The following is a 72,089-nucleotide window of genomic DNA, read 5'->3' on the forward strand; positions in this document are numbered from 1 at the left end:
ACCAAACCACACGTTACCACCGGCAACAGAATGCGTGGCAACCATATCACGGCAATCACCCAGAAGGCCGAGACACTACCACTGCATGCTCTCACAGCAACACATTGCCGCGGGCAACCGCAAGTGTGGAAACAGTGTCACAGCACAAACCAAAGGCCATGACACAATCTTCACTGAACAGGATCTGCCAGAGGACCTGCGATATGCGTGATGAGGTCCAGGTACCTGAACTCGCAAAGTCCCTATCCTCAGAATAGGTCATCAATATCAGATCGATGGGGGCCCAACCCCTGGCACCCCATCTGATCAGTTGGTTGATAAAACTTCTGTGAGCATATTAGGGTCAGTTTCTGTCAATGTCCTATATTTCTGTCCATTGTCATTTATCCACTTCAAGACTGAATACCATCACCTTCTTCCATCTGCTCCATTACCTGACTGACATCTCCATCAACCATCATCATTCATTTCCTGTAATCTATAGTTGAGTTTCTACTTCTGTACATTTGTTACTTGCCAGTTCTGATATACAGTATGTTTTATTATTTTTGTGAGCATACAATTGTGTTACAATTTGACCTTCCTGTATGATACCTACTGGGGGTATCTGGGTAGCAGGAGACACTGTTAGTACCAAGAACTGAGACAGATGACTGCTAAAGCCTATAGGTGATGTCCAGTTCTGTTCTTGCAAACATTCAGTGTTGTTACACAATTAGGGGCATAGCTAAAAAAAAAATGGGCTGCATGACAGTCTTTTCAATACCCCATCCAGCACAGACATTTACCAGGTTTGTGTAAAACTTAAGACATGGACACACTTTTGCATTTGAAATCTTGCACCCTTCACCATGTGATATAAGTAGCACATTATGTTTATTCTTTGGGTCGGTATAATTATGAATATGTGCACTTTTGTATGTTTTACTACTTTTGCACAATAAGGACACATTTCATGGAACATTTCAAAAGTCATAAAATGTATTTTTCCATATTCGTAGCCATATGTGGGCTAGTTTTTTTTTTTTTGTGGGACGAGTTATATTTTTTAAAAGAACCATTTTGAATACATATTAATTGTGGTCTCACACAGTATTTTCAGTAAAAATGCCACATAAAAAAAGAAAAGAGACACTGCATCCAGATGTTTGCTGTAAGTCAATAGGAAATTAAAAACACACTACAAAGCAGTTCCTTTTTGTGGTGTTTTTCTTCACTTGCATTGAATTTTTTGGTCCATGGTGTTTTTTTAACACAAATCATGTACTGGGTAGGGTGTGTCTTAGGTATTTTTTCATAGATTTCTCTATAGTGGTAAAAAAAAAAATCATTAAAAAACACTGTTTAGTTACACTTTGTAACTAAAAAAAAGCCACCAAAAAACACTTTTACATCAATCACAAGTCTCAATAACAAAGATTAGAAACCTAGATATGGAAATAGGCCTGAGCGGAAACATCTCACATTACATTATACACAAATTACAATGAACCTACAGAAGTCCTGTGCAGTCCACAAATACAAAATAGCCAAATCAAGTCAAAAGCAATAAAATGTTTATCATTATTATTATTATTTTACAAAACAAATTAAAGCAATTAAAAATGTCCAATTAAAAACAACATGGACAGTGCGAAATGAAGGAGAAGCTATATCACATAAATGTTATTAAATCCTAATTCACAAAGGTATGTCACAATTCATATATTCATAGGCGTCGCTACAGAGGGGTAAGGGGGGGCAATTGCCCCTGCTAGGTTATTCCTCCCCCCCCCCCCCCCCGTGCCCCTCCGCTGATTCCCCTTTAAAACGCTGGCCGCCGCCTCTAGTACAGGCTACAGCGGCGATCTGTCAGTTTTGCCAAACTGAAAGTACTGCCCATGCTGCCCACCCGCTTCACTACGGGCTCCTCAGCAGTCGGCAGCCAAGTGAATCTTCTCCCGCCCACCTCAGATGCTATTGGCTGTGAGGGAGAGGGCATCACTGCCATTGGCTGCCTGTGTATTTCAGCCTAGCAGGGCCTGCAGAGGCAGAAAAGAATGCGGCTTGGGGATTTAACATCAGTAAACATCGTTGCGCGCCCCTCCCCCTGCCACCACGCCTAGAGGAAGAAGGCACGAGGACAGAGCACATCAGAACTGTAAGTACCTTTTCTATCTGCAATGCACCCCTAACCAGCGCCCCCTGCGTTACATGCACCCCTGACCAGCGCCCCCTGCATTACATGTACCTCTGACTAGCGCACCTTGCGTTACAAGCACCCCTGACCAGCGCTCCCTGCAATACATGCACCCCAGACCAGCACCCCCTGCGTTACATGCATCCCTGACTAGCGCACCTTGCGTTACAAGCACCCCTGACAGCGCAACCTGAGTTACACGCAACCCTGACCGCGGCATTGTGCATTACACGCACCCCTGACCGCCGCATTCTGCGTTACACGCACCCCTGACCGCCGCATTCTGTGTTACAAGCACCCCTGACCAGCGCACCCTGAGTTACACGCACCCCTGACCACCGCATTCTGCGTTACAAGCAGAATGCGGTAAGTAGTTTTAGTTGCACACTCCAACAACACCCACAGGGTTATTTCACAAAAGGGTGAAGAGTTTGGAGAAGTCAGGAGAAGTGAACAATACAGGACAACATAGCTGATTTGAAAAAATTCTCCAATTCAGCTCACTTTTCTATTCAGTTTTGTTGTCCTAGATTGTTCCCTTCTTCAAACTCTTCACCCTTCTGTGAATAAGAATGTGAGCGTCTGTTCATTGGTCTTCTTTAGTGACATGTTTAACATATGGGATTATGTACACAGCCCTGCTGTTTGCTGAAACTGCTTTAAACTATAAAGAAAAGTTTTCAAGAGTGTTTCTCTCTTTCTCAGGTCTGAAGCAATACCGAGGAAGAAAGGAAAACTCTTGAAAGCTTGTCTTTTAAGTATTAGGTTAGTACAATAAAAAGGTATTCCTGCATACCGCAATACTCTCGTATTTTGTAATCTTATCTATATATACTTATTTAGTTTTTTTCAGTAGTATGATTAAGTGGAGAAAATTAATAGTGCCCCCCCCATTTTTGACTGTGGTATCTTATGTGCCCCGCCTATATATTGTTCCTAGAGTCGCCATTGCATATATTCAAAAAACAAATAAGAATTGTGCAATATTTTGATTAGTAAACCCCCCCCCCCCATGTTATGTCAGAAAAGCTATGGGGACATCACAAGTAGAATTTGGCAGATGAATTTGGTTGTCAGCTGCTGTAACATCATTGTGTAACACTAGCAGTTTGTTGTGTCATCACACATGGATTTTACTAGTGTATGCTGTGGTGAATATACAACAGGGTTTCATTTAGGTAAGCTACTGTGACATCACTAGTGTTTCCATCAGCTAATCTGCTGTGACATCATAAGTGACCCTTAGTCCAGTACACTTCTATGACATCACAAGTGCAATTTAACAGGTAATCAGTCGTAGGTTGTTTGCTGTGATATCACAAGCAGGTTTTACTCAGGTAAGCTACTGGGTCATCACTACTGTGTTCCAGTCATGTAACTCCTGTGACATCACAAGTGAGGTACACAGGTCTACCATTACTTTTCCACCGCAATCAAATTCACAGTTAGAAATCAAAGACGTCGTACAGTATATATAGAAATCTCTTCCATTATCTATTTATCCCCAGGACTGTGACGAGAGGACATCCTCTGCGTCTGGAGGAAAGAAGGTTTGTACACAAACATAGAAGAGGATTCTTTACGGTAAGAGCAGTGAGACTATGGAACTCTCTGCCTGAGGAGGTGGTGATGGTGAGTGCAATAAAGGAATTCAAGAGGGGCCTGGATGTATTTCTGGAGCGTAATAATATTACAGGCTATAGCTACTAGAGAAGGGTCGTTGATCTAGGGAGTTATTATTTTTGCTAGACAGTGATCGGGAAGGATTTTTTTTCAACAACGTTTATTCTGCATTCCTCTGGATTATATTTGCAGGCTGAACTGGATGAACTTGTATGTGGGCATTTTTCAGCTGGTGTCCACCCCTTCCTACTACAATTTATATTGCATAAATTCACAAGGTAGTATGAATAATTTATTGTGGTATGGTCCTTGCAGCTAGCTCATGTTATTTGTTCACCACCAAATGCATACTAATATTGAGATATTTAGATTACAGGAAGCTGCATATAAAAAAAGACCTAAAAATGAATAGAAGCTTTCTGTCAAAGTGTGAAATACACTGCCACATATACACGTTAATTTTCCCAGGAACCTTTGCTTAAGTTCTTATCAATCCTTACTGGATCATTTGGATTCTAAGATGGTCTTCACGCTTAATTAATCTAAATCCACTAGCAGCAGGATAGAGACTTTGAGTTGCTCCACAACTGTTCTAAAGCATTCCAGTTTGAATCATCCTCTTTCCTAATTTTGTGCCGTTTTCATCTGCTTTTGGATCATCTGAAGAGCTATAAAAAGCCGACGCCTCCTTCTAACCCCATTAGGATGAAAGCTTTGGATTTTATTATTCATGTTTAATAGGAGGAAGCTGAAATTCCCCCAGGAAGTGTAAAAAAAGGTAGTTTTTGATGTCTCAGATACAGAGACATAGCTGCAAAGACATGATGTGAGTAGGCAGCGAAACACATAAGACACAAGGAAATAAAGAATTTCTTTAGCTTGTCCCATAAAGCTAGTGTTCACAAAACTGTTATTTTTGGACAGGTAATCCCTTTATCCTCCGGGAAAATAACATGTTTGTTTTTTTCCACTGGAATATGGAGAACTGCAGTATTCAGGCAGTAAATTGTCACATCAGTATGAAATTACACTGTCATTTGAGAAATGTTTCCTATGCATTTTACCTTAGGCCACATATTTATTTTGTTAAAAAATAGGAGTGGGATGATGCCATTTGCTATTGTAGTAAATAATCTTTCCTGTAAAAGCCAAACAGGAAAAATATAAGACAACTGTATGACAAAAAATGTCATCAATTGTTCTAATCCTTGCATGCTATAGAAGGCATGCTTTAACTACTGTAGATAGAGGTCATCAGATTTTCCATATATTGGTGATTCCTATATATCCCATGTATTGGATTGCTAGCATTGAAATTCACGATATTCCAATATAAAACTGTTGGCCAGAAATTGTCCTTTTCATCTACTCTTAAAGGGGCATATCCACAGGAATTACACTAGACTCCATCCCTATAGAAGTCAGTAGAGATGTGGCCCTCTCTGTTGAGGTCTACAGGGGTTTACGAAAAATGCAGAGCCTCAGAGTTTGGATATATGGTGCCATAAAAGTTTAACTTAGGAATACCCCGTTCACCCTCTGCTCACAATCATTAAAGTTAATGCCATCTATTCTGTTAGTAGATCCAAAATTCTGTTCTACTTAAATTTAGTGCAGCTGAGTTGTCACCTGAAAATGTATATAATTCTGATTCCATGTAGACACGAATAGATGGAGCTAAAAATTGATTTATCTAGATAGTATTGTACTGCATGGGAGCTTTATACAACCGCTATCATAAGCAGGTGAGGCACTGTGGGTACTTACCAGTCATGTGCCCTGTTTCCAAGCAATTTGGTCTTACAAAAGTGAAGCATAGTTAAAGGGAACCTGTCACATTGAACATGGTGTCCTATATGTGAGTAGTATGTTATAGAGGAGGAGGAGCTGAGCAGATTGATATATAATTTTATGGGAAAAGATTAAGTATAACTTGTAATTTACTTATGTATATCCATGTTCATTCTTGGCTTTGGAGTCCAGTGGGCAGTCCTACTTAACAGTTATCACTGTATATATAATGATACAGGGAAAGGTGTCAGTCACTAATTAGGACCACCCACTGGACTCCTACACCCAAAATAAGCAGCTTTTTAGTGCAATAAATTACAAGTTATACTGACTCATTTCCCACTAAGCAGTGTATCAATCTGCTCAGCTTCTCCTGCTCTTTAACATGATACTCACAGATAGGACACCATGTTCAACGTGTCAGGTGCTCTTTAAGACAGGTCAGAGCTGAAGAATCATTGTGTCCATTTTAAAATACACAGTCTTAAAGGCTATGTACACTTTTTGGGGCAATTTGTTCACATTGTACTCATTTTGAGCTAAAAATAATATTTTTTTAATTGGTCTTTGTTAAATATTTGGAGCTCTTTTCTCTGTACAGGGCTGAGATGCTCTAGTAGCAGGATCGGAATTTTCTCTCTGTTCCATCAGCCAGCTCTCTACTTATCTCTAATCTCTGACCTTATAAACACTCATTATAGCTCAGTTCTCATCATACTGATAATAATGTGGTTTAAATAAGTGTTTATGACCTTTTAGTAATTTAGAGATATGGGTTATTAGATGACCGCACAAAGTGAAAGCGAAAGTAGGATTCACACAGCTAGAAAAAAAAGTTAACCCTATGTGACAGAATGGCTCAATATTTTTAAATTGAAAAAATTATTTTTAGCCCAAAATGAGTAAATAGCCCCCAAAGGTGTACATAGCCTTTAAAGGGGTTCTCTGGGCTTTTAATATTGATGACCTATCCTCAGGATAGGTCATCAATATCAAATTGGCGGAGGTCCAAAACCCGGCACCCCCGCCAATCAGCTGTATGAGGAGACGTTGCATGCAGTGTGTACGTGCCATATGCCATATCTATTCATTCTGCTGAGGATAGGTCATCAATATAGGAGAGCCCAGAGAACCCCTTTAAGGCAAAGTTATCTATAAGCAAAAAAAATGGCAATATAGAAAATGTCCAAGTAAGTGGATCCTACCTCACAGTGTAGTCAAGAGTGTCCAATTTTGATGGCCAATTGAGGTATGCAGGCAGCATATTTCCTAATTTGTGAGCTACAGAGTACCCAGCGTCTGCTACACTGTAGTATATATACTGGTATGCATTGGTTATATTGGGTAATTCACTCATTATATAGTAGATATTAGTATACATAATGAGGTTCTCTGGTTGTCAATTAAATAGACTGCTCATATTTGCTGGTGTCTAGAGATAACAGCCCTTATGCTCTGGTTCCCTGAAGTGAATATTCTTTGTTGCCAAATAGATCCTCACTTTTACCTTATAGAAAGCTTCATATGCTTTCTTGTCTGCCATCTACACTGAACAAAAATATAAACGCAACACTTTCGGTTTTGCTCCCATTTTGCATGAGCTGAACTCAAAGATCTGAAACATTTTCTACATACACAAAAGACCCATTACTCTCAAATATTGTTCACAAATCTGTCTAAATCTGTATTAGTGAGCACTTCTCCTTTGCTGAGATAATCCATCCCACCTCACAGGTGTGGCATATCAAGGTGCTGATTAGACAGCATGAATAATGCACAGTTGTGCCTTAGACTGGCCACAATAAAAGGCCACTCTGAAATGTGCAGTTTGATCACACAGCACAATGCCAAAGATGTTGCAACATTTGAGGGAGTGTGCAATTGGCATGCTGACTGCAGAAATGTCTACCAGAGCTGTTGCCCGTGCAATGAATGTTCATTTCTCTACCATAAGCCGTCTCCAAAGGCGTTTCAGAGAATTTGGCAGTACATCCAACTGGCCTCACAACCGCAGACCACGTGTAACCACACCAGCCCAGGACCTCCACATCCAGCATGTTCACCTCCATGATTGTCTGAGACCAGCCATCCGGATTGCTGCAGCAACAATCGGTTTGCATAACCAAAGGATTTCTGCACAAACTGTCAAAAACCATCTCAGGGAATCTCATCTGCATGCTCGTCGTCCTCATCGGGGTCTGGACCTGACTGTAGTTCATCGTCGTAACCGACTTGAGTGGGCAAATGCTCACATTCGATGGCATCTGGCATGTTGGAGAGGCGTTCTGTTCACGGATGAGTCCTGGTTTTCACTGTTCAGGGCAGATGGCAGACAGCGTGTGTGGGTGAGCGGTTTGCTGACGTCAGCATTGTGGATCGAGTGGCCCATGGTGGCAATGGGGTTATGGTATGGGCAGGCGTATGTTATGGACAACGAACACAGGTGCATTTTATTGATGGCATTTTGAATGCACAGAGATACCGTGACGAGATCCTGAGGCCCATTGTTGTGCCATTCATCCATGACCATCACCGCATGTTGCAACATGATGATGCACGGCCCCATATTGCAAGGATCTGTACACAATTCCTGGAAGCTGAAAACATCCCAGTTCTTGCATAGCCAGCATATTCACCGGACATGTCACCCATTGAGCATGTTTGGGATGCTCTGGATCGGCGTATACGATAGCGTGTTCTAGTTCCTGCCAATATTCTGCAACTTCCCACAGGCCACAATCAACAACCTGATCAACTCTATGCGACGGAGATGTGCTGCACTGCGTGCAGGGGCGGATTAAGTGCATGATAGGCCCGGGGCTGTCTAACCAACTTGGGCCCCCCCATTTTAGTTTCGTTTTTTTTTGTATGAAGAGGCTGCGGTGCTTCATGAGCGCCACAGTCTCTTCTTAGGCCATACAACATCTTCAGACAAAAAAAAAAATACCCCAAATTGGGTCCTAAACTGAAAAATGTGGTCGCCAAATTTAAAATACATATAATTATAATAAAAAAGACATGGAGGAGAATACAGCACCACATACCTCTTACATCCAGTGACATCTCCTGTCATGTAGACCTTCTCTTTCCTCTTCACCTCCATTTGACCCAGACCACCATGGCAAATTCTTTCAGCCGCATCTCGTCTCTACAGTTTGTAACACAGACACGTTAGATTTCTCAATTCCTCCTCATCCTGGTGTCCCCACAGTGTCATCCTGCTGCCACTCCCAATACTGTGCCCGTTGTGCCCCCCAATGTCCAAGGTACTATACTGCTTAAAAAATAGTGACCCTAATAGACATAATTGGAGTCATTTATCAAACTGGTGTAAAGTAGAACTGGATTTCCAAAAGAGCTGTCAAATATGAAAGGTGGAATCTGATTGGCTGCTATGGGCAACTAAGCCAGTTCTACTTTACACCAGTTTGATAAATTACCCCAAATGTCCCTATAGTGTCCACAGCAGCTATAATGTCCCCTAGAGTGCCCCAGTAATAATACCACCCTCTATTGTGCTCCAGGCAATAATCCCTGTATAGTGTCCCCAAAAATAATAGAATTGCCCCTACAGTGCCTCCCCATTAGCAACACCCCCATATAGTAATTTCCACCACACTGCCCCCACATAGTAATTCCCCCATAGTAATTTCCCCCATCCAGTAATTTCCCCCAAACTGCCCCCATATAGTACTTTGCCCCCACACAGTAATTTCCCCTACATAGTAATTTGCCCCACACTGCCCCCACATAGTAATTTGCCCCCACATAGTAATTTGAACCCACACTGCCCCCACATAGTAATTTCCACCACACTGCCCCCACATAGAAATTACCCCCACACAATAGTTTCCCCCACACTGCCCCCACATAGTAATTTCCCCCCACATAGTAATTTACACTACACTGCCCCCACATAGAAATTACCCCCACACTGTCCCCACACAATAGTTTCGCCCACATAGTAGTCCCTCCCATAAAAATTTAGCCCCACACAGCCACACATTCCCCCTCCCATGTACTCGAGGTCCCTTCCCTAATATGTCCTCCTCTGTGTCTCGTCCCCCAAAGTAGGCACATGAAATAAAAAAATTAAAATTGGAAAAAAAAATGAAAAGCTAAATACTTACCATCCAGGGCCAGGCACTTGATCGCAGACGAAGGCGGGATGAGGCAGGCGTGCAATGTGCTGTGTCCCGGCACAGGCGCGTGATGACGTCATCACGCACGTGCGTGGTGACGTCATCACGCATGCCTGCGCCGGGATTTCACTACCGCATAGGCCTCAGGCCTACTAGGCCTGAAGCCTATGGCGGTGATAGGCGACGGGACAGGGAGCTATGCGCTCCCGTGCCCCGCCGCAGTATGTGGGCGTTCGGGTCGGCACTGGGCCCCCCAGCGGTGCTGGGCCCGGGGCTGCCGACCCGAACGTCCCTATTGTAATCCGCCACTGACTGCGTGAGGCAAATGGTGGCCACACAAGATACTGGCTGGTTTTCTGACCCCCTTAGCCCCCCAGTAAGGCAAAACTGTGCACATTTCTTGTGGCCTTTTATTGTGGGCAGTCTAAGGCACACCTGTGCAATATTCATGCTGTCTAATCAGCACCTCGATATGCCACACCTGTGAGGTGGGGTGGATTATCTCGGCAAAGGAGAAGTGCTCACTAAGGCTCCATTCAGACGTCCGTAACGTGTTTTGCGGATCCGCAAAACACGGACAGTGGCAATGTGCGTTTCGCATTTTGCGGACCGCACATTGCCGGCACTAATAGAACATGCCTATTCTTGTCCGCAATTGCGGACAAGAATAGGACATGTTCTATTTTTTTCGGGAACGGAATTTCGGACCTGCACATCGTGCTGCCCTATAGAAATAAATGGGTCCTCAAATCCGTTCTGCAAAATGCGGAACGAAATTGCGGACGTGTGAATGCATCCTAACACAGATTTAGACAAATTTGTGAACAATATTTGAGAGTAATGGGTCTTGTGTATGTAGAAAATGTTTTAGATCTTTGAGTTCAGCTCATGCAAAATGGGAGCAAAACCAAAAGTGTTGCGTTTATATTTTTGTTCAGTGTAGATGCAGTAAAGGTCGGATAGGAAATTAAACTCTAGTAACAAAATAGCTGCATTTGTTTTTCTATCCTACATCGTATTGCTAAAGATGCAAAGAGAAGATAGGACATCCACTCTTAGTGACCGATTAGGAATGCACAGACAATATACTGTAGGTTGCCTGAGGCTCTATTCATACTTGGGTCAGTTCTTTTCCATTCAGTGTTTGTTGCTCTCTGAATAACAGCATACCTATAAATATGGGCCATTAAAGTACACAATAACATATTATACAGGTGCTAAAAAAAAACCTTGTGGTCGTGGTGTGCCAATGCATGTAATAGTTTTTTAGCTCTATTTTTATGAATAAATAAAGTCACTTTTGATATATCCTTATATGTGTGCAGAGTGTCTCGAATTTGATATAGGTGATTTGCTCCCTGAATAATATAGCATGCTCTACTATTCTATTCCTTACAGAAAAAAATGTATACCCGAAAGCTCTGTTAAAAGTCAATTAGGAAATACAAAGCCATGAGGATCACAATAGGTCATGATGCATCGGTCAAACAGTTCATGACAGATCATAAAGGATCCGCCATCATATGTATAGATCCTGAAAATCGAAGATTTCATAGCAATATGAAGAAAACCTTTAAAAGGGTCTATATGTGGGAAGATGTCTCACTGTAATGGAGGAAACTGCCTGTACAGTGATCACCTATGTGCCACAAATGAGAGAAGAATTGGGTCATAATTTCCCAAACTGACTTTGAGAAGTGTTCAATATCTCCCTACATAGCACAAATCTTGACCTAATTATATCAGATTTACACTTATGATTACAGTGTCAGACAGACGTGCTATGGACCAACCAGAGTAAATTATTCTGATGGCTCAACCTTTCCCCGTTCCACACATTTACAGGGCTAATAAGATGTAGTTCTGGGTAACTACAGTCAATTCATACTGCAGCAACCAAGTGGTTTTACAAAGGGAGGGTTGCCATGGCCATGGCAATCTGGAGGCTTAAAGGAGATTTCTGGGTAAATAGTAATAAAGTTGTATCTACCACCAACTGGCACCAATGAACTACAAGTTGTTTAGCCAAAAAAAGCAGTCTGCATAGGGCTATGGTGATAGAAAATTTTTAGGAATGCAGAGATGGAAAGGGGTTGAAGTCAATCTATACTGAACAGCAGGGGTATACACAGATGTCATTTGGCCCGATGGCAAAACTTAGTATGGATCCTGCTGCCCCATTCAGTTTCCCAGTACACATGCTACAATCACTCCAAGGCAACACCAAGCACAAAGCCCCACATTTATGGTGAATGTATGGATTTTTTAATTGCTTAATTTAAATAGGCAGAGCAAACAATTCAGTGAAAAAATTACTCCACCTCACCCACTTTATCTGACTTCTTTGCCAGAAAAAGTGGTATAGGTGTTTTATAAATATGACACTCCATTTCTCAATGTATTTACACCAGACAACTTCTATTACAAAGCTGGCTTCCTGCAGCCACCACTAGGAGGAGTTCAGTGCATACAAATTTATACAGTTACCATTTACTAGGAATGAAACCTGTAATAACCTCTTTGCACTGAGCTCTGCCTAATGGTGGTTGCATTAGAATGCAGTGTTTTCTTGTCAGGATTAGTGTTGATCACGAATATTCGAATTTTTATCGCGAATATAGGCACTTCGAAAATTCGTGAATATTTCGAATATAGTGATATATATTAGTAATTTCGAATATTCGATTCTTTTTTTAATCAGCACACATGATCCCTCCCTGCTTCTAGCTTGTTGGCCAATGAGAAGGCTGCAGTATATTTGACTTTAGGAGTAGTGTTGTTTGCGAATTTTAATTGCAAATTTTTCAACTTACAACTATAAGACAAAGAAGATTATAGCACTATATTAGCTAAATTGCTCTATATTCTTTTTTTTTTTTTTGAATATTCGCTATATTGCTATAACTTAGTTTTTTCGAATATTAGTAATATTCTAAAACAAGAATATATAGCAATATAGCGAATATTCGAAAAAAAACTAATATAGAGCAATTTAGCTAATATAGTGCTATAATCTTTTTTTTTAATAGTTGCAATTTTTTTCCAATCTGAACTTCAGATGAGAAAAAAATTGCAACTATTAGACAAAGAAGATTATAGCACTATATTAGCTAAAATGCTCTATATTCGTTTTTTTCGAATATTCGCTATATTGCTATATATTCTTGTTTTTGAATATTACGAATATTCGAAAAAACAAAGTTATAGCAATATAGCGAATATTCAAAAAAAAAACAAATATAGAGCAATTTAGCTAATATAGTGCTATAATCTTTTTTTTTAATAGTTGTAATTTTTTTCCAATCTGAACTTCAGATGAGAAAAAAATTACAACTATTAGACAAAGAAGATTATAGCACTATATTAGCTATATTGCTCTATATTCGTTTTTTTTTTCCGAATATTCGCTATATTGCTATATATTCTTGTTTTAGAATATTACGAATATTCGAAAAAACGAAGTTATAGCAATATAGCGAATATTCGAAAAAACAAAAAAAACTAATATAGAGCAATTTAGCTAATATAGTGCTATAATCTTCTTTGTCTAATAGTTGTAAGTTTAAAAATTCGCATTACGAAAATTTGCATTTTACACGATCATTACCTTGCCGATTTTTCGAGTAAAAAATCATTGAATATAATGAATATTCAAATTTGCGAATGTTCGACAAAATATTCGAGAAATATCGCGAATTCGAATATGACCCCTGCCGCTCATCACTAGTCAGGATAAGGAGAAGGAGTTCAGCATTATGGTCTTCCTCCCAGGCCCCATAGCAGTTGCATGGTCTGCCTTCATTGAAGGTATGTCACTGCTGAATAGGTCTATTTTTAATTACCTCTTAAATAATACTCTTATCATAACACACATATCATTTATAAATTCTAACAATTATTTGTGAATCCACCCATAAGAACCATCCAAAGAAGCAAGAGATTCACTGCAAATGAGTATGAAATGGGGTTTGTTTTCTGCTGGACTTTTGGATCTATTGTATCAGAACCCAGGCCCATAGAGTGTCATCTGGTACCCCAGTGAGCCAGACTTACTATTTGTGCCATATGTGTCATGATAAGGAGAACTGAAATCTAAATACACCCGTCCCATTGTCCCTACCTACTTGCACAATCTCCCCGACCCAAAGCAACAGCCCGCAACTGGGCGACAGTTCCTTCCTAAATAGGAGCATACAGCGGAATACAGTGGAAACAACAAGCTGCGTCAGACCAGGAAGAACAAGACTAAACCAAATCAGGAACTATAAATCAGTCAAAAACATTCCAAAGTCAATGCCAGGAGAGAGGACAGGGTTAAAACCAGAAGTAGACAAATCAGATACAATATCAAGCCAGAGTCAAAATCAGGAAGAAATGTCAGGGTCCGAATCATCAGGCAATAATTAAGGTCCGGGTCCAAATCAGAGGTCAAAATCCAGTATAGCACACCCAGTAGGGGGCTAGTGATGTTATCCAGAAGATCAATCACAGGCCACATGTGGCCAGCAGATTGCATTTTTAAATAGACAGCACTTCCTGGTCACATGGCGTGCCTGGAATCACAGGATCACAGACAATATAGGTTGTCTGTGATGTCCTGTGATGTCAGCAGCGTGCCGGAAGCACTGGCGCAACCTTTTATTGGCCAGTGCACCTTCACTGGTTACCCTGACAACCAGGCACCAGCAGCACTGCCTGCAAATGAGAATGCACCCATCAGCCCCGTAGCGGGCATGACAATATGTTACCAATTATCAATAAAGGACATGGCAAAAGATAAGATATGCACCAGTATGCATCCTAGTAGAAAAATGACTGCTAACTTACAAAGTAAAACAATTAAACCTTTAACTGGGTTTACCATTAATAAGGAGCTTTGCATGGCCATATAATAGAAAAATAATGCATTTTGAAACAAAATTACCGAACCATTGGTCCCCACATCGTGATAGATCACCCGGTACAACCAGTTTAATCACCTTACCTTCACTTTGTTCTAAAGGCCTCTTTACACAGGTGAAACAGTGGGCAATTATTAGGAATGAACTGTTGGTTCCCGACTGTTGCCTGTTCATCAGAGAAGGTGATAGCTGCATTTATATACAGTCATCATCTTCTGTGCAGGGGTGAGGAATCATTGCTGCAGTAGCTTGTCCCCATAGATTCCATTGATTCAGAGTAGAAGATCCCTGTTAACACAGCACCTTCTGCTGTCCAGAAATGATGATTTATGGGACCTTTACGTGGGCCAACAATGAGGGAAATTATCAAGAAGGAGCTAAGAACACTCTTTCCCAATAATTGCCTTGTGTAAAGGTGCTGCTAATCACCCAATGAACGCTCTCTAGTGAAAGCATCATTGATGTGGTCACCTAATGGCCCCTTTTCAAGGGCTGACACAGCAGGAATTATTGAGAACAAACAGTTTCATTCTGATAATTGCCTGCTTATCAGAGGAGGTGAGAGCTGCATTTACATGCAGCAATCATCTCCACTGTGTGGACTACTCGATCACTACTGTCTTTGCTCATCCTCATAGAAAATCATTGTTTCTGGGCAGCAGATTGCTGTTAACACAGCAGGATCTGCTGCTCAGAAACGATGATTTTGGTAATTACATCAGTGATGGTCATTCATTGGGCGCTCTTATCTTTCTACAGAGCAATTACCAGGAATGAGCATTCCTAGCACCCTCACCTAGGCCTACCTTAATCACCACATTTCCAAAATTTTGGCTATTCATTAACCCCAACATCTTGAAGCCTGTGGTCATATACCTTATTAACCTATTCTTCTTTTATCCAATCTTTAATTATAAAGGGCACGTTCTGTTTTTGATTAGAAGATTAGTAATGTCCATATGGGCCTAAAAAAAGAGCATATAAGAACTTTATTTGCATAAAAGAAGTAATACAAAAATGATTTTCCACGACTTGTGATCAATGTTATAGACTGAAGATACGTTATTCTGTGTAGAGCTGTAAAAAGATTAATGTACTTTTTTTTAAAGGAATTAGTAGCTTAATGAAGTGGATAAAACCGCTGTCATAGTTTTTATTGGATCTAAATTGCATGGTAGTGTAATGGTATAATGAGTCATGACTGGAAGCTGGAAGGCTAATTTGCCCTTAACTGACATGAGATCCAACGAATTAACATCTCTGTAGTTTCAGCCAGAAGAAGGAGCATTATTTCATTTTACAGCTAAGTTCTTAACAAAGCCGTTAACAGCAGGTTTATTGATCTCGACTTCTGCGAAATGATGAAATTGGAATTTAAAGAAAGACACTTTTTAAGTTATTGTTCTTTGCTTGGCACTGAGTGCGATCTGATCTGTAAAACTTACACTGTGAAGAAGGTCCAAGAAACTTTAAGGTTCACAGAAAAGGAAAAGAAAGGGTTTTTATTTTACTTTATTTCTGCAATAATTAGCCTTAGAAGTAGATGAGATAAAGGTGACAGACAGTGCTGAACAAAGAGCAGAAAGGACGTACATCATCATCATCATCATCATACAGATATTATCCATATATTTATTAAGGATAAGAAAGGTTACCTTGGATTTCTATGGTTTCTATAACAAATCAGTCTGCCGATGGCATGAAACTAAGGGTCCTTTTACATAATAATAATAATAAGAAGAAGAGCTGGTTGAAGATACGCAACAACCAATCGTTAAGGCTACATTCAGTGAAAAACGGGCACGTGAAAGCCGTTTTTAGAACCAACTGAAGTCAATGTTGCTATTCACATGGCTGTTTTTTTAATGACCAGTGAATAGTGGCCATCAAAAAATAGGGCATGTCATACTTTTGACCATTTTCACACCCAGACTGACCCAATAAAATCAATGGGACTGTTTTTAACGCCATTTAGACAGGATTGCACCATCTAGCGGCTGTTAAAAAAAGGGAACACTTGGTCTTTCAGGGGTTAAATTAATATTATAATAATAATAATACTCACCTCATCCACTTGAACCAGGAGGGACACTTACTCTTCATTAGATGCAGCAGGACCTGACGTTCCCAGCATGATGATGTCACCATATTGGGAGCGCAGGTCCTTTCCTGCTGAAAGCAAGAATCCTTAGGCATGCAAATGGAGTTGCAGAGTTGAGTATTTTTATTTTTATTTTTTGACACAGCAGAATGGGGGCCAAAGGGCGAAATACTGAGAGTGATTTATGGGGTCATTCATAATACTGGGGTCCACAAATGGGGGCATTCATAATACTGGGAGCCACTAATGGGGACATTCATAATACTGGGGTCCACTAATGGGGGTATTCATAATACTGGGGGACTTCATAATACTATAGACCACTAAGGGTAGCATTCATAATAGGGGAGGCCATTACGGGGGGCATTAATAATACTGGGGACCACTGAGGGTAGCATTCACATTACTAGAGGGCCAAGAAGTCAGGCATTCATAACTGGGGGCCACTAATGGGGCATTAATAATACTAGGGGCACTAATAATACTGGAAGGCACTAATGGAGTATGAATCATACTGGTGGCACTATGGGGTAGGGGATTTGATGTCCAGGGAGCACCATGGGGGACGTTATGTATACAGAGAGCACTGCAGCGGTTGGGATTTAAAAAAAAAGGAAATTAGATTTATCCATTTTAATGGCCATTTTAACAGCCAAAAACGGGTGCAAGACGCCCATAAAAAACAGACAGATAGCCAGAAAATGGCTGCAAAATCGGTTTGAAAAAGGCAATGAAAAACAAACAGCGTCCGTTTTTCATGGCTATTGTTTCTTACTGTCTTGTATCTGTAGCTTAATGCAATCGCTCATACACCCTCTCATGCAGTTTACATGATGTTGTGTGTGCATCAGGACTTTACAGGACTTTTACAGAAAATGGAGCCAGAAAGGAGAGATGCTAACAAGCAGCATTTCTGACTCTGGTGGACTTGATCCGCCAATATATAACATACATCAACACTAACATCAGCTAAAATAAAAATAAATATAAATAAAAAATCTGTTGTGTCACTAGAGTTGTGCCGATCATCTGATCAATGAAATAGCTTTCATACAGAAGGGCTGTGGATCATCTCTGTTTATATCGTGTAGTCAAAGAAATGTAGATTGCCATGGGCAAATCTCTTAGTATGAGAAAGATGTAAACTATTGCTCTGTGATATGTATGGAATCACGTAGAAACTATATATAAGAAAGTTATACCGGTAGTTATTTCTTTTTTAAAGAAATTACAATCTAGGCAGAAATCATGTCAAAGACTAATACATGTTCAATGACTGAGACATGTTCAGAATGATGGTGATGATGTCATGTGATGGGACAGAATTTGTAATAACCAATGTAATACAGTATTAACATCCATATCTAGTTCCTCCGACCATGCACCAGCAGTTGTTATCACTTCAGAATCAAATGCATTGTAGGGAAATACAAACCGGATTCCCAAAAAGTTGGGACACTATACAAATCGTGAATAAAAACTGAATGCAATGATGTGGAGGTGCCAACTTCTAATATTTTATTCAGAATAGAACATAAATCACGGAACAAAAGTTTAAACTGAGAAAATGTACCATTTTAAGGGGAAAATATGTTGAATCAGAATTTCATGGTGTCAACAAATCCCCAAAAAGTTGGGACAAGGCCATTTTCACCACTTTGTGGCATCTCCCCTTCTTCTTACAACCCTCAACAGACGTCTGGGGACCGAGGAGACCAGTTTCTCAAGTTTAGAAATAGGAATGCTCTCCCATTCTTGTCTAATACAGGCCTCTAACTGTTCAATCGTCTTGGGCCTTCTTTGTTGCACCTTCCTCTTTATGATGCGCCAAATGTTCTCTATAGGTGAAAGATCTGGACTGCAGACTGGCCATTTCAGTACCCGGATCCTTCTCCTACGCAGCCATGATGTTGTGATTGATGCAGAATGTGGTCTGGCATTATCTTGTTGAAAAATGCAGGGTCTTCCCTGAAAGAGATGACGTCTGGATGGAAGCAATATGTTGTTCTAGAACCTGAATATATTTTTCTGCATTGATGGTGCCTTTCCAGACATGCAAGCTGCCCATGCCACACGCACTCATGCAACCCCATACCATCAGAGATGCAGGCTTCTGAACGGAGCGTTGATAACCACTTGGGTTGTCCTTGTCCTCTTTGGTCCGGATGACATGGCGTCCCAGATTTCCAAAAAGAACTTCGAATCGTGACTCGTCTGACCACAGAACAGTCTTCCATTTTGCCACACTCCATTTTAAATGATCCCTGGCCTGAGCTTGTGGATCTTGCTTAGAAATGGCTTCTTCTTTGCACTATAGAGTTTCAGCTGGCAACGGCGGATGGCACGGTGGATTGTGTTCACTGACAATGGTTTCTGGAAGTATTCCTGAGCCCATTCTGTGATTTCCTTTACAGTAGCATTCCTGTTTATGGTGCAGTGTCGTTTAAGGGCCCGGAGATCACGGGCATCCAGTATGGTTTTACGTCCTTGACCCTTACGCACAGAGATTGTTCCAGATTCTCTGAATCTTCGGATGATGTTATGCACAGTTGATGATGATAGATGCAAAGTCTTTGCAATTTTTCGCTGGGTAACACCTTTCTGATATTGCTCCACTATCTTTCTGCGCAACATTGTGGGAATTGGTGATCCTCTACCCATCTTGGCTTCTGAGAGACACTGCCACTCTGAGAAGCTCTTTTTATACCTAATCATGTTGCCAATTGACCTAATTAGTGTTAATTGGTCTTCCAGCTCTTCGTTATGCTCAAATTTACTTTTTCCAGCCTCTTATTGCTACTTGTCCCAACTTTTTGGGGATTTGTTGACACCGTGAAAATTGGAATCAACTTATTTTTCCTTTAAAATGATACATTTACTCGGATTAGATGTTTGATCTGTCATCTACGTTCTATTACAAATAAAATATTGACATTTGCCATCTCCACATCATTGCATTCAGTTTTTATTCACAATTTGTTTAGTGTCCCAACTTTTTTGGAATCCGGTTTGTACCATCGTTACCATCCTGAACCAAAACCAGCAAACTCAGAAACTGCTACCAGTCTTCCTTAACCTCTTCTGGTGGAAGGAAGCTAAGGCTACCCCAAGGTTCTTTACCTGAGCCCACCTGAGCCCATATTATTTAGTTGCTAGGGGCCCAGGTTACATTTGTGGAGTAAGGTAGCAGAAAATGGATGCAAGCTTAACAGTAGCAGACCTACCAGAACGACAGGGTGCAAAGAGTGGTGGACAAGCAGGGCCAAAACCAGGAGAGACAGATAGAGCCCAAACAGCAGGCGAAGGGTGAATACAGAAACTAGCCATTTTCAAAGTACCAGGACGATCAGACGAAAAATGAACCTTCTTTTTTTTTTTTTTTAAATCACTTGTAAGTTGCGCCACAGCGCCGACGGCCGCCCGCCCCAGCCTGCGAGCGCCGTGCGGCCCCGGCCCTCACTCACAGAGCGGCATGGGCCCGGCAAAACGGTCAGGGGGTCAGGCCAGGGGGGTGTGACTGGCGAGTGGCGCGGCGGCGGACGGCAGCAGGGACTGATGCTGACTGTGTCTGTGAGTCTGACTCACACACAGCCAGATTGCTGTAGCAGCAGGACAGGTGGGCAGATGATCACTGATGAGCGCACTAGCACCAGAGTGCACATGATGGGAGCGGGGACAATGTCTGTAGTCTGTGACATGGGGATGGGGCCATGGCCGGCCAGGGGGGAAGGGGGGAAATGTGCCATGGAGGGGGGCTGAAATGTGACACAATAGGGGGTAATGATGTGATCATGATGTGACACGAAGGGGGTGATGTGAAATGGTTTGGAGGGGGAGAATTTGTCATGGAGGGGGAGAAATCTGACAATGTAGCTTCGCTTGTGTTGACAAAGATCCTTGCACCAGCCCTGTTTGCAATTGTGCAGTGCTAGATGACTCCATTTCTTACATTGTGAAAAAAAATGTTGTGAAGGCCGTCCTAAACATTCTGTATCTTCACAGGACTCACTGTCACAACGAAACTATGCCACTTAACTACAATTGACTATGCAGGGGCATTATCATCTTATGTTTGCACCATACCATCTCCAGTGGTGACACCTGCTTCATCACTTTATCACTGCAGTGTTCACTTTTCTCCATTTTTTGAAGAATCATGTCACTTAATTCACGTTAACAGCCTATAAAATTTAAAGGGAATGTTTAATCAGCAAATGAATTATTGTTTAATGATTTTTTTTTTTTTTCCGCTTTTTAATTTTTTTGGGCAAATTTTGTTTTCATTTTCTATGTTACTATCTATCTATATATATATTTTTTAATCATAAAATGATGAAGTTTTCACGCTGCCTACTATGCCTAGTATATATTAAGACAGTTATTTGTGTTGAAAGAGTTTAGTGGCTTATTTCAGTACAAAAAGGAAAAAAAAATACGCACTTCACTGTTGCATTTATTTGTGGTGAAAGAGTTAAGTGGCCTTGTTCAGTACAAAAAGGAAAAATATATATGCATTTCACTTCTGCAGTTATGTGTTGAAAGAGTTTAGTGGCTTATTTCAGTACAAAAAGGAAAAAAATATACGCACTTCACTGTTGCATTTATTTGTGGTGAAAGAGTTTAGTGGCCTATTTCAGTACAAAAAGGAAAAAAATATACGCACTTCACTGTTGCATTTATTTGTGGTGAAAGAGTTAAGTGGCCTATTTCAGTACAAAATTAAAAATATATACGCATTTAACTTCTGCAGTTATTATTTCAGTACAAAAACAAAATATATTCAGCGCTCACTTTTGCAGTTAGATGTGGTAAAAACTTTTGTGACGTATTTCGGTAGAAAAACTAAATATATTCAGCATTCACTGTTGCAGTTATATGTGGCAAAACCTTTAGTGATGTATTTCGGTTGAAAAACTAAATATATTCAGCATTCAGTGCTGCAGTAATATTTGTGGTAAAACCTTTAGTGACGTATTTCGGTAGAAAATGGTACATTTATTCTGTGTTCAGCGCCGCAGTTATACGTGGTAAAGCCTTTAGTTGCGTATTTCAGTAGAAAACAAAAAATGTATTCTTATAAAAATGTATCCTTATTAAGGAGGGGTTCACGGAAGCAGCGGCGGTAGCAGTCAGTCAGTGCGTAGTGTTGTCGGTAAAATCACCTACTCTGCAGTGTGGCAGTTTTTTGTACAGCCTCCGGAGGAGGTGAACATGGCCATATGTAGAATCTGTGGGCAGAAGGTGAAGCGTGGCCAGTGTGCCAATGTTGGCACCACGGCCCTGCGTCAACATATGCAACATAAAGTGGCCTGGGAGAACCGTGGCTCCAATGTAGTGGTCCAGCCTGCCGCAATAACCTCTGCATCGCCCACTGGCACGCCGCATCCGATTTCAGGCAGTCAAGGCTCCACCACCTCAGGTAAAGGGAGTTGTCTGTTGTTCCCATCGTCTGCTGGTCCTGATGCTCCTGCTCCTCCTACTCCTTGTCAGTCATTCCGTCAGTAATCGATCACCGAAGCAATTGCCAAGAGACAACAGTATGCGTGCACGCATCCAATGGCGCAGAAGCTGAACGTACTGCTATCCAAGTTGCTGGTGCTGCAGTCCCTCGCTTTCCAAGTCTTTAGTGACCTATTTCGGTAGCAAAAAAAAATTTATTCAGCGTTCAGCGCTGCAGTTATATGTGGTAAAATCTTTATTGACGTATTTAGGTCAAAAAACACATTTTATTCAGCGTTCAGCGCTGCAGTTATATGTGGTAAAGTCTTTATTGACGTATTTCGGTCAAAAAACTAAATTTATTCAGCGTTCAGCGCTGCAGTCATATGTGGTAAATTCTTTATTGACATATTTCGGTCGAAAAACAAATTTTATTCAGCGTTCAGCGCTGCAGTTATATGCGGCAAAACCTTTTGGGGCGTATTTCAGTCGAAAAACTAATTTTATTCAGCGTTCAGAGCTGTAGTTATATGTGGTAAAATCTTTAGTGACGTATTTCGGTTGAAAAACAAAATGTATTAAGCACTCAACGCTGTCCTTATATGCGGTAAAATCTTTAGTGAAGTATTTCGGTCGAAAAACAACATTTATTCAGTGTTCAGCACTGTAGTGATATGCGGTAAAATCTCCATGATGTCTCCATGATAAATCTGCAGCGTGGGGGCCCCGTGTGGCTTCTACACACTTTTAAAATAATCCTTCAGCGGGGCGTATAAATGCCGGATGACCGGGACGCTCCATGACCTTTCCAGGAGCTGCTGACGGGAGCAGCAGTTCATTTCTGAGACGTCCGTATAGTGCGGGGGGAATCTGAAGACCCTCTCCATCTCCGTGCACCACAGGATGTCCTCCTTCCCATCCATGATGACTGGGAACTTGTGTGGTTTTCCCTGACAAAGAGACCAGGGGCTGGTAGTTATGATTTTAATATCGCCGTGTGCTCCTTTGTCTCGTTCTCACAACCGAAAACGACCGCCAGAAGTACAATCGGGAAATCCTTGGTGTAGTGTGCGTCGATGTGTGCGCAATTCCTCCAAAATAACATCACAGAGACATTCTCAAGTAGGTTCCAATAATGTGCCTGCTTCCAACGGCTAGGCGTGGTTTATTTATACCAGAAGATGGGAGTCTTACAATCATGACCAATGAGGAGACAGGTTATGGTATGAAGTGATTGGCTGGAAGGCGGTCTTACAATCCTGACCAATGAGGAGACAAGTTATGGTATGAAGTGATTGGCTGGCGAAGATGTGAATGATCGCGCAAACTTATGTACGCGCCCTTTCCGTTGCCACGCTTATCCTCATGGATGAAGAAACCCTCGCTCGACGGTCCCCATTCCTCCCGTCTCAGCCGGCGCCATGACACTGGTATCCTGCAGTAATACCAGGCCAGGCACATATCAGCTACAGGTCGGGACGACCAGACCATCGTGCGAATGCGAACGAATCTGCGCATCTCCATAGGATAGAAGGCGACCATATTGCGAACAATAATTTTTCCACAACAGTTTCAATCTTGATGAACTTCACGACTCTTCCGGGCTCCAAGCTATCTTGACGCTTGGTCTTCTCATTGTCTGTGGCTACTAGAGGCCTGTTCTATTACCCAAATCTTCAAGGGAAATTCACAGACAATCAATTTGCCAAGCCTTTTGTGCCGCAGAACGTGTATTATTAAATCGTCTTTTAAGCAGCACTTTATAAAGTTGAGAAATTTTAACCTTCTGTTCTGTCCCATATTCACTATAAATGAATAGACGAAGCGGCCACTCTGTGGCCTCCTCATGCTGCTGCCACCTCTGCAATCTCTCGTTGTCGTGCCACTCTGTGGCCTCCTCATGCTGCCACCACCTCCACACTATGTCACCTTGCCACTGTGTGGTCTCGTGATGGTGCCGCCACCTCCACACTCGGTCATTGTGCCGCTCTGTGCCTCCTCCTCATGCTGCTACTGCTGCCACCTCCAGACCCTGTCATTGTGCCACTATGTGACCTCCTGATGCTGCCACCACCCCCAGACCCTGTCACTGGGCCACTCTGTGGTCTCCTCATGCTGTTCCCACCCTTCCCACTTCTTGACTCGGCCACTATTTTGCCTTTCAGCCTCGCTGACATCATTTGTTTGACCCTTCTTCTGATCTGTCAGAAGGAAGGTAAAATGAGATGCACAACAGATCCTCTATGTGTAGCAGCTGTAGGGCCTGTATGGTCCCATCAGAATTGGCTTATGATTTGGTAGCCAAAAGCAGGAGAGAGTACAAAACACAGAAGGCATGCAAATATTCAGTTCACGTGTCATCTTCACGTGTTTTAGATCCACTCCTGTTTTTTTTTGGCATTAGCAATGGATTACTGACCAAATGCTGACCGAGTAAAGGTGTATGGTCCACAGACAGGATCCATTTTTTGTGGGTTATTGTTCTGACAGATCAGAGGAAGGGAAAATGAATCAGTGACGTCAACACAAACTTACTGCTGATACCCTCGCTGCTCTGTCGGGGGGCTCTACTTGTATAAGCGTTTAATAGAACAGGTTCTGATAATATCTATGTGGAATCAGCTGGAGACGGTGTAAAAGGAGTGCAATTCTTCTTGACGCTAACATCGACCTGTAAGGCTGAGTTCATACTTGAGTTATTTGGTCAGTTTTGGCCCATGACTGCCCAAATAAGGCTCCATTCACACATCCGCACTTCCATTAGTGCCGGCAATGTGCAATCCGCAAAATGCAGAACGCACATTGCTGGTGTCCGTGTTTTGCGGATCCGCAAAACACACACGGATGTGTGAATGGACCCTAAGTGAAGTGTGCAGTGATTCTAAGAGCCTGTCATCTGCATGTCATGCTGACTCACAGTATTATTTCACTACCACAGCAGACTCCTTATGAATGTTACTACAAGGCACAGTGTTCTACACCCCTATAAAGGCTCTCTGCAGCCCAGAAATAGGCTTTTTTTTTTAATGCGATTTGCCGCGAAAAAAATTCGGATCGAAGCGGATCTTTTCGGAAAATTCGGTGAACCGGACGAATCAAATTTTTTATAAATTCGCTCATCTTTATAGATAAGCTTTAGTAACTGAAACTGGGATATATATATTTTTTTGCATAAGTCTGGACTATCCCCCTAAACTAGAGTCTTTCCAGGAGTAAAATATTGATGACCTATCCTGATTGGTGGGCTCCAACTGCCAACAAACCCTTCCTAGCCCAGTGATGTCATGTTCACTTGTCACGTGGCCTATATGCAGCTCAGTTTCATTCAAGCTAATGGCCGTGGGAAGCAGTAGCAAGCACAGCCGCTATACAATGTACGGTGTTGTGCTTGGTATGCTGTGAGGAGGCCGCAGCCCTCAACCCTTTCAAACAGCTGATCAGCCAGGGTGCCTGGGAGTCGGACCCGGAGCGATCTGATATTGATTACTTATCCTGAAGATAGATAATTAACATAGTATTCCTGGAAAACCCCTTTAAACTATTTCTTCTGAATCCCCACCAGGGAAACCATAGCAATGCCTAGGCCTAGCAGTGGTGACCTCTGTGCCAAAATAATTAACATATCAGAATGAAAATTACACACCCATAAGACTGTACATGGATGGTGTCTGTGTGCTGTCAGCTTTTTTTTACTGATCTATTGACTTGAATGGGCATGAAAAATAGATGAATATAGAGCATGGTGAGATTTTCTCTCCATAGACCAATGGCCCATAGAAAAAAATCATGCATATGACAATAACCATTGATTTTAAAGAGTGGGCGTTCAGTCCAGGTTCTTTTTGTTTTGTCCATCACACTTATCACTGTATGAGCCACCATCCTGTGTAGACCAGCACAGGACAATGTCCCAGAAAACCTTCTGCCAGGACTGAAGGATTGTCCTGCTGAATCTATGATACTTCCTATGTCTAGACAAGAACTGGGGGGAATCTCTCTAGTGAGGCCTGCCAAACAATTAGAGAAGCACTGCTTTATAGGGCATGTGCATATTTCTTCTGAAATGTCATAGACACATCAAAAGATACCATCAGCTCACAGCTGGTAGATTTAAACAGCTTGGAAATGTAGACAGATGCGATAATGGGAAGTGCCCTCCAGCCAGTTTGTTCCAAAGATCGGGAGGGTCCAATGTCACAAAGGTATACTCACACTTTTATTGTTTAATACTCTATAAGCAGTACGGGCTTCACATATCTGGAGCCTGTAGGCACAATAAGCGTTGCACCTTAGGGTGCCTTCACAAGTGGCAGATTTCATGTAAGAAATTTCTGTGACTGAAAATCAGTTCCATTTATCTGGATGAGGCTTGTGGAAATCCATGTGGTTGCCGCCAAATTCCAGATGAATGGAACGGATTTTTTTGTCGCAAAAATTTTCTGCAACAAAACCTGCCGCGTGTGAATGCTCCCTTAGGCTCTTACTAAGACCAGCATCAAAAATCACAAAAATTTGCATTATAAAACTAAAGTAAAAACATTTATTTTTAAACTTCATGACAGTCATTTCTTGAATAGAGACTACAGCTACCAGCTATGGACTATAATCTCTCCCGAGCATAAGGAGCAAGAACCCTTTTCCAGAGGACCACTATTAGGCCTCATCTTTCCATTTTTGCAGATCCACAAAACACGGATGCCGGCCTTGTGTGCTCTGCATTTTGCAGATCAGAACGTCCAGTCCTATGATAGAAATGCCTATTCGTGTCCACAATACAGACAGGAATAGAACATGTTCTATTTTTTATTTTTTTGCAGAGCTGCGGAACGGACGTGCGGATGCATCTTTTGCGGCCCAATTGAAATGGATGGGTCTGCATCCAATCCGCAGAAAATGCTATGCGGACTGAAAATCCGGTTGTATGTATGAGGCCTTAGCTATAGGGCTCATGCACATGAACGTGTGCGTCCCGTTTTTAAAATTGTGTCTTTGCTCTCCCTGCAAGGGTTTGCTTCCCATAATTCAGGGGGAATATAATTATATTGTGGTCACTATTACCTAGTGTTTCTCGAATAGTAACATTTCCAACAAGTTCTGCATCATTAAAAGCTAGAAAACGTCTGAAGGCCTATAGGCAATAGGGAGATAAAACTTAACTTTTACTTAATGATAGGATAAAATCGCCACACTACACAAAGGGACATACAAAACATAATCGTCATATCATGATATACCTAGACTATATTAGTCCAGAGCACAATTCTCACAAGCCCCATCAGTCATACTGGCAAGAAAACAATTGGAACAATCTCACCCAAGAAGTGCAGCGAATCCTCAATTGGATGTAGAAGGTTCACGAACCCCAGAAATGATGTGGAGACCTGATGTGCCAGGCAATTCTGATATTGTTGACTGTAGAACAGGTAAACCAGCGGGTGCACCTTGTACTTTGGATAGAGATGGCAGCAGGAACCACTAGCCCTAAATGACCCTAAGGTCGGGGGAGGGGACTAGGAATACCCTGCCTATCTACACAGAGCACTCGCCCCGAAAGGGGCGACCCCGTCCGGAGACCTGACCCCAAACTCGGGCAATGACCCTAATATACCCTACGCAGAAAAAGTTCCCCATTAGAAGTTACCAGATCCAACAGAGCATCACCCATAGTGTGATCTTATACAAACTGGCCCTGCAGCAACGTGAGCAATTTTCTCCCCTTTGCAGTTGAGGTAGAACCATAACCCCAGTCAATGTCTGGGAAGTTAAAATCTCCCATTATGTCCACTGTACCAGTCCGCTATATTTGGTTATACAGCTGAACTTCTAACTCCACTGTGATGTTAGGGGGTCTTATAGATTACACCAAGTATTATTTTTTCACTGTTTATTATATACCTGTGATTTTTTTGGTACCTTGGTTGATATTGTTGGTACTGTATGTAACAGGTCCATGTTACCAGCGGCTCTATTTTTCATCGGTGTACAGTTCTACCCAGGCACCTCCCTACTTTCCTCACTAACCCCACCCCCCACTAAATTCCCACTGTCCCCTCCTAGATGCCACTCTCTATCTATCCCCTTATTAGTATGACCCCCTCCCTCCCCAAAGATCCTAGTTTAAAAGCTCCTCCAGATCTCTAACCATTCTTTCCCCCAGAGCAGTTGCACCCTCCCCATTAAGGTGCAGCCGGTCCCTACTGTACAGTCGTGGCCAAAAGTTTTGAGAATTACATAAATATTGGAAATTGGAAAAGTTGCTGCTTAAGTTTTTATAATAGCAATTTGCATATACTGCAGAATGTTATGAAGAGTGATCAGATGAATTGCATAGTCCTTCTTTGCCATGAAAATTAACTTAATCCCAAAAAAAACCTTTCCACTGCATTTCATTGCTGTCATTAAAGGACCTGCTGAGATCATTTCAGTAATCGTTTCGTTAACTCAGGTGAGAATGTTGACGAGCACAAGGCTGGAGATCATTATGTCAGGCTGATTGGGTTAAAATGGCAGACTTGACATGTTAAAAGGAGGGTGATGCTTGAAACCATTGTTCTTCCATTGTTAACCATGGTGACCTGCAAAGAAACGCGTGCAGCCATCATTGCGTTGCATAAAAATGGCTTCACAGGCAAGGATATTGTGGCTACTAAGATTGCACCTCAATCAACAATTTATAGGATCATCAAGAACTTCAAGGAAAGAGGTTCAATTCTTGTTAAGAAGGCTTCAGGGCGTCCAAGAAAGTCCAGCAAGCGCCAGAATCGTCTCCTAAAGAGGATTCAGCTGCGGGATCGGAGTGCCACCAGTGCAGAGCTTGCTCAGGAATGGCAGCAGGCAGGTGTGAGCACATCTGCACGCACAGTGAGGCGAAGACTTTTGGAAGATGGCCTGGTGTCAAGAAGGGCAGCAAAGAAGCCACTTCTCTCCACAAAAAACATCAGGGACAGATTGATCTTCTGCAGAAAGTATGGTGAATGGACTGCTGAGGACTGGGGCAAAGTCATATTCTCTGATGAAGCCTCTTTCCGATTGTTTGGGGCATCTGGGAAAAGGCTTGTCCGGAGAAGAAAAGGTGAGCGCTATCATCAGTTCTGTGTCATGCCAACAGTAAAGCATCCTGAGACCATTCATGTGTGGGGTTGCTTCTCATCCAAGAGAGTGGGCGCACTCACAATTTTGCCCAAAAACACAGCCATGAATAAAGAATGGTACCAAAACACCCTCCAACAGCAACTTCTTCCAACAATCCAACAACAGTTTGGTGAAGAACAATGCATTTTCCAGCACGATGGAGCACCGTGCCATAAGGCAAAAGTGATAACTAAGTGGCTCGGGGACCAAAACGTTGACATTTTGGGTCCATGGCCTGGAAACTCCCCAGATCTTAATCCCATTGAGAACTTGTGGTCAATCCTCAAGAGGTGGGTGGACAAACAAAAACCCACTAATTCTGACAAACTCCAAGAAGTGATTATGAAAGAATGGGTTGCTATCAGTCAGGAATTGGCCCAGAAGTTGATTGAGAGCATGCCCAGTCGGATTGCAGAGGTCCTGAAAAAGAAGGGCGAACACTGCAAATACTGACGATTTGCATGAATGTCATGTAATTGTCGATAAAAGCCTTTGAAACTTATGAAGTGCGTGTAATTATATTTCACTACATCACAGAAACAACTGAAACAAAGATCTAAAAGCAGTTTAGCAGCAAACTTTGTGAAAACTAATATTTGTGTCATTCTCAAAACTTTTGGCCACGACTGTAGAACCGGTAACTAACAGTTAAATTGTTCTAGTTCTCCAAGAACCCAAACCGTTCCTTCCTGCACCAGCTTCGAAGCCACTTATTTAACTCCCTAAGTTCTTGCTGTCTCTCTAGTGACACTTGTGGCATTGGTAGTATTTGTGAAAACATTACCTTGGAAGTCCTGGACTTGAGCTTCTCTCATTAGTTCCCTAAAATCATTTTTAAGGACCTTCCATCATCCCTGACTTTGTCACTGGTACCAAAATGGACCATGACCCCCGGGTCTTCCCCACCGAGCAATTTGTCAATCCGATCCGCAATATGCCGTACCCAAGCAGACAACACACTGTTTGGCATTCACGGTCTTGGCGACAGATGACCCTGTCTGTCCTCCTAATAATAGAGCCCCCTACCACCAGCATCTGTCCTACCTTTGCTGTACTCCTTTTCCCATCCTTCCTGCAGTGGTCACCTTCCTGGTTGCTAGGAGAAACACCCTGCTGCAGTGTTGCTGGCCCTGGGCTTTCATCCCTAATATCAGCCAAACAGGCATATTTACTAGGGCGTTCCAGCTCAGGACTAGCCTCCCTGGCCCTTTTCCCTCTACCCCTTCTTCCTACATTAACCCAACTACTGACCCCTTAGTCCTGATCTTGCCCCCTTCTATTTCACTGACCCCAGCCAGTGGCTGCACAGTGAGGTCTAAGCCTCTCTCCAGGTTTGCAATGCCCCTGCGTGTTGCAAGCTGCTCCAAGGGCTTCCAAATATTCAACATGCTTGCATCCAGTGCAAATGTATTCACCCTCAAATGGCTATTCAAGGCATGCATATAATCGCACAGGACACACACTTAGGGATTATTCACACGGCCGTTGCCGCTCCGTTCTGTGCAGCCGGGTCTGGAAGTTGTATTTTTTCACGGTGCCGAGGAACAGACAAACACCACGGAAGCACTCCGTAATGCTTCCGTGGGGTTCCGATCCGTGCTTCCGTTCTGCATCTCTGTGATTGCGGACCCATTCAAGTGAATACGGCCACGGAAACACAACAGCCGTGTGAACAAGCATTTAGTAGCATAGTCCATGGTGCCTATCTCCCCAAGACCAAATTAACTTTTCCAACAAATAGCAGCTCAGAGTTGTCATAGGGCAAAACCTAATCGACTAATACATTTCAACTGTGATTCTTACCAGTTTTTTTTTTAACCATGTGCTTTTAATCAGTTGGCTTATTTAAAGTAGTGTTATATGTATATCTATCTGTCTCTCATCCCACTCACAGTACAGTATTATATTGCCATCTAGTGGACATTTTCAGATATAACATTATAAAGTTGCATTACCTGATAAGAGTGAAATGGTGTGTGTGTGTGTGTGTGTGTGTGTGTGTGTGTGTGTGTGTGTGTGTGTGTGTGTATATATATACACTCACCTAAAGAATTATTAGGAACACCTATTCTATTTCTTATTAATGCAATTATCTAGTCAACCAATCACATGGCAGTTGCTTCAATGCATTTAGGGGTGTGGTCCTGGTCAAGACAATCTCCTGAACTCCAAACTGAATGTCAGAATGGGAAAGAAAGGTGATTTAAGCAATTTTGAGCGTGGCATGGTTGTCGGTGCCAGACGGGCCGGTCTGAGTATTTCACAATCTGCTTAGTTACTGGGATTTTCACGCACAACCATTTCTAGGGTTTACAAAGAATGGTGTGAAAAGGGAAAAACATCCAGTATGCGGCAGTCCTGTGGGCAAAAATGCCTTGTGGATGCTAGAGGTCAGAAGAGAATGGGCCGACTGATTCAAGCTGATAGAAGAGCAACGTTGACTGAAATAACCACTCGTTACAACCGAGGTATGCAGCAAAGCATTTGTGAAGCCACAACACGCACAACCTTGAGGCGGATGGGCTACAACAGCAGAAGACCCCACCGGGTACCACTCATCTCCACTACAAATAGGAAAAAGAGGCTACAATTTGCACGAGCTCACCAAAATTGGACTGTTGAAGACTGGAAAAATGTTGCCTGGTCTGATGAGTCTCAATTTCTGTTGAGACATTCAAATGGTAGAGTCCGAATTTGTCGTAAACAGAATGAGAACATGTATCCATCCTCTGATGGCTACTTCCAGCAGGATAATGCACCATGTCACAAAGCTCGAATCATTTCAAATTGGTTTCTTGAACATGACAATGAGTTCACTGTACTAAAATGGCCCCCACAGTCACCAGATCTCAACCCAATAGAGCATCTTTGGGATGTGGTGGAACGGGAGCTTCGTGCCCTGGATGTGCATCCCTCAAATCTCCATCAACTGCAAGATGCTATCCTATCAATATGGGCCAACATTTCTAAAGAATGCTATCAGCACCTTGTTGAATCAATGCCACGCAGAATTAAGGCAGTTCTGAAGGCAAAAGGGGGTCCAACACCGTATTAGTATGGTGTTCCTAATAATTCCTTAGGTGAGTGTATATACACATATATACACACATACACAGATGCAGCTTTGCTAAACTTGTTGGTTAACGTGTTAAGTAAAGCCTCACTCACACGTCAGTGTTTCACGGACAGCACGCGTCCCCCTTCATCTTAATGTGTGTATTCAACCATCAGTGTTTTAGCACCGTCCGTGGGTCAGTGTTTTTAGCACGGATGCATGCTCTATTTTGTCCGTGTTCACAGATCCATTACGTCTATTATAGTCTATGGGTCTGTGAAAACCACAGATCATTAAGAAGAGATGCTTTGAAAATAATTTTTCAGCTGTTCAGTGTCAGTGAAACACAGACTGCAAAAAACGGACACGGACCCCAACACAGACAGCTTCACGGATGCATCACTGACCACCTGCTCATGGATTTGAGCACGGACGTGTGAATAAGGCTTAAAATGGCACAAAAAGGTTAACTAACTCTATGTATTTCAATGGCTTTTGTCAAAGATGGTTCCACTCCTGCTTTTGGCTTACAAATCCTGACTGTGTGAAAGTGTCCAGAGGGGAAAACAGGGGTGTCGGAGGTGGCGACAGGTTCTCTTTAAAAAATGTATTTATATACAGTACAGACCAAAAGTTTGGACACACCTTCTCATTCAAAAGAGTTTTCTTTATTTTCATGACTATGAAGGCATCAAAACTATGAATTAACACATGTGGAATTATATACATAAAAAACAAGTGTCAAACAACTGAAAATATGTCATAATCTAGGTTCTTCAAAGAAGCCACCTTTTGCTTTGATTACTGCTTTGCACACTCTTGGCATTCTCTTGATGAGCTTCAAGAGGTAGTCCCCTGAAATGGTCTTCCAACAGTCTTGAAGGAGTTCCCAGAGATGCTTAGCACTTGTTGGCCCTTTTGCCTTCACTCTGCGGTCCAGCTCACCCCAAAACATCTCGATTGGGTTCAGGTCCGGTGACTGTGGAGGCCAGGTCATCTGGCGCAGCACCCCATCACTCTCCTTCATGGTCAAATAGACCTTACTTTCAAAGTTTTCCCAATCTTTCGGCTGACTGACTGACTGACCTTCATTTCTTAAAGTAATGATGGCCACTCGTTTTTCTTTAATTAGCTGTTTTTTTTCTTGGCATAATACAAATTCTAACAGTCTATTCAGTAGGACTATCAGCTGTGTATCCACCTGACTTCTCCTCAACGCAACTGATGGTCCCAACCCCATTTATAAGGCAAGAAATCCCACTTATTAAACCTGACAGGGCACACCTGTGAAGTGAAAACCATTTCAGGGGACTACCTCTTGAAGCTCATCAAGAGAATGCCAAGAGTGTGCAAAGCAGTAATCAAAGCAAAAGGTGGCTACTTTGAAGAACCTAGAATATGACATTTTCAGTTGTTTGACACTTGTTTGTTATGTATATAATTCCACACGTGTTAATTCATAGTTTTGATGCCTTCAGAGTGAATCTACAATTTTCATAGTCATGAAAATAAAGAAAACTCTTTGAATGAGAAGGTGTGTCCAAACTTTTGGTCTGTACTGTATATATATATATATATATATATATATATATATACACTCAACTAAAGAATTATTAGGAACACCATACTAATACGGTGTTGGACCCCCTTTTGCCTTCAGAACTGCCTTAATTCTACGTGGCATTGATTCAACAAGGTGCCGATAGCATTCTTTAGAAATGTTGGCCCATATTGATAGGATAGCATCTTGCAGTTGATGGAGATATGAGGGATGCACATCCAGGGCACGAAGCTCCCGTTCCACCACATCCCAAAGATGCTCTATTGGGTTGAGATCTGGTGACTGTGGGGACCATTTTAGTACAGTGAACTCATTGTCATGTTCAAGAAACCAATTTGAAATGATTCGAGCTGTGTGACATGGTGCATTATCCTGCTGGAAGTAGCCATCAGAGGATGGATACATGTTCTCATTCTGTTTACACCAAATTCGGACTCTACCATTTGATTGGCTCAACAGAAATCGAGACTCATCAGACCAGGCAACATTTTTCCAGTCTTCAACAGTCCAATTTTGGTGAGCTCGTGCAAATTGTAGCCTCTTTTTCCTATTTGTAGTGGAGATGAGTGGTACCCGGTGGGGTCTTCTGCTGTTGTAGCCCATCCGCCTCAAGGTTGTGCGTGTTGTGGCTTCACAAATGCTTTGCTGCATACCTCGGTTGTAACGAGTGGTTATTTCAGTCAACGTTGCTCTTCTATCAGCTTGAATCAGTCGGCCCATTCTCCTCTGACCTCTAGCCTCAACAAGACATTTTCGCCCACAGGACTGCCGCATACTGGATGTTTTTCCCTTTTCACACCATTCTTTGTAAACCCTAGAAATGGTTGTGCGCGAATCACGGACCCATTCAAGTTGAATGGGTCGGCATCCATCTGCAGCAGCTGCACAGATGATGGCCATGCATTGCAGACTGCAAATTATAGTCCCCAATGTACAGAATGGCCAGGGAACGTAAAGGACTGGCAACTATCAGACTAAATTTTTAAACACAGATTTCTTCCCAGGAAATGCTGATCTCTCATTAGTCGGCTGAAACAATCATTCCTTGTTAGATTTTACCAAACTAACGTTTGTTTGGGTTGAAATTGTGCTTTTTATCAACTTCACACTGATATGCATGCTGATTTTAAGTCATACACTTCTCTTAAAGGGACACTACCATGAAAAAGCATATGTTCATGATACAATATTTGGGGGAGTTTTATGAAAAGTAGTGCTAAGAAAAACTGACTTTGTTGCCAATTGCAACCAATCAGATTCTACCTTATATTATTGAGAGCTTCATTGAAAAATGAACGGATCACCCTGCTTGGTTGTCAGTTTTCCTTAGCGCCAGTTTCGATAAATCTCACCGAGTAGGCCATTACTAACCGTGCAGTAACAAATGGATTTCTTTCCACAGCTTGGATCAGAAAACAAGACTGACCATCCTACAAACTTTACATTAGTTTAAATTCAAAATCATCATAAAGGGTACGTGTATACAGCGATTTTGGGCGTCACACGCCCTTGTCACTCAAGTAACGCAGTGTAGCCAGGCTGCCATAGGAATGAATGGGGTCACGACTCACAAGTTTGCTGCAGCCGCGATACTCTAACTCAGGGCTGATCAACCTGTGGCTCTCCAGCTGTTGTAAAACTACAACTCCCACCATGCCCTGCTGTAGGCTGATAGCTGTAGGCAGACTGGGCATGCTGGGAGTTGTAGTTTTGCAACAGCTGGAGAGCCGCAGGTTGGCCATCCCTGCTCTAACTCAATCCAGCAGTGTAGGAATTTTTTGTGACTACCAATGTGCCAGACGTGCTGCGACCCCATTCATTCCTATGGCAGCCCCCTATACTGCGATCTTTGGTCGTGCAACATTTGTCATGGTCAAACTCGCAGTGTAGACGTCCCCTAAAAGTTTAGAGGTGAAGATGCTGGAGGGAAATAGAGCTACTGCGCAAACTCAGAAAATGGACACTTAGCTGAACTGGATGCATCAATTTGAACATTAATAAAAAACATATAGCCAAAAACTTATTTCAGATTTTATTTACTTCTTTAACTTTAACATTTACAGATCATGATTTGAAAAAAAAATATATGATAGTGTCCCTTTAAGTGAGCACTTAACCTCTAAAGAGGGCCAAATGTCCAGAGTGGTAGAAATACAAGGCAATGTGAATACCTGACGTCTTCAAAAGAGAGACCGCTTTCTGTAGTCGCCCTCGCCCCATTTAAAGGGATATAAGCTGGATGGGATCCGGGAGCAGGAAACTGTGCCGTGAGTAAATATCTTTATTGAGAACCCTTGTTATACATCATTCATTGAAAGGAAATATAAATATAGAAGCTTTTTTTCCCCCCACATTTTCCGTTGACTTTCATTCTGGTCCATATTAAAATTCCCCAAAATCACTGATCATTTGCAGAACGCACTCTAATCGGCCACACGGAGGTTCATATACAAACGAGTTACATCATGAGGGCCTTTGGTACAGCAAGAGGTGCAACATTATGGACTAAGCACCAGCCTACAGTACACCAGTGGATTGAAGAAAGCGGAGAACGAACGCACCGCGCCAAAAATCTGTATGGTGGAAATGATCTGATTAGTGGAAAAGTAGTGTTACAGGAGGGGGGGGGTTAATCTTTACCACAAGGGTACAGGCATGTGCTTAAAACATTTACACCATATACAAAACAGAAGTCATCAATCAGTGCATACAGGACAGTCTACAAGTACTCCAATACCTCCTCCGCTCTGCAATTCATAATGGTGGACCCCATGAGCAGTTTTCCCTACTGGTTTATTCCTCCATCTAAAATAGTTTTTAAAAAAACAAAAACAAAAAAATATGAATAAAATTGCCATCCTTGTGTTAGACAACTTCCCTAGCAACCAGCCTGCGGCCCTCCAGCTGTTGCAAAACTACAACTCCGAGCATGCACACAAAGCCTACAGCAGGGCATTGTGGGAGTTGTAGTTTTACAACAGCTGGAGGGCCGCAGGTTGAGCATCCTTTTAAAGAGGACCTGTCGCCACCTCCAACAACCCTGTTTTCCCCTCAGGACACTTTCACACAGTCAGGATTTGTAAGCCAAAAGCAGGAGTGGAACCTACAGAAAAAAAATAAGTATACAGGAAAGATGTGTGCCTCTGCGGACCAGACCCAGAGGCCTCCTGGTCTGGTCTTGGCTTACAAATACTAATGAACAATACTGACCATGTGTAAGTATTCTAGAGCATCTTTCCTTTGAACCCTGTGTTGTAGCAGCCCTCTGTTATTACTCCTAGAAATGTATGAGTAAACAACTGGGTGTGTTCCTACACTTAGACACTGTCCAGTCCATGCTCACAATATGAGGGCTCATTCAGACAAACGCAAGGGCTCAGTGCCCATATTGCGAACTGCAAATGGTGGCTCCACAATATACGGGGCACTTGCCAATGTTCACTCTGTGCTGCGGATGCAAACACATTGACTGGAAGTGGTCCGCAATCTGCTAGATATGGCGAAAGATAGGACAAGTTGTCTTTTCCAGAGCAGAGGCAGGGATTGGAAGCCCACGGTAAAACTCTGAAGTGCTTCTGTGGGCTTTTGGGTCTGTACATGTCCTAACTTTTGCCGTATTTTTCGGATCACGGACTCCTTCCAGTCAATGGGTCTGCACCGCAATATAGGATTCACACGGCAGACCGCAATGTGGGCACGGAGCCCTAAGCCTGTCTAGGGACACACGTCTTTGATAATTTATTTACATATTTTTATGAGAAACAGCACAAGGAAGAGTTCTAATAAAATATGCTAAAGAGATGTAATTTTTTGAAAAATACAAGGATTTACTAAAGCAGACGTGGGTCCACTTTAAATGGTGCCGCCAGACAGCTCCAACCAGTCTGTCGTACATTATTCAGGTGGCACTAGGCTGAAGGTGAAAAAAAAAAAAAAAAAGCCCAAGGAGTCTTGTCAGTACCCGTCTCAAGTGGGGAAAAAGGACCCAAACGCCTTCATGTAGATGAAGAATCAGTGCGGTTAGTAGCAGCTCTCGAGCAGATCATCCGCTTGCACCTTATTTAATCACAAAGAAGGAAATGGTCATTAGACTGTCACACTCAGGACCAATATGGCACCCCCTGCTAACTGTGCAGTTTATTTCACAACAAACCTCAAAATCAATAAAATAAAACACATTTCAGATACAGGCACAAGCCCCAAAAAAGGCATTTGGAATTAAGCTGAAGAACTGCGAGTATGAAGATTATCTGATCCTGGGTAGAGAGGTGTGCGCTTGACTAAGAGCAATACAGTGAAGAACGACTGAAATCTATTCCCAGGGATTATTTCCAAGTGTCTGTAAGAAGCCAAAGGAGCTGCTCCTAGCACAAAGGTCCTTCTTATGTAGGATGTGCACATCCCCAGAGTGATGCCAGTCTCTCTCCGAGCACAAGTGCGCCCCCTTCTGGAATGTTTTCAGGTCTGGAGGTTGGATTTTGTGAACAAAAACAACCCCTCGAAAGTATGTATTTTTGTGATCCCAAGTTTGACAGTAATGGCAAAAGATTTGCAATGCAGTCAGCATTTATTTAAAAAAAAACAAAAAAAAAAAAAACAACAGGTAAGATGACATGCGGCTTTTTACATGCATACACTGCTGCTGAGATTTACCAGAGGAAAACCAATCCAAACCAAAAGGATCCATTGCAAAAGTGGAATCGTGGCAGGAACGCAAACATGTCACTATGATCAGACACTTAAAGGGAGATCCACAAGGTTTCTTCTGTCTGTAGTACCCTGTATGTCTTGCACTGGCCTCCTCTCCAATGACACACTCCATGTGGCGGGCAGTGCACCTGGGCTACTGGTGGCAACGTCCACAAGGTTTTACTCTAGACGGCGTTTGCGGGTGTGCCATTGTGAGTCACTGCGTTGAGATTGGGACTGCTGGCTTGATGGCTGAAGGTCCGGTGGGTGGAAGCCCCCACCTCAAACACCTCATGGATGGCTTTTCGAAAGCAGTGAAAATTGTAGTCTATTAATCCTGCAAAAGAAACCAGGATCAATTTCATTGATTTCCTAAACGTTAAAGAAAAACTATTCGAAAAACGATCACCGCTTTATTCCAGAAACAGCATGGGTTGTGCCTGGTATCGCAGATCCTTTCCTCTGAAGTGAACGGGAATGAGCTGCAATACCGCTTACTACCTGTGGATGGATGTGGTGCCGTTTGTGGAAAAATAAGGCAGCTATCTTTTTCTAAGTATAATAAATGTACAATCTTATTTCCCTACTGAAATTTTTCTCAGACCAAAGAACTTACCTTTACAATTTATCTTTATAATCATCTCTGTATCTTTCTTACCTGCCCCCGATGCAATAGACAGAGTTTCCTATGCAGATCCCATACAGTTACATTTTCGGAAGGTGATGTGGCTAAGGCTACTTTCACACTCGCGTTGGGTGCGGATCCGTCATGGATCTGCACAGACTGATCCGTTCACATAATACAACCGTCTGCATCCGTTCAGACGAATGGGGACGAATCAGTTTTCTATTGCGTCAGTGAAAACGGATTCGTCCCCATTGACTTACATTGTGCGTCAGAACGGATCCGTTTGGCTCAGTTTCGTCAGACCGACAGCAAAACGCTGCAGGCAGTGGTTTGGTGTCCACCTCCAAAGCGGAATGGAGACGGAACTGATGCAAACTGATGCATTCTGAGCGGATCCTTTTCCATTCAGAATGCAAACTGATCCGTTTTGGACGCTTGTGAGAGCCCTGAACGGATCTCACTAACGGAAAGCCAAAACGCCAGTGTGAAAGTAGCCTAACTTCTACTAATATGTTATAAGCAGAGGTCACACTAAATATTTTTCAGCAGGGTAAAAATACAATTAAAATTTTTTAGTTTTAAACTGCTACATGCTGACAGCTCAGTGCAAAAGGTAAAACATGTAATGGTTCTGAGAACTTCGTCCAACCCAAATCTTGTGGTTGCCGCGGACCGCAACGCACAGGCCGCCTGAATCCCGTACTGTAGTGCAGACCCATTCACTTGGGTCCACGATCTGCAATATACGGCAAAAGAGAGGACATGTCCTATCTTTTGCAGTGCGGAGGCATGGACCAAAAAGCCCACGGAAGAGCTTAAGAGTGCTTTCGATCAGTGCCTCATCTTGAGGATTGCAGACCCATTCAAGCAAATGGGTGCACATCCATGATTCACACGGCTGGTTCTAGTATATTTGAGGTCTGCAATATGGGTACGGGCGACCTACGGTCGTGTGAATGGACCCTTATACACTGAAATAGGCAATACAGATGCCATAACATGCATCACAGCCTGGAGAGGTGTTATCGAGGCCTCTGCTTCTACAAATAAGATTTATTTTCTTTTTCAGCTGTAATTTTCTGGAATCCAAAAGGTAAAATAACGTTCTATAGGTACAATGCTCACTTCAAAATGAATTCTCAACAACGTATTCTTATGTTTAAAGGGGTTGTTTCATCTGGGACTTTGATGGCATATCAGAAGTGAGACCCGCTTCCATCTCTAAAAGGGGCCCCTAAAAGTTAATGAGAGCGCACTGCGCATTGGCGGCGTGCGCTGCATTCACTTCTATGGGAGTTCTGAAAATAGCCGAAGGAGACAGTGCTCAGCTATTTTCAGAAGTCCCATAGAAATGGTGCACGGCTGCTCTCCGCTCACTTCTATAGGTGGGACCCGCACCTATCTGACATCCTAGCGATATGCCACCAAAGTCTTAGATGAAACAACCTCTACAAGATCTACAGCCAGTCAGCAAGTTTCGGTTAGGTTTAGCTGTGCCTGGATTTTTACAGTACGGCCATATGCTTACCTTTCCTCTCAAAGCTTTCTTCCCTAAGAATACAAACAAGCGACAGAAACTTTGTGACTTCTTTTAAGTAGAGAACGGTCGTGTTGTTGAGCTTGATAATGGCCATGGACTCCTTGTCATACGCTGTCCCATTACACTCAGCATGCAAACTGTGCAAAGAAAAAGGTCTACATGAAACGGGTAGTAAACTGAAGCAATCTTAGGAACATAATAAGGGCGGCTGTGGATGGGAAGATGTCCCTCTGACTCATGACAAGACATCTGCCTGTCTGCAAAAATCAACACCACAGGGATCATCCCAAGATCCTCTATATCTATCACATTGTCAAACACACGCCATGTGCAACAACTCCCGAAAGCAGGCCCGCTGAATAAACCAAGGGAGATGTGCAGCCTTTCTGTAGGACTGGAGAAGTTTACTAAAGGGGAATGGAGAGACTTAGCTGGAAATAATTCTGCTGGGCTGGAAATTCGGGGTCAAGTCTTCTCATTTACATATTCTGCATACACCATAAATTAACTTTCTAATATTTGTATTTTGGCTGTAAGACCAATAATTTATTTTAAATATCGGGATAAGCATGCAGCTGTCGAGTTGCAGTGCATTTGCTGTATTTTGTTTGGTTGCTTTAAATTTTTCTTTTTTTTTTTTTTAAATTGATGACCTACCTTCAGGATAGATAGGACATTAATGTCAGATTGGTGGAGGACAGAGCCGTCCCATTGATGGGAATGGGACGGCATAGTTGTAATTACACCGGTTTGTGATCGCCGTTGCAACGGCGAGCAGGTAAACAGAGAAGAAAAGGCAGCGCTCATATGTGCACTGTGTTCTCTTCAAACAGCTGATGGCAGGGGAGTCAGACCCACACCGATCTGATACCGATGACCTATCCTGAGGCTAGGTCATCAATATAAAAAAGCGGCAGTGGTTGGCTAGACATAGGCACAAAGCTGGTCCGTACCAATATAAAAAGGTACTATTATATTTATATGTATACATATTACTATTTTGCACAATGATCACAGCGCAGCACACATGCTTACCTGTATATACAAGATACATCTATTACAACGTCTATCATATCACAACACAGCTCATAGGACTGCATGTCTACAGGAGAACTGTCGGTTGCAACATAGATCTTGCTGACCACGTCAAATAAGAAAGCCTTTTCAATGCCAGAGTTCTGAAAGACATAAGGAAAATCAGATCAGCGTAGCATTATCCAGTATAGGGTCCTTCATCTGACAAGGGTCGGCTGAACAGAATTTCTGGTTGGCAAAAAAAACAACAACAGCAGCTCGTGAAGAGGGTTTCTTCCATCCTTCCCAGACTTCCGATTGACACATCGACCAGGTTATGCAGCAATATCGCCCCTGCTCCTGTATCACATTTCAAGGAATCTGTGAATGTAGAAATCTGCCCGTGAAGTGTCAACCCGTGATATTCAGGCTGATTTGACACTTGCAACCCCCCCTTTCTTTATATCATCCAAAATGGAGAGCTGCTGCAATGACCACCAGAAAAGGACTGCCCAACCCAAACACTACCTTCAGGGGTCATGCACACAACCGTGATCAGACAGGAAAACATGGTCCCCGTGTCTGCTGGGTCTCCCGGGCTAACCATGGTTGCCCTGAACCAAACTGACTGTATCATAAGTGTTTTATGATGCCGTCAGTTCATATCCGATTAGGTATCTCTTGAAGCAGACATGCACACCATGTTTTCCAGGCCATGGAGCCCTTACATAAATGCAGGAATTGTAGCAGTATTTAAGATATGAACACTGGCATAGCAGACAAGGGTCATTCAGGTTTACTCAGGAGTGCGTCTTAAGATCTATTACAAAGCTGCCAGACATCACATGATCTGCTGATGTCTCATGTCGGAAGCATGTGCATTCCGTGTCCGCCAAAAAATAGAACGTGTCCTATTATTGTCCGCATTACAGACCAGGATAAGACTGTCTATATGGGACCGACCCTTCCGTTCTGCAAAACACAGATTGCACAAAGCCGTGGTATCTTTATTGTGCAGATCTGCAATTTGTGGTCCGCAAAACACCCAAAGTTCGTGTGCATGAGCCCTAAATTAGGGAAATAACCATGAAATTAAAAGGGGTGTTCCCGCCTATGGTCTTTGCCATAAATGCGGTTTGCTGAAGCGAAGCCACACTAGCAGATCAGGAAACAATAAAGATACATCGATTCTAGGATAGGGCATCTCCTGAGGCACTTAGAGGTTACACGGTCTTCAATATTTTATTAAATGGGTTTATAATAACTACTTCCTGCCCTTCCTCAATACCACATATGTGCAGCACGAGATAACGCCATATACTTACAGATATAAAAATGTTTAGCAGGTTTTCTAGCGTCGGCAACTGTGGAATCAGTTTCTGCACAACTTTACTGAACGCTTCAAATATTGAGTGGTCATAAATACTTGTCAGGTAGAAGCTGCAAGAAAAGGGAAATATGGGTTCACAGCACAATGGCAGATGACCAAGAAGCGGATCCATGACGCGACAGGAACTGCCGGCAGTCGCCGTAATGTCACACAAGGCCACCAGAATAGCTATGTGGAAAAAGCAAATCTTATTGCGTAGGGCAGGGAAGCCCAACCTGCGACCCTCCAGCTGTTATAAAACTACAACTCCCAGTATGCTTGGACAGCCTACAGCTATTAGGGCATGCTGGGAATTGTAGTTTTGCAACAGCTGGAGGGCCGCAGGTTGAGCATCCCTGGTGTAGGGCGTATGTTTACCCTGAAATCATTACACACACATCCATAAGATCAATTTTTTAGGGTCGTGCCAACAAGAAAATTAAAGGGGAATTTAGCAAGTCAACAGCACCATTTCTGTTAAATTTTTTTTTTAAAAATGGGCAAATTACTAGACACGTTATATTTTTGTAATTTGCGACTCCTCACCTCTCGACCATTTTTAAAATGGCAGTGAAAAGTGGGACGGGTTTAGTGAGTGGGGGCCAGCAAGTTTCCAACAAATGATTCAAGTTTTAAGGCAGAAAATGGTGCAAATCTATGCCTGCTGAACGGTCCAGGATGCAAAAGGTTTAGGTGTATGCCTATATAATAAATGTGGTCCTTTGTACTCGCACACACTTCAGTTTAAGTATAAATGCCAGCTTTAATAAAGCTGTCCCAAGGGATTTGTACATCAATTCAAAAGGATTCCATCAGGGGCAGCCGTCAGCGTGCACCATAAGTTCGGCTTCTCGCATGGCCAGCCATTCACATACAGGCATGTCAATGAATTCTACAGACAGCGAGGATGGTGCACATAGAAGCCATCGACCTTGTGACAGCAGTTCTCTTAGAAGCAGCAGAAAACTTCAAGGTGGAAACCCTAAAGAGGGTTTCCAGTACTTTGATATTGATGGCCTATCGTCAAGATAAGCCATACTATCAGATTGGCAGGAGTCTGACAATCAGCTGTTCATTTCAATGGGAGAAACACTGCAGTAACCATCTCTGCCCACTATACAATGGACGGAGTATTTTCAGTGCCAGGGCTACTCCCAAAAGGCTGATCTGATATTGATGGCATATCCTTAGGAAAAGAGGTCAATGTAGCAGTTGTTGGCCATGCCTATAAGAGGATAGTAAAAAGCAACTAACATTTAAAGGGGGTTTTGCAATTTATTTATTATTTCTTTCTAAAGTAAGGAAGCTATCAAAAGGCTTAGGCTACTTTCACACTGGCGTTTCTGGGTCCGCTTGTGATATCCGTTTCAAGGCTCTCACAAGCGGTCCAAAACGGATCAGTTTAGCCCCAATGCATTCTGAATGGATAAGGATCCGCTCAGACTGCATCAGTTTGCCTCCCTTCAGCCTCCATTCCGCTCTGGAGGCGGACACCAAAAACACTGCTTGCAGCGTTTTGATGTCCGCCTGACTATGCGGAGCCAAACGGATCCGTCCTGACTTACAATGCAAGTCAATGGGGACGGATCTGTTTTCACCGACACAATTGAAAACGGATCCGCCTCCCATTGACTTTTAGTGTAAGTCAAAACAGATCAGTTTGCATTATCATGAACAAAAAATATAATAAATTATATTTTTTTTTTTGTTCATGGTAATGCAAACGGATCTGTTCTGAACGGATAATAGTTTGCATTATAGGTGCGGATCTGTCTGTGCAGATACCAGACGGATCCGCACCTAACGCAGGTGTGAAAGTAGCCTTAAACTTACTCCCCAAGCCCTCTCCATTCCATTAGAGCTGCTCTGACCTACCAGCATTCGTTTTCCTGGCTGCAGTAGGGACGTACCTGTAAACCAGCGAATTCAGCTCAAAATACTAACAAATACATACAAGGCCGTCCATAACCTGTCCCCTCCCTACATCTCTGAGCTACTTTCCAGATACATCCCCACACGCACTCTTCGATCCTCCCAAGACCTCATTCTCTCCTCTTCCTCTTATCGCCTCTTCCCACCATCGCCTCCAAGATTTCTCCCGTGCATCCCCCATACTCCCGTGCATCCCCCATGGAACTTGCTACCCCAACATATTAGACTCTCACCTACAGTGGAATCCTTCACAAAAGAAACCTGAAAACCCACCTCTTCAGACAAGCCTACAACCAGTGACCCTGCTGCCTTTATACCGCCATGACCAACTTCACCCGCACCTACTGTGTCCTTCTCCCATACCATGTAGATTGTAAGCCCTCACGGGCAGGGCCCTTTCTCCTTCTGTACCAGTTTGTAACTCGTCTTGCTCATGCTTATTGCAATTGTCTGTATTATGCATGTATACCCCTTTTCATATGAATAATAATAAAATTATTATTATAATACCGCAATCACTGGCTTCAGCACTCTTGTGCAGTATAAAGCCTCATTCACACGCCAGTGTTTGGCGAGTGATTTTCATCAGTGATTGTGAGCCAAAACCAGAATAGGAGCCTCCACAGGTATAAGGGAAAGCTCTGCACCTGTTCTGTGTTCAGAGCCGCACCTGGTTTTGGCTCAAAATCACTGATAGAAATCACTGAAGTGTGAATGAGGCATAATACTGAGACCAGTGATTGACTACAGTGGTCATGTGCAGTATATGGCATGTCACCGCTGCAGCCAAAACATGACATCACAGCTCAAGTGAAAGAAGGCAGAGGAGCAGCGGCAGAGGTGGTAACCAGTTGGGGGTGTTTCCCTGCACAGTCTGACTCTATCCAATCAGTGCTGCCATTGTCAGACTGTGCAGGTACACACCCCCAACTGGTTACCTCCCCTCTGTACCCTTACTGCAGACTGCTAGCAATTCACTCATAACTTCTAGTAGAAATAATAGAGGAATGGGACAACATACAGACATAATAGATGCTCCCGAATTGTTATTACATGGGAAATATATGAAGCCATTAAAACAGGAATGTCAGGAGTGGTGAAAGGTCCTCTTTAAGACAATTTGATCCTAACAGCCTACAGTGTATGGAGGTCGCCTGACTATCCTCGGAATCCTGGTGCCATGGAGAACCAGAATTGGACATGTTGGATTTAAACATATCTGAACTTTTGCTCTGAAAGAGATATGAGGTTCAAGAGATGTCTGGCAACTTAGATGTCAGGCCAAGTTATAGAATGTGTATGGCCATGTAAACTCAATCCCAATTAACAAAAACTAAATAAAGTGGCCCACTCTTCTGCCTCCACGGTACATTGCTGGGTTTGGGCGACATGAGGCATGAGGGGCGGTAAACCCACACTAGCTCACCTTAAATGAAGCTTTTCCAGTCCAACATCGGCCAGGTCATCATTGGCTCTCTGGTGAATATCCCTCTGGGTTTCTATCTTATGGTCATCTGACAAACCATCTACTTTGTGAATGAAAACTTCAAAATTCATGTCAGGATTTGCTTTATAGGCCTTGGTGACTGTGACATGGAGTCGTGCTAGGGCTTCCATGTAATCATCCTGTCAGAAAACAGTAATATATAGTGAGCATTGCATCTAGAGCATACAGTATCAGGCCCCAGGCACACGACCATGTCTGGATTTAAGTCCACAAACCACAGATACCTTCTGTGTCCTTTCTGCATTTTACTCTTTCCCATCACTAGAAATGGCTATTCTCGTTCACAACGCTGGACCAGAACAGAACTTGTTCTATAACTTCTATACGGATGCAGACATGTGCGGCTTCTTTTTTTTTTTTGGGTGGACCCATAGATATGAATGGATCCATGTGCAATCCACAAACAATGAGGATCGAACATGGATGCAAAATACGGTCAAGTGCATGAGGATACTTCCAACACTCTGCCCTTAGGGCTCTTTCACATGGGTGGATGCCGTGCGTGGAATCCGCTGCGTGAAAGACAGCCAAGCCCCGCTCCGGACAGCAGATACACGGAGCAGTAACATGACTGATAATGCTCCGTGCCTCTCTGATCTTTTTACTACAAAAATAAAGTTGTCACCGTAATTTTGTAGTAAAAAGATCACCGAGTCTCTGCTGTCCGGAGCAGGGTTTGGCATTCTTTCACGCAGCGGATTCCACGCTCGTGTGAAAGAGCCCTTAACAAGTATAACATGCGTAAACCCTTATTTGACATATGCTACATTCAGGTCTCCGCGGTGGCACATATGCGGTCTTCTCTATGGTGTACATGTACAGCACTGTGGGTAAATAACCTCCCGCTCATTATGCATTTGTACGTGGTGCACAAAAGTTTTAGGGTACCGCAACATGTGTTGCAGAAAAGTTACACGGCACAAAAATACGTGAGACTTGTCTGCAACTGTGATTGGACTGTGAAAACACAGGCAAGCCGCCGGTCACGTGCGATTCCCATTAAAGTCAACAGAGTATGTCTTGCAACACAAAATCAGACATATCTGGATTTCTTGCAACTGTCACGTAGACGCCATTGACACTCACGCAACAAGAAAGTCCCCATGTAGCCGAAGCAGCTCCAGGAATTAATTACTTTTAAAGGGTCACCGTCATTTTATTAAACTTTTCATATACCATAGGAACATATCAAAAGTTTAGATGGGTGGGGTTCCGAGTGCTGAGACCCGCACTGATCTGTAAAACGAGGGGAGAGAAGCGCTCGCTTAGCCGCTTTCTCTCCTTGCTGTACGAGATGGAAGTGAGATGGGCCCATAGAGTTTCTATTGAATCCATCTCGCTTCCTGTCCCGCAGTGAGGAGGAAGAGCTAAGCAGGTGCTTCTCCCACCTCGTTCTAGAGATCGTGACCACCACCGATCTAAACTTTTAATATGTCCCACCACTTTTACAAACCTCAATTATGGTTGCAGTAAGCCCTAAACACGGTGTGGCTTTCTTCCGCACTGCACAAGATGACATTCAATATACGGTACATTGCAATTCAACATTCAGCTGGAAATTGGTGACTAAACTTAAAGGGTTACAACCAGCGGCAGTTCCAAGAGGTCAGACCTCTGCTGATCGGAAGGACACTGACTGCTACGACATACAATCGATGTAGCATCAGTAGTGCTTCATCCAAAGTCTCTTTGTTCAAAACTTTGGAATAATAGTGTACGGAGATTCGTCTAAGTACAGTATTAGGATGCATGGGCTCCGATGAGGCGAAGTAAGTTATTCACAAAGTCGCGCGTGACTTCGTGAATAACTGTTAGTGAATCATAAAGCCTCATGCACACGAACGTATTTTGTTTCCGTGTACGTTCCTTTTTATTGGCGGGTAGGATGCGGACCCATTGATTTCAATTGGACCGCAAAAAAATGCGGACAGCACACCGTGTGCTGTCCGCGTCAGTATATCCGTTCCATAGCCCCGCAAAAAAAGAAAAAAAAATAGAACAGGTCCTATTCTTGTCCATTTTGCGGACACGGATTGGCATTGTAACAATGGATCCGCAAAAAAAAAAAAAAAAAAAAAAAAGGATGGCGTACGGATGTCATCCTTTTATTTTGCGGATCTGCAATTTGCGGACTGCAAAACACATACGGTCGTGTGCATGTAGACTTAAAGTGGAAAAACTTGAAACCGAACGAGGTACTAGTCGGAAGCGAAGCAGAGTTCGGTTTCAAGTGGTTTTCCACTTTATTAATCAATTACCAAAATTTTTCAACAAAGTCACGCGTGACTTCGTGAATAACTTACTTCGGCTCATCGGAGCTCCGTACAGTATTATTCTGAAGTTTGCGTCGCTCAACACAAATCATAAGTATAATCTCAAAACCAAATATTTGCTTTAAAATAAAAGTGGCTTTCCTAACCCCGTTTATCATCTTCTTTACCCTCAAATCTGAATCTATCACATCTGCAGTTGATAATTTATGCTGCATTAACCTTCTATGTATCGGATATAAAGGCAATAAGTAAACAGGGTTTTAACATTAAGACAAAGCCATCTCTAAAATAAAATCCAAGCCAACAGCAGATCACCGCGGCACCAACTCCTGGAACATCAGCAGATATCGGTGAGGAGGGTTCGTCTGGTCACCTTGATGGACAAATGCAGTATTACAAGGAGCCTATTCAAATGAGTGGCTGGGACAATTCTGCTGGAGCAGGAGCCATTCTCGTAAAAGGTAAGCAGTCACATCCTTTACACTGTCCTCACGTGCTCATATGAGGTGGTTGCCTCCAAGTAGAGTTATGAGTGGTCAGAGAGGCTTATTCAAAAACTCCTCTCTCCCCACCCACCCGCTGACGATTGACAGCTTTCTCCTAGGGAGAAAACCATGACCGAAAGTGGCAATCAGCAAGTAGTCGAGGAGAGAGGGATCTTATGACTAAAGTGGATTCTTCTCTTGCCAACCAGGGACTCTTCTCGGATGCAAGCGGTAAGTACTCTATCACAGCGAGGGCAGCATAAAGGATAGGACAGGTCCCCTTTAATTACCGAGGAGCTTGCAATCTTCCCATATGACCCCCATATTGTCTGAAAGGGCGTGTGGATATGTTGTTCAAACAAGAAAGCTACCATTAGAAAATGCACTATACGCGGTGTAGACAATCACCTGGGCATCAATCACATAAATTAATGCTCCCGTCCCTCTGAATATCATTTCATAGTCAAACGTCGGGTCAAAGAAATCTACTTGTCCTGGAAAGTCCCAGATTTGAAAATTGACAAAAGAACTATTTGAAATGTCATCCTTGTAGATCTTGTTGGTGCTTTCCAAGAATAAGGTTTCATTAGGAGACATCTTGTGGAACACCACCTGCCAAACAGAGGAAAAAAGAAACAGTCACACGGGTGATACTAACCGTTTAAGGTAAGTACAGACATGGGCTCCAGTCTGGCCACTTTGGTCCGGACTAGAGATGAGCGAATCGATTCATCTCCTCAAGCAGAGGTCTGCACCTGTGATGGGTTGTCCCCACAGATGAGAGCCAGCGGCACATGAAAAGGAAGAGGCTAGATCCCATGGCTGCTGCAGCCTGAGAGGCTTAATCCGTTCAGTATGCATCAGGATGTCTTCCGTTCCGTCCCTTTTACGGTATTTTGCCGGAGAAAATAGCGCAGCATGCTGCGGTATTTTCTCCGGTCAAAATTCCAGAACACTTGCCAGAATGCCGGATCTGGTACCAAGTGTTCCGGAAAAACGGATTCGGTTTCCCCATCTGCGCAGACCTTTAAAAATGTGAAAAAAAATAAAATACCGGATCTGTTTTTACGGATGACACCGGAGAGACGGATCCAGTATTTCAATGCATTTGTCAAACGGATCCGCATCCGGAAACAAATGGTATCCGTTTGCACACGGATTTCCAGATCCGGCAGGCAGTTACGGCAACAGAACTGCCTGCCGGATTCCTCCAACGCTAGTGTGAAAGTACCCTGAGAGAAGAGCGCAACCAATACATCACACATGGGGTGATACATCATCAGGATAAGGCCTCTTGCACACAACTGTATGTATTTTGAAGTCTGCAGAAAACAGATCAGCAAAAAATACGGATGACATCTGTGAGCATTCCGTATTTTGCGGAACGGAACAGCTGGCCCCTAATAGAACAGTCCTATCCTTGTCCGTAATGCGGACAGTAATAGAACATGTTCCATTTCTTTTGCAGAACAGAAATACGGACATACGGAAACGGAATGCACACAGAGTAACTTCTGTTTTTTTTTGCGGACCTATTGAAGTGAATGGATCCGCATACAGTACGCAAAAAAAAAAAAATGGAACGGACACTGAAAGAAATACATTTGTGTGCAAAAGGCCTAAGCGAAAGCAATAAACCTGAGGCTCCTGGTACAGTGTTTCCACCACAAAATCACCCTCTAGAACAGGGGTGGCCAACCTGTGGCTCTCCAGATGTTACAAAACTACAACTCCCAGCATGCCTAGACTGCCTACAGCTAGAAGCCTACAGCAGGGCATGGTGGGAATTGTAGTTTTACAACAGCGGGAGAGCCGCAGGTTGGCCAGCCCTGCTATAGAACATCTGAAAAAAGCCTCCCATACACTTGGAACATGTGGAAATAAGAAGCAGCATGCTATATCTTGGGTCGGAATCTGCAATGAATAGGAAGCATGAAAAACAGTTCTGTATGTGTCCATGTGCTTTTTGGTGCCGTTACCACTCCCAAATTAGGATACTTTTTCTTAATATGCAAATTAGGCCTTTGGTGCAATGAGGGTGTCACCATTGCTCTTGTTGCACACAAGATCCACCCCTTTCTGTGGACAGCCCCTCCTTCACTTTGCCATTGTCCGGCCCTGTCAATCAAAGCAGCCAGGTAGGTGCTAGCAACAGAAATGATTGGAGCTTCGGTGCAACAAGAGCAATGGTGACGCCCTCATTGCATCAAAGGCCTAATTTGCATATTAAGAACAAGTATCATAACTCTGGAACGGAGCCTCAGATAAACAAGTCAGGTGACCCACAGCTACGAGTCTGTACAAACCATTAGATAGTGAAGTCGGCGCTGACCGCGGCATAGAGGGGGTTAATCCGCCATGACATACTATTACGTCATGTCCACCAGAGAAGTGCTTACACGCGTTCTTTATCGTATGTCTATATAAGTTCATTCTGGATTGGTTTCTGGTTACATGTTGCTGTTGTGCTGCCTTTTAGAAACATTACAAAAAGCACATTTTTATTTCTTTTTTACAGGTGAAACATGTTAAATCAATTGGGGAGATTTATCAATGTTTTTCTACCATAACAGTGGCATAAGAAGTAGCAGCTTATGGAGCGCGCCATATTCTAGGACCGTTTGAATAGTCTCACCCACTTGATCGCGCAGCCGTTATGGTCTTTTTTCTTCCTTCAGGACCTGCGCTGACGTCATCGCAGGAGGAGGAAAGACGATGATAACAGCTGCGCAATCAAGTGGATGAGGCGAGTCATTTTTTTTATTATTTTTTGACACCCTCAATGGTCATTTTACTTCGCATTCCTAAAGAATGCTATTATTTTCCATTATAACCATGTTGTAAATGGAAAATAATAAAGTAAATGGACTTTAATGGGGTCCCGGGGCTCATCCCCATTTATTCACATCATCTCCTTAGCAACCATCAGTGAAAAACGCATTGTATCTGCACTTGCTTGCGGATGCAATGCGATTTTCACACAACGTACAAGGGATGCGTGAAAAACACTGCTCATGTGCACAGCCCCATAGAAATAAATGGGTCCAGATTCCGTGCAGGTGCAATGCGCTCACCTCACCGATTGCACCCGTGTGAAAGGGGCCTTAGAGGCCTGGAATGTCTTAGAGGACGCTGACATGATGCTATATAGCGAAGGAGGACCGGCACTCACTTCCTGGATGGCAAGAAGAGATGTTTATTCAAGGCATAGTACCATCATCAGCGACTAGTTTCGGCTCACGCCTGAGCCTTTTTCAAACCCCATTGGAGGATGCACATGTGAAGGCATCAGGGATTTATGGAACGGTCTACACTGCCCATAGCAACCAATCACAGCGCAGCTTTCACTCTACATTCCACTCGTGACAATTGAAAGCCACACTGTGATTGGTTGCTATGGGCAAAAAATACAATTCTTCTTTTAGACGGTTTCATAAATCTGCCCCAACATCTGTGGTGTCTTGGACAAAAGGGTTTTACATTATTCTCTATCCAGCCAGAAGTGCACATTATACCAGCAATGACTGGTGTCCCTGGGCTGCCTCCTTTATGTATTTTAGGAAGCTACCCATTATGGACTGTCCAGTAGAGATAATACATATTAGTTCCTCTGGTGGGGTCTTCCTTTGGCCCCATGCACACGACTGTATAAAAGGTGATGCACCCTTTATTTTGGGTTCTGCAGAGGGGTACACAGACAGCCTTCGGGATATCTCATACATTATGGAACCAGTCCTGCTGCTTTTTTATAAATGGGACTGGATCTCCCATGCAGAGCATCCAACAGCCACCTTGACAGAACTACAGGCCCAGGTTGTAAGAGCTGGGAAGAACATACCACAGGAGGATACCCAGCATCTGTATGACCGTGACCATGTCACAGCTAGGGGCGAAGCCACCCAGTAATAGCGGGAACCTGCCTCAACTTATACCCAAAACAAAGGATATGTGATCACTGACCAAGCACTAGTTTATATTTTGTCATTGGGAACATGCCGCCAATATAAGTAATGCTACCGTGCCGCTGTGTGCGCGTACAACTTGTAAACACGGCTTAAAACAGACCTCTGGCATTCTTTTGCACATTTGCCATTTCCAGAAAATGATGCTTGTTCTACATGCAAAACAGGCACAAAGGGGGAGATTTATCAAACTGGTGTAAAGTAGAGCTGGCTTAGGTGCCCACAGCAACCAGATTCCACCTCCCATTTTCCAAAGGAGGTGGAATCTGATTGGTTGCTATGGACAACTAAGCCAGCTCTACCTTACACCAGTTTGATAAATGACCCCAAAAGTGCCCAGCAGTACATCTCCAAACTTAAAAACAGTCCCAGCCCAATGGCGTATCTAGAACTGTCTAGACTGCACAGCAAATTTGTGAACAAAACCACGTTTGAGTACTTCTATACGGCAAATATCAGTGACACGTTCCCTTTGTACCAATAGCTGTTCACAGGAGGTGTAAAGAAGAAAGATATAAGTGTATAAATGACAGGTTTTACTGAATCTTTTCCCTGAAAACTATACATCAATCTGCTCTCCAGCGTTTACCCCACGCGTGGACGTATCCTAGAGCTGCACCTGCTGAGGATAGGCACTTACTGGTATACCTGGCAAGGGAGACGGCTACCAGCTAGGAATCATCCATGCAGGGGGGAATATACTGAATATACTGTAATATACCAGCCCCTTCTGGGTCGGACGCACACACTACAGAACCAGAGGTGGCCTCCATTCCACATTTCAAGACCTCTGCATAAAGAGAAATGATCACATGTAGATCGAAAACCTAAAGAGGAAATAGCATACAAGGCATGATACTTCTGCAAATGCCCCCACCACTCTTTCCAGGACAGCCATATTCAAATATAACGGGGGTCTGCTCTGCCACCACATAATAAAACCTCCCCAACTAATGCCAAGCCTTCAGACAATGAAACTTCTACAGGTGGACCCCGTCCTGCTAGCTGCAATAACCAGGCACGGCCACTAGTGGATGGAGACATGTAGTGCCAGTGCTTGGGGTCAGACCCCCACCAGTCTAATAGTGGAGCTATCCTGAGGATAGGTCATCTATAAGTAATGCACGCAGTACTGTTAGTCCAGCTGCCTCTCGCCGTGCGCTGCCGTGCCGCCGAAACTATAAAATATCAGTATAAATTATCAGCCTGAAAGTTCACAGATTATCGATATTGGCTCTTAAAAAATAAAAATAAAAAAAATAAGTCGATCCCCAAGTTCTAGCATTGAGTATATTACAGGGGATTTTGTACTTCATGTGTTTATCTTTCTTGGGGGGGGGGGGGGGGGGGGGTCCTTTCTGCTGCAGCTCTCTCCCCATCACAGCTCAAGAGTGTGTGCTTTCTGCTGCAGCTCTCTCCCAATCACAGCTCAAGGGTGTGTGCTTTCTGCTGCAGCTCTCTCCCAATCACAGCTCAAGGGTGTGTGCTTTCTGCTGCAGCGCTCTCCCAATCACAGCTCAAGGGTGTGTGCTTTCTGCTGCAGCTCTCTCCCAATCACAGCTCAAGGGTGTGTGCTTTCTGCTGCAGCGCTCTCCCCATCACAGCTCAAGGGTGTGTGCTTTCTGCTGCAGCGCCCTCCCTATCACAGCTCAAGGGTGTGTGCTTTCTGCTGCAGCGCTCTCCCCATCACAGCTCAAGGGTGTGTGCTTTCTGCTGCAGCGCTCTCCCCATCACAGCTCAAGGGTGTGTGCTTTCTGCTGCAGCGCCCTCCCTATCACAGCTCAAGGGTGTGTGCTTTCTGCTGCAGCGCTCTCCCCATCACAGCTCAAGGGTGTGTGCTTTCTGCTGCAGCTCTCTCCCTGTAACTGCCACAGAAGACACTTGAAGCGCATGCCACCAGCTCAGTGAGAAGGACAAAGAAATAAGGAATAGGACAAACAGCAGGTGGCGCTATACAGATACATTTTATTGCATAACTCAGTGGCTATACTACATTTTTAATTACATGTAATTACAGAAGTATTCAGATCCAGGTGCTGGTTTGAAAACTGTAGAATATTTTTCATGGCACGACCTCTTTAAGGCTCTGTTCACATGAGGGTTATATACACATGACATGCATTAACTATAGGGTTCTTTTTTTAGCATCCGTTTAACATATACTTTTCCTGCTGGACTCTGGAGGATGGGGCAGCGTAATGTACTTTGCATCTTTTTTTATTGCTGTATATATTAAACACGAAACAAAAACGTGATGTGAAAAAAGCCTAAGGGCTATATAATATCATAAAAATGTCACAGCCTTTCAGATATACTTTAAAGGGGTTGTCCTAGTGTTTAATCCTCAGGATCGGTCATCATGTGATCGGTGGGGGTCCAACTCCCAGTACCCCTACGGATCAGCTGTTGGAAGAGGCTCACCACAGCACCATCCGTTGTATAGTGGCTGTGCTTGGTACTGCAGCTCAGGTCCATTCACTTGAATTGGACTGAGCTGCCTCTAGGTCACACATGAACATGACGTCACTGGCCTAGGAACAGACTAAGTGAATAGGACGGAGCCGTCCCATAGAAGCGAATGGGGACGCCATAGCTGTAATTCAAGTTGTGTTGGCAAGCAGATGAACAATGAAGAGAATACAGCGCTCATGTCAGCAGGGGTGCCAGAAGACCCAATCTGAGGATACAACCCTTTTAACCCAGTGCGGTGGGGAGCTGTAGACACCTATGGGACCCTCTTGGACCTCCGGATGCGCTGGTTTCATAAATGGGCTCAGGCAGTGCGTTTTTGCTATTATTTCTGTGTTTTGGCCTCTGAAAGGAAATAACATTTCCATTTTACCAACTGCAAGCGGGAAAACAGCGCGGAACGGATCCACCGAGTATGTTCGTAATCTGCAGAATCCGGCATTATACAAGATCATATACCATGAACTGGAAACCATGTATGCAACAAGAAACACCTCCGATCCTAAAGTTATCGAGATGCTGGACACGACTACACCTCTGACTTGGGCTTTGTTCACACTTCAGATAAAATTCCCTTTTCCGCTCTGTCGTGGAATATCCGAGTGCTGGATCCATCCTATGACGGACCCGTTAACTTAGGAACGAGCCAGTCAGTTTTCTGTCATTTCAAAGGAAAGACTAGGATCCGGTTGTATTTTCTATTCCATTGACAAGACGGATCCGTCATGAGCTCTATTGAAAGTCAATGGAGGACAGATCCGTTTTCTATTGTGGCAGAGAAAACTGATTCATCCCCATTGACTTGCATTGTGGGTCATGACGGATCTGTCTTGCTCGGTATCGCAGGACAGAAAGAAAATCTCAGCAGGTTGCGGTTTGCTCTCCGGTATGAGAACGGAATGCATTTTGGAGCACTCCGTTCTGTTCAGTTCAATTTTGTCTCCATTGACAGTGAATAGGGACAAAACTGGAGCGTTTTTTTCTGGTATTGATCCCCTATGATGGATCTCAATACCGGAAAATCTTAATGCGAGTGTGAAAGTAGCCTTACTGGCAGGGGTCCGACCAGCTGGTCTGCAGTAGCAGGGTGTGGGCCCCAAGCCAATTAGATGAAGTGAAGGTCTATCCTGTGGAAGGAGGATGCAGACATGTGCCACTGGCTCTTCAAGGGTGGCCAACCTTCTCCAGACATTGGGTGAACTCCTTAGGCACAATCCCTTCTACTAGATCGGTGGGTATAATCGCGCTTATTTTAGGAGATCCGATAGTCGCGGCCAGACAATCAGAACTGCCATGGAAAGCATTGTATACGTTTACAGTGGATTTGCACCGCACAAATGTCGGGCCGATTATCAGCAATGAGCGTTACTAGGAATGCCCATTCCCGATAATAGCCCTGTGATTCGTGCAGCAGGTGGCGCTGTGTGAACCGTCCTCTGCTGCCCTGTATGAGGACCGATGGTGGCAGTAGAGGTGCATCACCAGCTGGTAATTATCGGGATTATGCTGATAATTGCTGGATTAGTCGGCTCGTGTATGTAAGCCGACTGGTATATCAGCTCCACAGAACTTAGAACATATCACATACAGATCTACGTGTTAAACGCCATAGCTATATACAGATGCCACCATCTTGTGGTTGGCATCCTGACAGCTCTGATATCACCGTCACCATGCCAACCCCTCGCCCCAAACAGGTTCCAGGTTCTGTTCTGACAACCAAGCCATGCTGGGAGCAGTAGTTTCACTCCTAGGGGCCCTAGAGCCTCACCTTCTGGATGGAGGACTTGCCGCTGCGCCTCATACCCATCAGCAGGATGCGGGGCTTGTCTGACGCCGTGGAAGTCTCGTCCATTTCGGACTCATCAGCCCCATAGCCGAAGTCCTTGGGGAAGGAGTCGGCAACCCCGTAGCTGCCGGACAGCGGCTCCTCCACGGAGTACTGAATAGACATGGTGTGTACTTATAGACTGCTCACAGAAGCCGCCGGCGCGGGGTTCCGGTCACCATAATCCAGCCAGCACTGTCACGTGACACAGCGGTCCGGTAGCCCGAACCTTCCAGCTCCACCTAGCGGCGAGTGATGTGATCAGCACCCCGTCGCCCGGGATTGTTGTGATTGCACCGGGAGACAATCACACCGCTCTCTCTTTCCTTTTCCTGGAGCTACCAAACCCTCTCAGCGGTGCACACCCAGCTTCCTGCGTAGCGCCTCCTCATTGGTCACTGGCTCGGGGACTGCGGCTTTCTGATTGGTTGCGACGTCTAGTCATTCACTAAAGTCCCTCAGCAAAGTAGGTTGTGTTGGGATCATGTGGCTGGCAATCACCTGACCGCGGACAGAGAGGAGGGCGTTCGGGTGTCACACGTGACCTTTACCCTGTTACTGGAAGTGCCGGATAAGCAGTGCGCAGAGAGGAGGGCGTTCGGGTGTCACACGTGACCTCTACCCTGCTACTGGAAGTGCCGGATAAGCAGTGCGCAGAGAGGAGGGCGTTCGGGTGTCACACGTGACCTTTACCCTGGCCTGCTACTGGAAGTGCCGGATAAGCAGTGCGGCCCAGAGTCTGTGCTGTGCAAAGTGCGCCACAGGAAGCGACTCCAACTGGGATACATATAGAAAATGCTGCAAAATGCTCTAAGTGTCCTGATTTTCTAGACTTTTCACCTCATAGTAGTAGCCAGTACGGTTCACCACAATACAGGCCAAGTTAAGCCACACCCCAAAGGCAGTGTTGTGGGGGCGTGGCTTAACACAGGGCGTTAAAGGGTTGTCTCACTTCAGTAAGGGGCATTTATCATGTAGAGGAAGTGAATACAAGCCACTTACTAATGTATTGTGATTGTCCATATTGCTTCCTTTGCCAGCTTGATTCATTTTTCCATACACTGCTTGTTTCCATGGTTACAGACCGCCCTGCAATCCATCAGCAGTGGCCGTATAGGAGAAAGTGCCAGCCTCTTTGGTGACGGGGACCGTGGGAGCGCACGCAGTGTGCAAGCACGACCACCACTGATGGATTGCGGGGCGGTCTGTAACCATGGAAACGAGCAGTGTTTAATGTGATGGAAAAATGAATCCAGCCAGCGAAGAAAGCAATATGGACAATCACAATACATTAGTTAACATTCTCTACATGATACATGCCACTTACTGAAGTGAGACCACCCCTTTAAGTCGCTTTCATACTGTGGCTCCCAATAATATTAATGCCCCCATTAGTGCCGCCCAGAATAAATAATGGCCCCACTAGTGCCCCCCAGGAAGAATAATGCCCCCTATTAATGCTAGTTCCCCCTTCTCTGCTTCTGCCCAAAAAGATAAAAAGCACTCCCCTCCTCCATTTGCTCGTGCTGCGGTGAGCACTCGCTCCAGCCCGATGACGTCCCGCAGGTCCTGCCTGAGCTTCCAGTGAGCAGTGCAAGCAAATGGAGGAGGGGAGTGCTTTTTATTTGTATTAACACAAGTGGGGGGGGGAGGTAAAGGCTGCACTGATGAGCACTCCACACTCATTAGTAGCTGTCCTTGTAGGAAAATACCAGCCTTGCCAATGAGATACTGGCCGGTTGGCAACCGTAGTAGCCAGACAGGGGCTACTTGGGCCCAACCCCCATATCATCAAAAAATGGTATGAACTAGACACTAATGTCAGGTTATTGTCTCCAAAGGCAATTCCTAATGTCAGTTTTCTCCTGAAACTTTGGGGCCCATAGAGGATCCTCTTGTACTCTGCTGGGTCATGCCTCCCAACTTCTAAAAAGCCTAAGAAGTGACATTATTTTTAACACTGAGCCACGCCTTTAATTCCACTCCAGTCCACTTAGTGCCCCTACACAGTAGAATGCCCCATTACTGCCCCCCACCCCACACAGCAAAATGCCCCTCACAATTGTAGCCCTCCCCCTCCGTTCCACTCACCTAGCCCTGTTCTCCCGGTGCATGTAGCACATCAGGCGCTATGCAGTGACATCATCACTCCTGGGTGCGCACAGGCAGGGTCATCATTCCCCAGACTGTGCACTCTCTTACAATTTGGTCACTTCATCGCACCTCCTGGTGGTCCAGTCCTACAATAGATAGATATGAGGTTCACTCTACGGCCACTTTATTACAGGCGCCCATCTTGGCCCCATTTTGCCTGCGTCCACAGGATCAAATACGTTGGGAGTTTTCAGTCTGGGAGGCAAATAAAGTGGTTTTCCACATGGCCGTTGCAGGATTCCGTGCAGGACAAATACCAGCTCCAGATGCTTTCCGAAGGTCTGTGAGAAGAATACCTTATTCCCATAGTCAGGCCTCGTTCATACAGTCAATGGGGCAGATTCATCAAAACTGATGAAAAGCAAAACTGGCTTAGTTGCCTATAGCAACCAGATTTCCCCTTTTAATTTGCCAAATAAGCACTGAAAAATGAAAATTGGATTCTGATTGATTACTATGGGAAACTAAGCCAGTTTTCTTTTACACCAGTCTTGATTAATCTCCTCTAATAAGTGGAAAGTTTTAAGTCTGGGAGGGAATTAAAGGGGTTTTCTACAATTCAAAAGGCAGCATCCTCTATGTTCACAGGACCAGGGCTGTTTCTTGGACCGGGTGGCCGCCCGCGGCGCTGTCACAACTTGCACGCTTCTCATTTACAAGATTCCAATCCGACGAATCCCAGGAATAGTCATCTGTATTGCCGTGCTCAGGAGAGGGAGAGATGTGTCTGGGATTCAAACCCACGACCTTCTGTATCAGAGGCAAAGCACTTACCCACACAGCTATAAGAGCTGCATAGCCACTAACTGAAAAAAATATTAAATATCAGACTTCTACTGTAGACTCTGTTAGCTGTTATAGCCAGTGTACATCTATACACATGACAGCTGCCCCAACACACCCAGCACTGCTATATCTCTATATGACAGCTGCCCCACACACTCGGCTCTACTATATCTCTATATATGATAGCTGCCCCAGCACACCCAGCTCTGCTACATCTATACACATGATAGCTGCCCCAGCACACCCAGCTCTGCTACATCTATACACATGACAGCTGCCCCAGCACACTCAGCTCTGCTATATCTCTATATATGATATCTGCCCCAGCACACCCAGCCCTGCTACATCTAATACACATGACAGTTGCCCCAGCACACTCAGCTCTACTATATCTCTATATATGACAGCTGCACCAGTACACCCAGCGCTGCTTTATCTATACACATGACAGCTGCCCCTGCACACTCAGCTCTACTATATCTCTATATAAGATAGCTGCCCCAGCACACCTAGCTCTGCTACATCTATACACATGACAGCTGCCCCAGCACACCCAGCTCTGCTACATCTATACACATGACAGCTACCCCAGCACACTCAGCTCTGCTATATCTCTATATATCTATCTACTGTATAGTAGTGACATGGAGGTAAGTATAAGTGTTATACTTACTTGATACTGGCACATGGGGGGGTTGGCACTATGATACAGGCACATGGGGGGAGGAGAGAGGCACTTGATACTGACACATTGGGAGGGGGGAGATGGCACTATGATACTGGCACATATGGGGTGGGTGGGAAGGAGAGAGGCACTTGATACTGGCACATTGGGGGGGCTACTGTCACATGATAGGAGGCTACTGGCACATAAGGGGGACTACTGGCACATAAGGGGGGCTACTGGCACATGATCGGAGGCTACTGTCACTTGATAGGGGAGCTACTGGCACATAGGGGGGCTACTGGCACATAAGGGGGACTACTGGCACATAAGGGGGGCTACTGGCACATGATAGGAGGTTACTGGCACATAAGGGGGCTACTGGCAGATGATAGGGGGGCACTCTGGCTACTGGCCCATGATAGTGGGGGGGCTCTTATTACTGGCACATGATTGGGGGGCATCTATGGGGGCTCTTATTACTGGCACATGATTAGGGGCATCTATGGGGGCACATCTTACTGGCACATGATTGGGGGGCATCTATTGGGGCACTTATTACTGGCACATGATTAGGGGCACTATAGGGGCATCTACTGAGGCTAAAAAGGGGTATTTTATACGGGGGCTCTGTATAGGGGCATTTTATACTGGGACACATTATGGTGGGTACAATGGGGAAGGGGGGAGAGGAGCACTATGGGGTCATCTACGGGGGCACTGAGAAGGGGTATTTTATATTGGCACATTATGGGAACATTAGCTCAACTGGGGGCATTACAAAGGGGTATATTTTGCACATTATAAGGAGAATTATTTCTACTGCGGGGGGCATTATGGTGGGCTTTATTACTCCCCCATGGTATGACCCCCTAGTAGAAGCACCAGCCTCTCCCCGCTCTGCTATCCCTCTGCCCTTTCTCCAAATCCTTATTATGAAATCTTTCTCATTAGGATAAAACACATCAGCTCCACCGAGCCCCCCAGCCAAAGTGTTGAAGTGGTGTCCTAGATCTCCAAGGGCCAAGCCAAGTAATTGTAAGTTTTCATGTGAAATATGCTTATGTTATACACATATAGCCTACACTGTGCCCCACAATATACAGTAAACCTCTACACTGTGCCACACAATATACAGTATACCTCTACACTGTGCCACACAATGTACAGTATACCACTACACTGTGTAGGGGTTATACTGTTTATTGTACAGCATGGCACAGAGGTTATATTGTCCGGCATGGTGTAACCTCCATACATTTTATGTACAGTATACAGTAATCCGCCTTGCCATCTATGCTTTGAATCTGGTTTTATATGTTACTTGGTTTTTGTACATTTACTTGCGTGTGCTAGTTGAGACCTGCTGTGATTGGGTTTTAGTTAGTTATTAAATGCTAACATGACAATTTTTTGGTTTTGCACATTATTGATGATTGTATTTCATGACTACTCTTCTAAGGGTATTGCCTTCCTTTATACTGCAGTTCTCCTGTACCACTCTGCCTGCGACTTTTAGCAGTTTAAGCAGTAATTTATGATTTTCTTTTGCTCTCAATAAATCTTGTGTTAAGCATAAAAAAAAAAAAAATATGGTGAGACGGTTGCAAGTAGTAGTCTTCTGATATGATTTCATCGAGCAGTTTTGATGGGGGGGGGGGGGGGGGGGGTTTGACACATACTCATACTTGCCAACTGTCCAGAATTTGCTGGGACTGTCCCTGATTTTCAGAGACAGTCCTGGCAAATTTGCACTGTTCTGGGCTAAAATGGGTGGGGCTAACAAAACCCATAAGTGGGTGTTTCCGGTTGGGTTCAGGGTGTTCGGGGGGGGGGGAATAAAATGCAACTGATTGACAGCTACATATGCAAATGATGAGCACATGACATCACAGTATTTCATGAGATCACTGCACATCACACCAGATACTATTGGGGCTTCTCATTCATTTGCGGGAGGGTGTCCTGCCTGATGAGAGGCTACAGCAGGTATGTACGGAGGTTCTCTGGCTTCTGCTCACAGAAGTCATAGATAGCTAGATAGATAGTGTGCCAGGCAAAGGAACTACTGACTATCCAACCCACCCCCAAGCTCCAGTTAGGCTACTTTCACACTAGCGTATTTTGCAGATCAGTCATGGATCTGAAAAAACGCTTCCATTACAATAATACAACCACATGCATCCGTCATGAACGGATCCGGTTTTATTATGTATTCTATAGCCATGAGGGAGCAGTCTTGAACTCCATTGAAAGTCAATGGAGGACGGATCAGTTTACTATTGTGTCAGAGAAAACCGATCCGTCCCCATTGACTTGCATTGTGTGCCACGATGGATCCGTTTGGCTCAGTTTCGTCAAGCGGACAGCAAAACGCTGCAGGCAGCGTTTTGGTGTCCGCCTCTAGAGCGGAATGGAGACTGAACAGAGGCAAACTGATGCATTCTGAGCGGATCCTTTTCCATTCAGAATGCATTAGGGCAAAACTGATCCGTTTTGGACCGCTTGTGAGAGCCCTGAACGGATCTCACAAACGGAAAGCCAAAACGAGAGTGTGAAAGTAGCCTAAGTCATCTAATATCTCAATACATGAGTCTGAGACTGACCATAGCAACGTGACACAATGACATTACTACACACCATTAAATGGGCTGCCTCAAGATTTATACTGATAACCTATCCACAGGATAGCACCGTGGGTCTGACTACTTGACACCCACCGATCATGAAAAAGGGGTTCTGTCAAGCATGTGCACTAAACACACCAAAAATTAGCACCAAACACGTATATATAAACATGAAAGAGTCTTTAACTAGGGATCGACCGATATAGATTTTTTAGGACCGATACCAATACCGATAATTTGTGAACTTTCAGGCCGATAATTTATACCGATATTCTGGGAATTTTCATAAAAAAATAAAATAAAATTCCTACACAAATCTGCTGAAAATTAATATGTTTGTTTACTGTTAGCGTGTAGTTTTTTTTTTGTAAATCTTTCTTTTTCATTTATACTTAACATTTTGGTGTTTGTTTGTTTTTTTTTTTTACTAACTTTTAGCCCCCTTAGGGACTAGAACCTTTGTCCTATTCACCCTGATAGATCTGTCCCTGCTGCTCTGTGCACACAGCAGCATGGAGCTTATCATGGCAGCCAGGGCTTCAATAGCTTCCTGGCTGCCATGGTAACCGATCGGAGCCCCAGGCTTACACTGCTGGGGCTCCGATCGGAGGAGCAGGGGAGAGGGGATCCTGTGGCCACTGCCACCAATGATTAATACTGGGAAGGGGGGCTTGGGTGGGGGGGCGCACTGTGCTACCAATGTTTTTAATACTGGGGTGGGGGGCGCACTGCGCCACCAATGATTAATACTGGGGGGCTTAGGGGGGACGCACTGCGCCACCAATGAACATAAATCTCTCATTCGTTCATATACAGGAGGCGGGAGCTGGCTGCAGAATCACATAGCCGGCTCCCGACCTCTATGAGCAGTAGCTGCAATCCGCGGCACCTGAGGAGTTATCTACTGCGGATCGCGGCTACCGCTCATAGAGGTCGGGAGCCGGCTATGTGATTCTGCAGCAGTCTCCCGCCTCCTGTATATGAATGCGAGATTTATCTTCATTGGTGGCGCAGCGGCCACAGCCCCTCCCCTCCTCTTCTCTTCCCTCCTCTCATTGGCGGCAGCGGCAGCACAGGGGGAGGAGACACTGCTTCCTTCTCCCCTGTGCTGCTGAGGGAACACGGAGAGCGCTGACAGTAGCGCGATCTGTGTTCCCCATATGTTATCGGAATATCGGCAAAATAGATACCGATAACAGTCAAAATACTGAATATTGGCCGATAATATTGGTAAAACCGATAATCGGTCGATCCCTATCTTTAACATACATTAATTTAACATGTATAAAAATATACTTTGTAAAAACAGCAGTAAGGAAGGGGGAACCTTCAGTGAGGAAAAAACAACCCTAGAGGAGGCTGAGGGGTCAACACACAAGGGTATATAGATTGCAGAGAGAAGCCACACACAAACAGGCCAATAAGACAATAGAAGCCATCAGACAGAAAAACCCTAAGTAAGGCATAAACAGACCTATGTGTGGAAAGAATAAGCAAATAACTACCCAAGAATGCGTGTGGGACCCTCAGCCGCCTCCTCCCGACGTCGTTTTGCCAGTAACAACTGGCTTCTTCCGTGGATCCATCATCTTGATGATGTTTTTTTACAGACCCCACAGCATGGCCGGCCCTGTGGTGGGGATCATACCTGATCCCTGCTGTGGGGTTCCAGCCCCATCGCCTCCCCCCTAGCTATGCAGGTCCTGTGTCTCCCCGCATCAACTTCTGCTTTCATGAGGGTACGTGACCGCTGCAGCCAATCGCTTTCCTCAACTGTATACAGCTCGGAATGCTGAGGCCAGAGATTGGCTGCAGCAGTCACAGCTGTAGCCTTGTGTACTAACACCGGGAAGAGTGTATACATTTTTAAGGTGACATGGGGAAATTTGTAATTAACTTGGACAAACTAACTGCCAGAAAGAGTTGCTTGCCCTACAAGAAATGTCTGACACGAGAAACCAAATGAGGAAGCTGGAGATAAAAATGTCTTTGAAGAGATCCTCGTGCTTTTTACTAGAGATCTTGTGAATGTTGCATCAGCACTTTGCTGTGAGTAATGTGATGAGAACCTGTCTGCGATCCAACCATGTATGTTACAGCAAATACCGTACATTAAGTAACAATTCTGGAGCTTCTTTATTTAGAACGCTATGTTGTGGGGCGTTCCTCTGTTACTTCTACTGGAAATTTATGACTATAAATTAACAACTGAGTGTTACCATTCCCTTTGTCAAAGGGTGTGTCTCCACATAGTCTGACACTGGCAGCGCTGACTGAACAGTGGTAAACTGTGACAAGGAGAATAAGGAAATCCATTTTCAGTAGGAATAACAGAAATGGGATAAGAGGTTTCAGAATTGTTAGATTTCGGGGAACACAGGTGTTGAGTAAGGAAGTGCTGACAGGTCCTCTTTAATGTCAGAGGGTGTAGCTGGTGGTGGTCTGTGAACATGGAGCCCCTCTAAGCTCCCAGCTAAAGGGCCATGACTCACTTTTTAGTGCCGAGACTCCTTTGAACAGAGTTGGAAATGTTCTTCCATCAAAATTAAATGGGATTTTCCCAAGATTTCAACATTTGGTCAAGATTGCTTTTCTATACCACCTTGTAGAGATTGTTGTTTCTTTCTTTCCTTCCTTCCGTTTTAGGAAGCAATACATCTTTTTTTGGAATATACTATATTTTCTATTTGTCATATTTTTGTGTTAACGCTTTCATTTGTGTATTGATAGTATTTGCAATTTGCACCGATATTTGACTGAACTGGATGTGGGATAGTCCAGGTTTCATAATATTACTTGGTGTCACCCCCCAATAAAGATTGTCCATTTTTCCCATTACTTTTGTGGGTGTGAACAGATTTATTACGTATCTGTTCTCCTTTCTCTGGGTTGCGTGCTTTAATTATACCTATGTTACACCCTTAGTTGATTTAGCTGTGCCCACTTCTTTCTGCAGACTGCTATCCACAGGATTGCTAATGGAGTAGCAGTCGAGCATGCACACTGCCGCTCCCTTCTTCTCTATGGCATAGTCTAAGGCTACTTTCACACTAGCGTTGTTTAAATCCGGCGTTCAATTCCGACACCGGAACTGCCCGCCGGATCCGGAAAAACGGATTACATTTGAATCCTGATCAGGATTTTGATCACAATGAAAAAATGCATTGGAAAAAACGGATCCGCCATTTATGGACTTTAACTTTTTTTCACATTTTTCGGGTTTAACATGCAAAAGCCGGATCCGGCGTTAATGCAAGTCAATGGGAAAAAGACTGGATCCGGCGTTCAGTCAAAGTGTTCAGGATTTTTGGCCGGAGGTAAAAATACAACATGCTACGGTTTTCTGAAAAGCCTGATCAGTCAAAAAGACTGAACTGAAGACATCCTGATGCATCCTGAACGGATTTCTCTCCATTCAGAATGCATTAGGATAAAACTGATCAGTTCTTTTCCGGATTTGAGCCCCTAGGATGGAACTCAGTGCCGGAAAAGAAAAACGCTAGTGTGAAAGTACCCTCAGGGCTCTTTCACACTTGCGTTATTGTCTTCCGGCATAGAGTTCCGTCGTCGGGACTCTATGCCGGAAGAATACTGATCAGGATTATCCTAATGCATTCTGAATGGAGAGAAATCCGTTCAGGATGCATCAGGATGTCTTCAGTTCCGGTACGGAACGTTTTTTGGCCGGAGAAAATACCGCAGCATGCTGCGCTTTTTGCTCCGGCCAAAAATCCTGAAGACTTGCCGCAAGGCCGGATCCGGGATCAATGCCCATTGAAAGGCATTGATCCGGATCCGGCCTTAAGCTAAACGTCGTTTCGGCGCATTGCCGGAGCCGACATTTAGCTTTTTCAGAGTGGTTACCATGGCTGCCGGGACGCTAAAGTCCTGGCAGCCATGGTAAAGTGCAGCGGGGAGCAGGGGAGCAGCATACTTACCGTCCGTGCGGCTCCCCGGGCGCTTCAGAGTGACGTCAGGGCGCCCCAAGCGCATGGATCACGTGATCGCATGGATCACGTCATCCATGCGCATGGGGCGCTCTGACGTCATTCTGGAGCGCCCGGGGAGCCGCACGGACTGTAAGTATACCGCTCCCCCGGTCCCCGCTCCTACTATGGCAACCAGGACTTTAATAGCGTCCTGGGTGCCATAGTAACACTGAAAGCATTTGGAAGACGGTTCCGTCTTCAAATGCTTTCAGTACACTTGCGTTGTTACGGATCCGGCAGGCACCTCCGGCAACGGAAGTGCATGCCGGATCCCAACAACGCAAGTGTGAAAGAGGCCTCAGAGAGGCTAATACAGCACTCAGCTATCTTCGTCAGTCCTTCAGAGTTTGAATGGCGTGGCAGTGCACATGCTTGTACCCACTAGATTTGATCACCGGGTTATAACGAATATATAGTGCTGAGAGCAGCCCAAACAATTCAATGTACTAAACACACCAAAAATTAGCACCAAACACAAGTATATATAAACATGAAAGAGTCTTTATTTAACATACATTCATTTAACATGTATAAAAAATATACTTTGTAAAAACAGCAGCAAGGAAGGGGGAAAACCTTCAGTGAGGAAAAAACAACCCTAGAGGAGGCTGAGGGGTCAACGCACAGGGGTATATAGATTGCAGAGAGAATCTTTCATTAGGGCACTAAAATCGAGTGCCTCTCGCTCCACATAACCGATGTAATCATATTTAAATGGAAAAAATGACATCCCAGATGACCAGCATTCTACCGCTTTCTCTTCACAACATAACCATCTCCTCTCCATTATCTGCAAAAGATAAAGAGTCTTTAATGGGGAGGAGATGGTTATGTTGTGAAGAGAAAGCGGTAGAATGCTGGTCATCTGGGATGTCATTTTTTCCATTTAAATATGATTACATCGGTTATGTGGAGCGAGAGGCACTCGATTTTAGTGCCCTAATGAAACTGAGCAGTTTGTTTATCATGATCTGTTTCTTTTAGTAGAATTAACTATATGTGGTTTTAGACAGTAACTGGATGAGATTAACTGGATGAGTTTGCGACCCAGGCCTCAATTTAGCGCCCAATGTCCTGTGGGTATTTACACTATCTAATTAAACTTTAGAGGTCACGTTTGTACAACATCGAGATCGAACAGTGGTGATACATGTCCAGACTAACAGTACATGAGATATAGTGGCATTGCCCCCGTAATCAGGGAGATGTTACTCCACATTGTCTGGTTGGACATCCAGGAATGGCTGTCCATTGACAGTGGAGGGGTCCGACGTGATGCCGTGTGTTACTAGCACATGACATACACTTTGGAGTCTTCATATGACTAGGGGACATGATGCCATGAGTGATGTACAGCACACTCGGGACTGATGTATAATCTATATAATTTACCAACATACTGTTTGGTTGATCCAGCACGGATCCATTGCATTGTTTGGAGAAATACCGACTGCCGAATCCAGACACAGTCTTTCAACAAATAATGTGAACTTGTTATATGCGGTACTTCCGCAATAACATTTATTTACTTTTATACATAGGATCTGTGATGAGGACTGTGATATCACATACACTATATCGACCCCTTGTGATCTCCGAATGTATAAGTTACTTTTACCCACAGGAGTTTGTACGTTATTTTCATTGAGCGCTTCTTGAGCCTGAGTTCGTGACTCACGGATACAATGTGGACAATACGTGATTGGCTCTTGGGTCTCTATAGTGAAGCTTGCGGTTCATGCCTCGGGTGTGGTGGAACGCAACACAGATCACTGTTTGGTATCAAGTGGCTTCATTGATGGTCTCGCGAGAATACAGAGTCCCGATCACATGATCGGATACGCGATCACGTGATCGAGAAGTTTCAAAAGGTCCTTTGACATGCGCACTAAGGAAACTAACACACCGACATCCATGTGGACCACATCCCCGCTTTCTCTAGGACCTTCCTCTCTAGGATTGTTTTAATATACACCTGCACTAAGGTATTTGAAGATGATTATTGCACAGATGTATTACATTATAATCACGCTAACTATTTTATGAATATATGAATTTAGGATTGCTGTTGGCCTGTAAACAATGCCCAATCACTGCACTGAAATTACTTGATTTGGTAAATTGCAATACGGATTATGTAATGTGGATACATGATGTTATATATGATATTTTGATATTTTTGGTAATTTATTGGATTAATTAGGACAATCAATGATTGATTATGTGAACCTGTATAAATATGCACATTGCACTACCATATTTTGTCACTGCTTAAGAAAGATTCCAGGAAGCAGATCGAAACGTTGCGTTTCTGGTGAATAAAGCCTTTACATTTATTTTTACGCCTTGGATGTGCCGTGGAATTTCTTCAGTCTATTCGTTTGGAGGGGGATCGCCTCCTCAGCCGCTGGCACTCCACCTATACTTAAGAGATTTTTTTTTGTATATATATATATATATATATATATATATATATATATAGAGAGAGAGAGAGAGAAAAAGTCCAGCGGGAGCACCAGCCAGGATGTGGGTGCAAAGTCCAGGATGGGGTAACGGCAATCCCCAATAATATACGTAGAAAAAGCAGGACTGCACTCCAAGTAGTGATGAAAGCAAAAAGTTTTATTCACCCATAATGTGGCAAATCTTGCCAGAATTGCCACATTATGGGTGAATAAAATTTTTTGCTTTCATCACTACTTGGAGTGCAGTCCTGCTTTTTCTACTTATATATATATATATATATATATATATATGATCCATAGAAAGGGTCAGGCAGCACTCCTTAATAAACAGCTGTAGCTGTGCAGGTGCCCGCGGTGGTCCCCTGATACAGGACAGGATAAACAACACAGAAAATCCGCAGCACTCCTTGAAGTAAAAAAATGTGCAGTTTATTCACACATGTCAAAAAAAGACAACGTTTCGGTTCTCTCACAGAACCTTTCTCAAGTCAAGTGGCACTTGACTTGAGAAAGGTTCTGTGAGAGAACCGAAACGTTGTCTTTTTTTGACATGTGTGAATAAACTGCACATTTTTTTACTTCAAGGAGTGCTGCGGATTTTCTGTGTTGTTGTATATATACAGTACAGACCAAAAGTTTGGACACACCTTCTCATTCAAAGAGTTTTCTTTATTTTCATGACTATGAAAATTGTAGATTCACACTGAAGGCATCAAAAGTATGAATTAACACATGTGGAATTATATACATAACAAACAAGTGTGAAACAACTGAAAATATGTCATATTCTAGGTTCTTCAAAGTAGCCACCTTTTGCTTTGATTACCGCTTTGCACACTCTTGGCATTCTCTTGATGAGCTTCAAGAGGTAGTCCCCTGAAATGGTTTTCACTTCACAGGTGTGCCCTGTCAGGTTTAATAAGTAGGATTTCTTGCCTTATAAATGGGGTTGGGACCATCAGTTGCGTTGAGGAGAAGTCAGGTGGATACACAGCTGATAGTCCTACTGAATAGACTGTTAGAATTTCTATTATGGCAAGAAAAAAGCAGCTAAGTAAAGAAAAACGAGTGGCCATCATTACTTTAAGAAATGAAGGTCAGTCAGTTAGCCGAAAAATTGGGAAAACTTTGAAAGTAAGGGCTATTTGACCATGAAGGAGAGTGATGGGGTGCTGCGCCAGATGACCTGGCCTCCACAGTCACCGGACCTTAACCCAATCGAGATGGTTTGGGGTGAGCTGGACCGCAGAGTGAAGGCAAAAGGGCCAACAAGTGCTAAGCATCTCTGGGAACTCCTTCAAGACTGTTGGAAGACCATTTCAGGGGACTACCTCTTGAAGCTCATCAAGAGAATGCCAAGAGTGTGCAAAGCAGTAATCAAAGCAAAAGGTGGCTACTTTGAAGAACCTAGAATATGACATATTTCCAGTTGTTTCACACTTGTTTGCTATGTATATAATTCCACATGTGTTAATTCATAGTTTTGATGCCTTCATAGTCATGAAAATAAAGAAAACTTTGAATGAGAAGGTGTGTCCAAACTTTTGGTCTGTACTGTATATATATATATATATATATATATATACACACACACACACAGAGAATTTTTTTTATTTAAATAAGTGAGAAGCACCCAGGGTGGGAATAAGGAAGGGTGCTGTCGTGGGGTCTGGAAAATCCGATTACCGGTAAGTGTAATCATCATTTTTCCCCTCCCCCACGACAGCACTACAGAGAGAATTACAGAGAACAGCCTTCCTTAGGGAGGGACCACCGCTTGTAAGA

General features: G+C 43.7%; 1 protein-coding gene across 1 annotated transcript; it reads right to left on the reverse strand.

Annotated features, from left to right (window-relative positions):
• Positions 1–38,030: 38,030 nt before the first annotated feature.
• On the reverse strand, positions 38,031–57,995 carry RRAGC (Ras related GTP binding C). Its single transcript, XM_040424452.1, has 7 exons — positions 57,563–57,995; positions 49,769–49,972; positions 46,522–46,721; positions 43,120–43,234; positions 41,816–41,958; positions 40,769–40,917; positions 38,031–38,949 (listed from the first exon to the last, which is right to left on the reverse strand). The coding sequence occupies exons 1-7, from the start codon at positions 57,743–57,745 to the stop codon at positions 38,798–38,800; spliced, it is 1,146 nt and encodes a 381-aa protein (XP_040280386.1). The 5' UTR covers positions 57,746–57,995; the 3' UTR covers positions 38,031–38,797.
• Positions 57,996–72,089: the final 14,094 nt, after the last annotated feature.

This window comes from Bufo bufo, chromosome 3 (genome assembly GCF_905171765.1).
Source record: "Bufo bufo chromosome 3, aBufBuf1.1, whole genome shotgun sequence".
Taxonomy (NCBI): domain Eukaryota; kingdom Metazoa; phylum Chordata; class Amphibia; order Anura; family Bufonidae; genus Bufo; species Bufo bufo.

What these genes read in the sequence shown, in the direction of transcription:
- RRAGC (XM_040424452.1), bottom strand. Translation starts at nt 57,745, where the DNA reads ATGTCTATTCAGTACTCCGTGGAGGAGCCGCTGTCCGGCAGCTACGGG. An exon ending in CTGGAAAAGCTTCATTTAAG is followed by an intron (nt 43,235 to 46,521) that starts GTGAGCTAGTGT and finishes CTTTTCTTGCAG; the next exon opens with CTTCTACCTGACAAGTATTT. An exon ending in TGCTAAACATTTTTATATCT is followed by an intron (nt 41,959 to 43,119) that starts GTAAGTATATGG and finishes TATGTCTTTCAG; the next exon opens with AACTCTGGCATTGAAAAGGC.